Source organism: Mytilus edulis, chromosome 4 (assembly GCF_963676685.1).
Source record: "Mytilus edulis chromosome 4, xbMytEdul2.2, whole genome shotgun sequence".
Classification (NCBI taxonomy): Eukaryota; Metazoa; Mollusca; class Bivalvia; order Mytilida; family Mytilidae; genus Mytilus; species Mytilus edulis.
This window is the reverse complement of record NC_092347.1, coordinates 14,792,342-14,864,430: the sequence shown is the minus strand read 5'-3', so window position 1 is coordinate 14,864,430 and position 72,089 is coordinate 14,792,342. Positions and strand designations below refer to the sequence as shown.

Genomic DNA, 72,089 nt, shown 5'->3' with positions numbered 1-72,089 from the left:
GTTAATGACTGTCGTCACTTGTTTAGCACTCAAGATGAGGCCGATACTTGTATGATACTCCATGCCTCAAACTTTAACACGAAGTTTAGAGAAATGGGAAAAGAAAAAAATATACGGACCTCTTTGTATACTACTAACATATGACACATACCTGCGAGTTGTGGGTGCAGATGGGGAAAATAAGCATTGTAAAGAAGGGGCTAAGATGTTTACCCTAAACAAGTTGCCTGTTATATAAATGAATTTACCGTATGCGACATTACTCCGTCTGTGTTTGGAGTAGGTAAACAAACTGTCTACAAGACTTTGAAGGACAGTGGTTTGCAGAGCTTCGGTAATATTGACAAAGATGAAGCCCTTGTTTGAGCATGAACATTAATTTCAAAGCTGTATGAGCAGACAAATCTCTTTAAATCATTCCATCATGATATTATTCGTCAAACTTGCCACTATTAAAAATGTAAGTTTAGTCAGTTAACATCCCTGCGAAGCTGCACTGAAACAGCATATTTTACGGGTTCCGTTTAAACGTAAATTTAAACCGCATCACACATTGTTATAATCCCCTATTCTGTCATCTTTAGAACACGGTGGGCGAGAGTTAAATGATTCATTACACCCCGTGTATTTTTAAGGGCAAATATCAGCAGAAATCTTGCAGGAGCTTGTGTTTTCATGTGAGGGAAAATCTTTATGTAAAAATTCATGTGTTTGTTCACAATGAAATATAGTATGTTTGGAGCCTTGCTCCTGTAAAAGGTCAGAATTATGTAAATAAAGGCAACAGTTGCATACCGATTCCTTGACAGATGAACCAGAAGATATTCCTAGCTTAATTCTGTTGTGTGGATCTCTTTGATTGGATTTTTAATTGTAACTGTTTTTGAGGTATTGAGTGGTTTTGAGTTTTGATTAATTACATGAATGAGCTTTTGCAAAATACGCTTTCATGATAGAAGGCTTCACGTAAAAATAATATTGATCATTTATTGCTGAGGTTGAATGTCAACCGGCAAGGTACATTGTAAAAATTGTAGCTTAAACATAATATTTGTTGATCTTGTATAATAGAACAAGTGTTTGAAAAACGCCAATTTTCAGAATAAATCGAAAATAATAATAATCCTTTTTTTTTTACATTTTCAAGATAGTTCATTGCTTATTGATTTGAGAAAATGTCTGTATCTGAAATATAACCTAAATTGTTACATATATCTTAAAATTTTGAAAATAGGGGAGAAAAAAATAATAACAGAATTTGATCTTTAACCTTAATTTATGCAAAACTGTTACCACATATCTTTTTGACGACATCGATATTTCAAAAGTACTCATTTTTCCGAATCCAATGATATATAATATAGCCATATAGTATGTTTGACGATTCTAACATGACGTCCTTCAAACGCTTTGAGTACACACCCGTGGTAAAATATGAATATATTTCATGGGCTGTTCTCATTGTACCCCACGTCATATATTTTTTTTTATAAATGAGGAACACGACGACATAGAACGATGACGTAAAAATATAAGCATTTTACGGGAAAAAACACGCTTGTGAAACAGAAAATCATCACAACAAGGAAAAGTAAACAAACGATGCTAAAATGTTTTTTTATACATGTTAGACATATAAGTAAATTATCATTTAAATTCATCCAAAACTATCTAAATACGTTATCTTAAATAGTTAAAACATTTCACTTTTGTTGAGGAAGAAAATAACGTCTTGCTAGTTGAGATGCTTTATGATTGTAACAATAGTGTGCGCGAAAGTACGGGAAACAATCACATAGCATAACGTTCTAAAGTCTCTTCGCCTATATTCACGACATTCTGGGGGCCTCAAAATGCATAAGAATAAATTATTTCAAATGATAAATAATCAAAACTTTAAAGTTCTATTAATAGATCACATTGAAAGTTTTTTTGTTATTTCATTTAACGTTAACTGTCCTTCACAAAAAATACTTTAACAGTTACTATACAGTGTAGTTCTAATGGTTATAACTTCACAATTGGTCGTGTGGTTACTAGTCCTCTAGAAGTCCGTACTTTTGCTGGTCATTAGACAAACATTTTTTGACGAAATGATCTAATAAAAGTCCTTTTCTCTCAAATAGTTTGTTTGCTGTGAACGTATCAAGTTAATGAATATTCGCGTTGTGTTTGTCGTTGTGCTTCTCTCTCGTCGTAATAATCATAATTGATGTGTAGAGGTCCGGTAAAATATATTCCAGTTGTGCAAAATGGTATGGTGTCTTTAACTCGATCCTTTGGTAGTGGTGGTGGTTCCCAAGGTAGTTTGGCGATATATTCATTTTCCTTTAAAGTTATGCTAGAGTTTTGATACTCAAGCATTATGTTTTGTACATTTTTTATGGTTTCATCAGAATCCGTCTCTATTCCGCTCGACTCGATTTCCCCGAAATTTCTATAAATTGCACTCTTCAGGTTTGTGCACAAATAAAACATTCATCATTGTAGAGTTCCATTGTGTATTGTCAGTATCTGTTTTTACCGGTGCTGATCGAAAATAGCATATTTTGTATTTAACAGCTGTTGGTCCATCACCTCGAATAATTTCATCTTGTACTAAAGACCAGTAGTAATCTTCTCCCACTAGAAGTGCAATGCTAAACTTTTCATCCTGCATGACCGGGTGGGGAAGTTGTAATCCTCGTAAATATGACAAGCTGTTAATGTTTAGCCGTTTTTTTCCTATGTATCGGTGCGGCAATTTTTGGAACAATAATTACTTCCATTGGATTTTTTTCTTTTCTTTCTGTCACAATCGATAATGTCGCTTTCTCCAGGTTTCGTACTTCACCTTCTTTCCCGCATAAATTAGCATACTTACTAAACCAGTCGGTATGATATTGAGTTTTTCTACTAATTCTTTAGAAATAAATGAATTCTGGTCGCCTTCATCGAGTAGAATGTTAGTTATTACACTTCATCATGGTACCATACGGGCGCTGCGGCGGTTTTTTACAGAATTTCGGTATGTGTCATAACGGCAGAATGCATAGCGGCGCTCTTTGTTTCTGTGGTACTTAGTACATCTTCATTGACAGGTTTTGTTTCGGCTGTATTTTTATTCTAAGTGGAATTTCCATTTTGTAAATTTAGATTACGGCAGATGCTACTGTGATGTTTCTTACTGCAATTTCGGCAACTATATTTTAACTTACATTCCGAAACCTTGTGATTACCGAAACAGTTAAAGCAACCTCGTTTTTTCTTTACAATTTGGATGCGGGCGTTTATATTGGTAATATTTGTACATTCATTTGGGTGATGCGGGTTTTGACAAAACAAACACGGCCTTTTAGTCTTAACGGAACTATTGTTGTTACTATCTTTAGACCCTGTTGACCTCCATCTTTAATTTGTAGTTTCTGTCACGAACGATGTCGTGGGGATAATATCGGTTTGAATAGATGGGCGTTAGCGGCCTCTTGGGTACAAATTTCTTTCTTTATTGCTTTGCGTAAACTTGAAATATCCCAATCATCATTACCGTGGTCTCGGGTAATATTTTGTCTGACAAAACATGGAAGTTTGTTGAGTATTATGGGTATAAATAAGCTTCCGTACGATTCCTGATATCGACCCATTCCTTCTAGTTCATGTATATTACTTTCTATTGTGTCACTGAACGATTTCAGTTCCCCAATTCCGGGCGTTGGTGCAGGCAAAGTTAGCAAATTTTGCATTTATGCGTTTACTATTTTGTGTTGTTGGCCAAATCTCTCGTGTAGAATTTGTATGGATTGATTATAGTTTGTATTAGTCATTTGCATTCCCGAAATACACTGGCTAGCTTCTCCATCGAGTTGCGATTTTAAATATTTAAATCGTTGGACGTCACTCAATGCAGGATTTTCATGTACGGAATTATTATAGGAATCCCAAAAGGCTGACCATTCTAGTAGATTTCCACCGAAAGTGGGCAGGTTGAGTTTAGACAATTTGTTATAATGACTTGAGTTGAATATTATCTGGTTAAAATGTTCTTGCACGCTTGGGTTATTGTATATAAAATCTTTTGCATTAGGGTTAAGAGGTGATTGGTTTTAAGACTGACCAACTTCTTTGATGAACTTCTCGATTTTCGTTATTCCAATTTGAAACTCTAACTCGTATCTGTCAACTTCTTCAATTTCTTCGTTGAGGTCTTCTTCTTCTTCCATAGATTCTAGAATCTTCTCATTGAGGTCGGACAATGTCTTCTGCTTGGTTTTGATAAGCCCCATCATGAATCTGAGGTTGACAACATCTTGTTGTGGTTCTTCTGTCGGGTCTCCTTTTTTCAGTAGCTTTATTACTGCTCGTCGATGTGCGGCTCGGACTATTTTGAGTTCCAAACTCATCTCTAGTTGCAGGTTTTCGTCTTGGCACCAATATCTTGAGGGTTATTCACTTTTGTTGTGGAAGAAAATAACGTCTTGCTAGTTGAGATGCTTTATGATCGTAAGATGAATAGATACGTAACAATAGCGTTACGTTATATTAACAATAGTGTGCGCGACAATTACATAACATAACGTTCTTAAGTCTATAGGCCTATGTTCACGACAATGTCATAGTTCTTGATAAATCAAAGGCGGTATATGGTAGCTATACTGCGCAGCTTTTGTGACCATTCTTGACCCAAACAAGAAATCATAACTTGGAGTGATTGATTGTGTTCTATCTTTAAGGATGTTAATTTTGCTGCTCCGTTCCAAATAGTTTTTTAAAGTCTGTTTTAAATTGATAGTTTGTAAATAAAAGAACCAAAAAACGCAGAAAAAATGAAATATGTTTTTGCTTTGGAGTTATGACCAATTGAAAATTTGATGGAAAATGATTTTTCTATATTTTTCATAAATACACCACACCATTGTAAATGTTTGGTTACACAACTATAAAAAAAAAGAGTACAAGAATCATATCAGATTTGTTTGTTTGTTAAAACTTTTTGTTGTAGGACTATGAAACAAGTAGGCGTTTAGGAGCACATTTTGAATGTTTGACTACATTGATAAAACCGGGTGATTTTGTAAGTAAGATCAGTAAACATCTTTCAAGATTGTGTGATTGCCAAAACTTTATTGGAACGAGTAAATAAAGAATGTGTTTAATTGGAAACAAAACCACATCTGCTTTTTTCTATCTACAACAGGCATTGAAAATATGACTTGTTTGTGTAATTAATATTTCTTCGAAAATAAGACCCAAAAAAATAAAATAAAACAAAAAACACATATAAATTTTAACGTTTTATGCTAGCGATGAACACTAGTTACCCGAGCATTCCATAGAAAATAAGATATCAATCAATTAACATTGGATGCTGATATTTATAATAAAACATTAAGCACAGTATGTTTATGGCAAGTCTTTTTTGACCGCTAGATAACCTTGTATTTCTATTACTATATTTGAAACTAACAAGTACATTTATATGTCTTTGTTTCCCCTTGACAAGTGTCCAATCATCTTATTGACAGTTCAACATTGGACATATTTTATAATATCAACTTAATATAATACGCAAACTCGAAAATCATTAATGTAAAGCTTTCGTCAAATGATTTGTTTGAAACATGTCGCAAGAAAATGTCAAAAAGAAAAACATCTTACTTGCATTATATTTGCGACTTATCAAATTGAAATGTAAAGGTATACACCTAGTTTGCTAAATATTCCAGAAAAAGCGTTACAAGGACAATGACTGGGTCAAAAACAATGTGTTTAATTGACAATCGGTTAAAGATTTTTTTTTTTTCTTTTTTTTTTTAAATATTTGGTACCTTCTTTTTACCCTTTTTCGATGTCATTTATGGTTCAATTGCAAATACTTGTAACTTTTTTTTTAAATAAATTTTGCAATGAATTTCACACTATATATTTCTGACTTCATTAGATCAAATTATATAGTCATTTAGAAACTTATAAATTCTTTTAAAGAAAAAATCTGTCAAAATGAGATATAGAAAAAAACCATATAACTTGAGTTATCACCAGGATAATTGCACATGTCTTATGAAATGTCGGAGATCATATCTCAATCTTCTTTCATTATGCTAATTTTTAAGGACTTAATTCTTTGACAGAAGTCATAAAATACAGTTTGTTACAAAATGTTGTACATTAAAAAATTCATTTATTCAAATTCCAATAAAAGAGACTTTAAGATATTCAGAAATCATATTTCTGAGATCATTGACACCAAACGTTTTTATTTTTACTGAAAAACCTTAGATAACTGAAAAAAGTATGTTCGGAAGTACAGGTTTTTGCCAACGAAATGTTTTTTGATTTAGAAAAATAAAAACCAAAAAGGTCTATCATTGAGACCAAGATATTATATACAAAGGTTAAGGGGTATCACCAAAACTATCGAACAGTACGATCAACTACGCAAACCATCAGCACTCGAATCGTTAAAAAATATAGACGTTCAGACAGGACAATACAACATGATCCAGATACCATGACCTTGTATTGGCAAAGACAACACAACAAAATGGTGTATATACAATGATCTTGTACTGGCAAAGACAACACAACAACATGATATAGATACAATGATCTTGTATTGGCAAAGACAACACAACAACATGGTGTCGATACAATGATCTTGTATTGGAGAAGACAACACAACAAGATGGTACTGATACAATGACCTTGTACGTGCAAAGACAACACAACAACATGGTGTAGATACAATAATCTTTTATTGGCAAAGACAACACAACAACATGGTGTAGATACAATGCTCTTGTATTGGCAAAGACAACACAACATAGTGTAGATACAATGCTCTTGTATTGGCAAAGACAACACAGCAACATGGTATAGATACAATGATCTTGTATTGGCAAAGACAACACAACAACATGGTGTAGATAGAATGATCTTGTATTGGCAAAGACAACATAACAGCATGATATAGATGCAATGATCTTGTATTGGCAAAGACAACACAACAACATGGTGTAGATACAATGCTCTTGTATTGGCAAAGACAACACAACACCATGGTGTAGATACAATGATATTGTATTGGCAAAGACAACACAACAACATGATTCGTATATCAGTATCTTGTATTGGAGAAGACAACACAACAATATGATTCATATACCATTATACTGTATTGGCAAAGACAACACAACAATATGACTTAGGTATCATGGCTTTGTACTGGCAAATCGTGTTGACCCTAAATATCCATTTTGTATTGATATTGCGTCTTATTGAAGTACATATAAAGGGGTTACAGGAATCGTCATTAGTACCACATTGTACAATAGATCATACCATTCGCTATCAGACCCTTATAAAAGACATAAAAGTATATTTAAACCCTTTTATAAATTTATAAACAAGACAAGACAATTAACATATGCAAAATATGACTAAGAGTTAAACATTGGTGTAAGTTGAATTCATAATTTACATACATTATATGAAGTAAAAAATAAAATGAAAAGGCCATGTCATTGCAAAATAAGAAAAAAGGATGAAAGGACAAACAAAAGTACACATTAGGTATTATTATTATCCAGGAATAGAGAAATTGGTTTGTGACTATGATAATCGTAACATACCCGTTGATATTTTCTTGAGAACGAAATTGCATAATGGTCAACCAAATCATAGTGGCGTTCGTTAAAGTCAAACCTTGGGATGTAGAATTTTAAATTTTACTGTTGAAAAAAATTGTTTCAATATCATCGTTTCTTTCTATATGTCTTATCTTTGATACATATTATATAGTACAATTAAGGTATAAATTATTATATAACAATGTTCTACAAAAGTTGCAGACGATAAATTCGTTAAATAGTTCCCTTTAATATATTCGAAAGACCTTTGACGAAGAAATCAGAAAAGATTCATTTTCAACCTTATGACTTTCAAATAGTAAATTAAATCGAAATGATGCATTGCGACTACATATAACCATTTATAGGAGAAAAATAAAATGAAAGAAAGTTTTACTTATTTACATGTACCAGTAAACCGACTCGTGCAAATCATATGAAACCAGGTGGACCAGTATTAAGGATTTATATAAATTAATTAATTTAAGTCTAATGAGTTTGCATGTGACTATAGATTCATATAAATGGTATGTCTTAGTTGTCTTGGTTTGGTTAAGAAGAGGCAATTTATTAAGCAGATACAAATTAAGGTATAATCTGATGGAATAATATAACCTTAAGTCAGACCGGGTTCATTGACAGGTTAAACATCTACAAGTTAAGACTATATCTATTATTCTCATCGATTGTATTCTATTGATCTATCTTGAATGTAGTTATCAAAGGTACCAGGCTTAAAAATTGATACACCAGACGCGCGTTTCGTCTACAAAAGACTCGTCTTTGAACCCCAGATCAAAATAGTTTAAAATCCAAACAAGTATAACGTGAAGAGCATTGAGGACCCAAAATTTCAAGAAGTTGTGCCAAATACGGCTAAGGTAATCTATGCCTGGGATTTGGAAATCCTTAGTATTTCGAATAATTTTGTAAACATTTAATTTATAAAAATGACCACATAATTGATATTTATGTCAACACTTAAGTAAATAATGGTAGGCCGGTGATATATTAAGAGGTTCGTTTTTTATAACTATAATGTTAATATTCAATCTTTGATTTATAATACGAAAAACAAGTATGTATTCAAACAAGTTCAAAGTTGTCTTTTATAAGTTTAACACATTCTATGTGATGAATTTTCATTCTTACATTTAAAAACTTATTTATTATTGTATAAATGTTTTTCCTTTGCTTGTTTGAAAAAGTTAATAAGAAAGAAAAAATACTTTGTTTCAAGACATTGTAAAAGGGTATATTCAGTGGTTGTTGTTTGTTTACGTGTTATATATTTGTTTTTCGTTCATTGTTTTTTACATAAATAAGGCCGTTAGTTTTCTCGTTTGAATTGTTTTACATTGTCATTTCGTGGCCTTTTATAGCTGACTATGCGGTATGGGCTTTGTTCATTGTTGAAGGTGGTATGTTGACCTATAGTTGTTAATTTCTGCGTCATTTTGGTCTCTTGTGGAGAGTTGTCTCACTGGCAATTACACCACATCTTCTTTTTGATATATACTCGACGTTCATGTTTGAAAATGTGCTAGTCTTTTGTTTTGTCTTGACCACTTATGTTACTGAAGGAGCAGGGATGAAAATTTTAAAAACTGTATAATGATACATCAGTTGGACACCATTGTTTAAAAGATTTTGCTGTAATTAAATTATAAAGAGTACACTCATGTCCTACATTATACAAACATTGCTACATGTATGTCTAAACTTAAATCATGTGAATCTGTATCATGTGCATACAAAGTATCACTTGATAGATTATTTCTTATAAAAAAAATCATACAATTGAGACTACTGTCACTGTAAGCTCACATTGCCCGATCACTCCTTATTGCAGCTTATGACGATTGTAACCTTTTTTGCGTTTTGCCTTAAACTAACAATGAATAACAACTGTCATAATCCAAACTTGGTAAAGACATTTTCTTATGAAAAACAATGAATGTAAAAAATGCTGTTTACAAAACTTTGATTTTTTTTAAATACTTTTCTACTTCAGAAATAGATAACTTTAGTGGTGTTTGGCAAAACTTTTAGGAATTTTCGGTTCTCAATGCTTTTCAAATTCGTACTTTATTTGATTTTTTTAACTTTTCTTGATTAGAGCGTCACTAATGATTCTTTTGTAGACGAAACGCTGGTAAACGTGAGATAAACGTAAAATTTAGTTAATAGGGGCCAAAGCAGTCAAATTTATGTTAACTGATTTGATTGAAATTCTAATATTCGATTTATAACAATGAAAAACACCTATTATAGAGCAGTATTACATAAACAGTTTACAGGGCAGGTGCTCGATAATATGTAGCTTTTCCGATGGTCATATAAGCGATGTAAACAGAAATAGATTCCATTAGATAGTGAACTCGTTGAATCGGATTTTTCCATGTCTGTTTAAGATTTACATTAAAATGATATTTTTTACCTGTAAAGAATGATTTTTTTGTAGATCGAATCTGTCAATAAAATGATTTACCTTTGTTTCAATTTCAATGTTGACATTCGTTTTCTTTAAATAACTCATCATGCACATTTCATGCGTTATTCATCTCTAGCTAAGGGGTTAAATTGCAGATCTTTCACCTAAATACGGATTCAATGCTGTCGAATTATTCAGTTGCAAGTGAATAATTCATCATTAATGTTTCTTAGCTTGTTTTGACAACATTGAACCATACGGGCTTCTAAAATCGAATTGATAATCAACTATTTCATTTTCAATAACGATTGAACAAAAAAAAATTCATATTTTCGATTTTTTATATATCTTGTAGCTATTGCCCCTTTAAAGAGAAAAATCTATTAGGTACGTGAATGATATAAGAAAATGAAACCAAACACGTTATATAAATGTATGTGACCGAAGTGCTTTCCTAGATTTACGTTCATCGGAAATGTTCAAAGAAAAAAATATGATCTGACCAGAAAATAAGACAGAAAAATAAGTCAGGATATGTTTTAAGATAAGGATTATATTGTCAATAAGTATTATTTTATTGTAAACATAAACTTTAGTTATAATAACAACAATCTTTTCAAGTGGCACGATATAAAATTACCAGAACAATTAAAGAAGGCTCGGTAGCTATGATACCTTTTAACTTTAGGATTATATGACCAATAATTCGTTGGCGTCTACAGAATATGCAAACAACATAATTATAGAGATTTATCAGCACATTCCTCTTGCATAATGCAATTGACGGAAATACCAGATTAAAGTAATGATGAATAATGAAAACTGATTATATTTAACAGAAACCATAATGTTTAAATCGAATTTATTAGAAAAAAAGACAATGTTAAAGGCGATCTTTTCATAGCATTTCTTTAGAGATTTAAGAAAAAAATAAATAAATTAGATTCGATTTTGACAATACCATTAATATGAACTAGATAATCTTCTTTCTAAGTAAGAGTGTCCATCTACGCTTCCTACAATAGTTATCAAAGGTACCAGGATTATAATTTAGTACGCCAGACGCGCGTTTCGTCTACATAAGACTCATCAGTGACGCTCATATAAAAATATTCATAAATCCAAACAAGTACAAAGTTGAAGAGCATTGAGGATCCAAAATTCCAAAAGCCTACAAAACCACACAAAAAGAACTTTATATCTTAGTTTACTTAAAATGATAGTTTTGTAAAAAGGATTGATTGATTGATTGATTGTTGGTTGCTTTACGCCGTTGTGAAAAGGAAGAAAAGCGTTAAAGCATTTGTGAATGACAGTTCTCTTTTTATCTTACTAGTATATGACATATTTGAAAAAAAGAGACTATTTTTCTTTTTGCTTTCACTAGATTCAAAGAATGAGTTGTGTTGTAAAACAAGTATTATTATCCCATTTAAGTACTTTATGGCTAAGATGTGATGACTTCTATACACACTTAATAGGTTTGAGTATTGAAGTAGTATCTTATACATAGAGACAATATCCAAAGTAACAATAAACTTTTCAATTCGAATAGAAACATACTGCTCAAGGGCAAAATTAAAAAAGTGAAAACACAAACAACAGGTTTAAACACTGCATAAAATATTAAAACAGAGTGATAACCGGACAGTCAATTAGATTCTTCTTCATTTGTAACATACGTCATGATACTAATTAAAAGTGTAAATTTGGTCATGCGTCTCGGTCTGTGATAATGAAAAAAAGACGAGATTGCAGCTACGACCATTAGAAAGTGAAATAATGTAAATTGTGAAAAATTTCGTTTTCCTTGAGAAGGTACTACCACCTTTATTTCTTTCCAAACATAGTGTACCTCTGATCTTTACGATTCTGCAAATATGATATTGACAAGCATAGTGTCACTCGAGTTCTGTTTGTAACAAGATTTTTTTTTCTTCGCTTAACTGATTTATCACTATTGAACAGCGGAATACTATAGATGCCATTATCAAAAATTACAATTATCCCTCGTGCAATCATCTCGGATATAAGGTTTTATGACAGCTAGGCATGATCTATGATAATAAAGATGCAGCCAGTTTTATCATTGTACTTCAAAGCGACTAAGTAATCTAGAACACGTTTGCGTCCAATCAAATGTAAACTTTTTTAGTCAATAATTCGTAACAACGGATGGCTCTTACCAAATAATTTATTTGAAATATGTCAAACGAGAAGGAAAAAAAACCTTATTGACGGTGTTATTTTTGCATCTTATTAAATCAAATCTGAAGGTCGAACATGAAAAATGATCAATCGGATTGCTTTATACTCTAGAAAATGAAATACAAAGACAATGGATTATGTTATTGTTATTTATAAATCAAAGGCGGTTTATGGTAGTTATATACTGCAAAGCTTATGTGACCATTCTTGACCCGAACAAGAAATCATAACTTAGAGTGATTAATTGTGTTCTGTCTTTAAGGATGTTAATTTTTTAAAGTCTGTTTTAAATCCATAGTTTGTAAATAACAAAACAAAAAAACGCAGAAAAAAATTAAAAGTCTGTGTCTTTGCTTTGGAGTTATGACCAATTAAAATTTGACGGGAAATGATTTTCAATATTTTTCATAAATACACCACTGTACATTTTGGTTACAAAACTATAAAAAAAGGTACAAGAATCATATCAGATTTGTTTGTTTGTTAAAACTACATGTTATAGGACTATGAAAAAGTAGGCGTTTTAAGCACATTTTGAATGTTTGACTACATGGAGAAAACAAGAGGATTTGGAATATCTGACAAAAAGTTAAAAGTAAAATTAGCAAACATCTTTTAAGAATGTGTGATTGCCAAAACTTTATTGGAACGAGTAAATAAACAAGTTGTTTCATTGGGGAAAAAAACCAATTCTTCTTATTTTCTATCTACAATAGGAAATATGACATGTTTGCCTAATTAATATTTCTTCGAAAATAAGACACACAAAAAAAAAAACCCACAAAAAACACATATAATTTTGAACGTTGGATGCAAGCGGTGAACATTAGTTACCCGAGCATTCCATAGAAAATAAGATATCAATCAATGAACATTGGATGCTGATATTTATAATAAGACATTAAGCACAGCATTTTCATGGCAAGTATTTTTTGACCGCTAGATAACCTTGTATTACTCTTAATATATTTAAAACTGATAAGTACATTTATATGTCTTTGTTTCCCCCGGACGAGTGTCCAATCATCTTATTGACAGTTCAACATTGGACATATTTTATAATATCAAGTTAATATAATAAGCAAACTCGAAAAATTTACACAAATGTACAGCTTTTACTAATTATTTGTTTGAAAAATATCGCAAAAAAAAATGTCAAAAAGAAAAATCATCTCACTTGCATTATATTTGCGACTAATCAAATTGACATGAAAAGGTGTATACCAAGATCGCTAAATATTCGAGAAAAGGCGTCACAAGGACAATGACTGGGACAAAAAACAAAGTGCTGCACTGGTTTTATTAACAATCTGGTAAAGATTTTTTTTTCTTTTTTTTTCAAATATTTGGTACATTTGTTTTTATCCTTTTTGGCTGTCATTTATGGTTCAATTGCAAATACTTGTAACTTGTTTTTAAAATTAATTTTGCAATGAACATCACACTATACATTACTGACTTCAACAAATCAAGTTGTGTAGTCATTTAGAAACTTATAAACTCTTCTAAAGAAAAAATCTGTCAAAATGAAATATAGAAAAAAAAACCATATAACTTGTGTTATCACCAGGATAATTTCACACGTCTAATTTTTAAGGACTTAATTCTTTGACAGAAGTCATAAAATATAGTGTGTTACAAAATGTTGTACATTAAAAAATTCATTTATTCAAATTCCAATACATGAGACTTAAAAATATTCAGAAATCATAATTTCAGATCATTGACACGAAACGTATTTTTTGTTTACTGAAAAACCTTCAATAACTGAATAAGGTACGTTCGGAAGTACCGGTTTTTGCCAACTAAATGTTTTTTTTTATTTAGAAAAATAATAAACAAAAAAGTTTATTATTGAGACCAAGATATCATATACAAAGCTTAAGGTAGATGGGGTGTCTTAATTATAATCCATAGAACTTTTTAATAATTTGCCAAAATGAAGTTTATATCCTGCTTGTTTAAAAACATCTATAAAAAGAATGGGTCACGGGACTTATTTTCACACTACTGGCTGTGCATATTTGATCATATTTGTCAGATTTTGTAAAGAATATGCATGGAAAACCCAATTTTTCCGCCATAAAACGAAAAGTACACCATAGAATTTTAAGATAAAATATGAGAAGATAGCTCCAATATTATGCTTTCAGATAAGAAAAAGAAAAAGAAAAAACGGGGTCACCGGGCTCGTTTTTTTGCTACATAATAAAATTGGTAAATTCCTAACACATTCTATTGTAAAAATAACACTATCTGAATTATCTGCCCTTGCATTTCATTTGCCTCCCCTTATTTGGCAAAGTTGGAGAAAGTTGTATCAAACGAAAGCATTCGTTTTTTTGTAAAATACAACCATAAATATGATAAAACCAGGCATTTTCTATATCATAATGAAAATTCTTACACATCAATTACCTGCTACTCTCAAAATTTACACTTTTTATCAAAGATCTAGACCTTGTTTTCTGGTATTTCAAAATTTTAAGATGGAGGAAGACACCCTATCTACCTTAAGAGGGATCCTCAAAATTATTGAACATAACGTTTAACTACGCAAACCATCAGCACTCGAATCGTTAAAAAATATAGACGTCCAGGCAGGAAAATACAACATGATCCAGATACCATGACTTTGTACTGGCAAAAATAACACAACAACATGATTTAGATACCATGATATTGTATTGGCAAAGACAAAACAACACAACATGATATAGATACAATGATCTTGTATTGGCAAGGACAACACAACACAACATGATATAGATACAATGATCTTGTATTGGCAAAGACAAAACAACACAACATGATATAGATACAATGATCTTGTATTGGCAAGGACAACACAACACAACATGATATAGATACAATGATCTTTTATTGGCAAAGACAAAACAACACAACATGATATAGATACAATGATCTTGTATTGGCAAGGACAACACAACACAACATGATATAGATACAATGATCTTGTATTGACAAAGACAACACAACACAACATGATATAGATACAATGACCTTGTATTGGCAAAGACAACACAACACAACATGATATAGATACAATGATCTTTTATTGGCAAAGACAACACGACAACATGATATAGATACCATGATCTTGTATTGGCAAAGACAACATAACAACATGATTTAGATACCATTATCTTGTATTGGAAAAGACGAAACAACAATATGATTCATATACCATTATCTTGTATTGGCAAAAACAACACAACAACATGATTCAGATACCATGATCTTGTAAGCAAAGACAACACAACAACATAATTCATATACCATTATCTTGTATTGGCAAAGACAATACAACACCATGATTCAGATACCATGATCTTGTTAGCAAAGACAACACAACAACATAATTCATATACCATTATCTTGTATTGGCAAAGACAACACAACAACATGATTCAGATACCATGATCTTGTTAGCAAAGACAACACAACAACATAATTCATATACCATTATCTTGTATTGGCAAAGACAACACAACAACATAATTCAGATACCATGATCTTGTTAGCAAAGACAACACAACAACATAATTCATATACCATTATCTTGTATTGGCAAAGACAATACAACACCATGATTCAGATACCATGATCTTGTTAGCAAAGACAACACAACAACATGATTCATATACCATTATCTTGTATCGGAGAAGACAACACAACACCATGATTTAGATATCATGAATTTGTACTGACAAAGACAACACAAGAACATGAATCAAATACCACGAGATTGCACACGGAAAGACAACACAACATCATAATTCAGATACCATGATCTTGTATCGGAGAAGACAACACAACAACATGATTCATATACCATTATCTTGTATTGGCAAAGACAAACACAACAACATGATTTAGATATCATGAATTTGTACTGACAAAGACAACACAACAACATGAATCAAATACCACGAGATTGCACACGGAACGACAACACAGCATCATAATTCAGATACCATGATCTTGTATTGGCAAAGACAACACAACATCATGACTTAGATATCATGGCTATGTACTGGTAAATCGTGTTGACCCTAAATATCTATTTTGTATTGATATTGCGTCTCATTTAAGTACATATAAAGGGGTTACAGGAATCGTCATTAGTACCACATTGTACAATGGATCACACCATTCGCTATCAGACCCTTATAAAAGACATAAAAGTACATTTAAACCCTTTTATAAATTTATATACAAGACAATCCAATTAACATATGCAGAATATGACTAAGAGTTAAACATTGGTGTAAGTTGAATTTCATAACTTACATACATTATATGATCTTGATGTTCATATAAAACCCAATACGAAGGCTATTTACTACTCAGCTATCAAAATTGTATTGCACACTAGCTCTTATATTTGATAAATCCACAGGGGCCAAAATGCGAAACTACCTTAAGGTAATATATTACCCCTACTGCCTCAATGTTTAGTATATTTTCTGTGTTCTACTAGCTGTTACGATTAAAATAGTACCTTAGTTTTAAAAATTGAAGGTTAGCAGTTGATGATGACACGCGACAAAAAGTGATTAAAAATAAATGCAGGATCATAGTGAAAAACTTCAAGTCTGTCTCATTTTTGGGGTAAATTTCTAAAACTTTTCCCTTTTTTCTATTTAAAATCATGAAATTAACTTTACAGAGGTAAAATTGTACAATGTTTAGGTATTTGAAAGCACAAGGTCAATTTTGCTGTAAATAGCATGATTTACCTGGTTTAGAAGCTCTCAAGCAGGGTATAAATTTCTAACATTACTGGCATCATTAAAATTAATTAATGCCAAATTATAATATAAAATCCTGCTAAAAATGTTTATTTGACTTATTCGCATTCAAAAATATAAAGCGATACATTCTGAGGATATCATATAAAGCGTAAAAGCGTAAAAACGTAAAAATGGGACGAAAGATACCAGAGGGACAGTCAAATTCATAAATCGAAGATAAACTGACAACGCCATGGCTAAATATAAAAAAAGACAAACAGACAAACAATAGTACACATGCCACAACATAGAAAACTAAAAAATAAGCAAAGCGAACCCCACCAAAAACTAAGGGTGATCTCCATTGCTCCGGAAGGGTAAGCAGATCCTGCTCCACATCTAGCACCCGTCGTGTTGCTTATGTAATAACAAATCCGGTAAATAGTTTAATTCGGTAGGTCACATTCGTGAAAGGGAAGGGGATTGTAGTTACGACGTTAGGAACATATCTGATATCATTTGTGAAACGGTTATTTCATAACGGTCAACCAACTCGTGATGGCGTCCGTAAAATTTACAAAGGGATGATATCAACTTAACCATTTGGAACTCTTGGTTTATTAGCTTCGTTGTGAGCCTCAACCCTCTATCAAGCAAATCATGATAGGTGTTTGACTAATTTTCCTTGTATTTGTTTAACAGTACAAAATCCGGAAATTGATTTAGCGAGAAGGTAGCAGTACCTTTAGTAAATGTCTGCAAATAATACTTTTGTAAATCTATATCGTAAAATTAAAATGTCATTTTGCACTATACATTGTTGTTTCAGACAATTTTAATGCAATTTGCAAATTTCATTATTTACGTACATTCTTTTGTTAAATGTTACATTGAAGAAAACTAATAAACGAAATACGACAATACAAAGATGTATTTCCGATTGAACTTTTGCAGGTTTGTGATGAATGTACTATTCCCTTTACTGTTTGAATAACAACGAAAAAAAATGCTAAAATCGATCAAAACTCAAGCTTTGGTCTATATGTAAGCTTTTTATTTTGTTGGCATGTTCAGAAATATTAATTGTTGTTTTTTGAAAGCATCGAAGTACCTTTTCCATGAGGCTATGTACAATGTACTGTGATTTTCACCAAATATTGCAAGATCTGTTCAAATATCTCTTGTGTGAAATAAATCTTAAAAAATAGTCCAAAAGCTCTTATACGTCAACACTTGTGAAACTAACTACGGATATTGTTCTATTAAAATTTGGATTCACTAAATTTCAAAATCATTATAGATTATGGATTGAATCTCCCTTAATGTATCGCTGTAATTCCTATTCTGATTTTGCTTAACTTGTGGTTTTTTATGTTTTGTTTTATCGGCTCTTCAACTTTTTTTTATATGTCTCGGACTTTCAAATAGTTAAGCCTCGGGCATAACTGTAAGGACATTAACTGTCAAAATGTGCATCTGGTGCAATAAAATTGCTACCGTTAATGTCATTGTAGTATATTTCTTCATCTTTTTATAACACTTTAATATTTCATATTGTAAAGTAATTGTCCTTAATAGTTATCCCACAAGGACGCGGTGTGTCAGTGTAAGGTCCCCCCGATGGCCGGAGGCCAGAGGGTGATCTAACACTGACACACCAAGTCCGAGTAGGATAACTATTTTACATCCCAGCTGTGTTAGATTAGACGAAAAACCATTTACAATTCATAAAATCTAGTTTAGAACGCCACACAACCATTACAATATACTTTATATATTACTATATGATGTATACCCTGTATGACCCCAGAACACGATGAGTAGATATCAAACAATGTCAACTCGACCCACTTGCAAATCGGCCAATACTATATCGCCACTTTATAAAAAAATCGTACCACTCTTGTTTACCGACTCGCCCCACTTTTGAAAAAATGTAAAATCAAATTGAGCAATCAGTCTGACAACTCACTTATTAACGAAAAGGTTTAAACCCCACTGAATAAAGGTCTGCCAACTCGCCCGGCTTATAAAAATATCTTGCTTCCTTTTAAGTATGTTAAATAACTGTTAGTTCGTATCCAGTCGTCCTGGTCGTCCTGGTGTAATGGTAAGTGTCGTGGCTTGGTATGCTAAAGGTCTTGAGTTCGAATCCCAGCATGTGCACTGGATTTTTTCTACGTGAATTTTGAAAGATAGTCTTTTCCGTTTAATTAATTATAAGTTTTATAGTGGATTTGACATTCCCGCCAAAATGATGCAGAACAAAGGAAAGCATGCATAACAAAATAAAGAAACTCAAACTGGGGTGATATATAGGGGCGATCAGGCTCAGATCACCCCTGTTAGAACAAAGGAGCTGGGACGTAATTACTTTGCATAATAGAATTATCAATAAGACAGCGCCTCAACAAAACAAAAACTCAAAGCTCATATAGAGTTCATTATACAAATGTATTTACGGTCTTCAACAAAATAAATAATCCTTACCTTTTTACCTTTTTTGTTCGAGCAAAATTTCTATACTGTTACCTATGATGAGTTCATTTGCAATATTGCAAAGCTTTAATAACCATGGAAATCTATGACCATATTAAAAACACATACATATTGATGACTTAGACAATGAAAGATACAGTGGAGAGCACTTCTAACCTCTCATCAGAACTGTCAGAATAATCTGTCATAGAAATGTTTTAAGCTGTCCTAGAACAGTTCTACCTAGCACAATTCTACCCTAGAACTGTCAAAATCCGTTCTAGGTAGAATTTTCCGAATCAGTTCTAGTCGTAGAACTGTCAACAGAACTGACCAAAATCAGTTCTAACTATAGAACTGTCAACAGAACTGACAAAATCAGTTCTAACCGTAGAACTGTCAACAGAACTGACAAAATCAGTTCTAACCGTAGAACTGTCAACAGAACTGACAAAATCAGTTCTAACCGTAGAACTGTCAACAGAACTGACAAAATCAGTTATAACCGTATAACTGTCAGCAGAACAGTCCAAACCTGGTATAGCCGTAGAACAGACCGAACCTGTTCTATGGTAGAAATGTCTAAATCAGTTCTAGGTAGAACTGACCAAATCAGTTCTAGATTAGAACTGTTCTAGCTAGAACTGTCTAAAAGGTGTCAGGATGACAGTTCTACATACTGTCCCGGAACAACTCTCCTGACATATTTTGACAGATTTGATGAGTGTACTGTACTCAGTTCCACGAATAAATATACACAGTAAGATGAGGTGGAAAATACAGTTCCTTCGATTTTGTTTTAAAAAATGACACCAACACAATCAATTCAAATCAGTTGTTTGCTAGTTCGCTAAGGTATCAATCCGCTTTTATTTTAATTTCTATCAAACCAAATAAAACCTCATAATTTTATTTTTTACTGAAAAGGCATTTATCTAAAAAAAAATACCGGTTTAAGTTTAACAAAAAATAAGATAAAGCACACTAATAACAAATAACACCACAACCCATCTATAATTCATTCATTCATATTTTTATTTCCTCTTCATAGAGATTACAAAAATGTATTTTCTTGTAATAATTCGGAAAAAAAGATTGGTTTCCAAGGGTATATTGTGAATATGATATTGATCATGCAAGAAATGATGTTTAGCAATTTCAGAAGCTTAAAGTTATTATAACTATTTCTTGTGTATTTTGAAATTAAACAAATATACAGTATATCGTAATATATATAATAATCTGGAGAAATGAAAATTCATGGCTTTTCTTAATGACCCCATCGGACCATCTGATCTATTATTCATTGTTGTAATATTTCCGAATACAGATTTGCAATATGGCATCCTATGTTATGTTTACAGATTATATCTAGGCGATGACGTTCTGCGTTATATAATTTGCAGTGTAATAAGAAATGTTCTACTGTTTCTTCAACATGACACTCCTCACACAATTGAGTGTCAGATATGCCTATTTTATGCAGATGTTTGTTCAATGGTATATAACCAGTTCTGAATTTAAAAATCAGTCTTTCTTTGTATCTGGACATTTTTGGTATTTTTATGTCAAAATTAATTTTTGGACTTATTTGATACAATGCTCTATCTTTCTCTTTATTCCATTCTTCTTGCCACATATTTTTCATTAAATTTTTGCACAATGTTTTAAAATCATCTTTGAACAACGGTACAAAGATATAAATATTTTGAAAACTTAATGCCTGTTTAGCATGAAAATCAGCCAACTCATTGCCTTGTATTCCTAAATGACTCGGTATCCATTCAAAAGTTATATTTGTACCTGACTGATACAATGATCTTAGTAAAAAATGAATGTCTAGAATTGGTTTCTTATCTTTTTTAAAGGTATCTTCAGTGTTTGAAGCGCTGATAGAGAGTCTACAAAAATCACAACGTTAAAAGGTAAAAAGTCTTGTAACCATGATATACATAAATAAATTTCCCATTTCCACCTGAAGTGATTTTAACGATGCTGACTTCATGGAGCCTGTATATAAACGTAAAGATTGTGTTTGTATCTTATCTAGTATTTTCTTAATAGATGCAGAGGCTGTATTGTATACCTCACAACCATAGTCTATTTTTGATCTGATTAAAGCAATATAAATTTTTCTTAGAGTATAACTTGTTGCACCCCATTTCGTTCCCGTTAAAAGTTTCATACAGTTTAAAATTTTTGTACATCTTGTATTAATATACTGAACATGACTATTCCAAGTAAGATGTCTATCAAAAATAATTCCAAGAAATTTAACTTCTTTAACAACTTCTAAAATGTGATTTCCTATTTTTAATACAATATTATTACAATTAGATTTCCTAGCAAAAATAACTTTAACTGTTTTTGAAGGTGAAAGTAAAAAGCCCCAATTTGAGCACCATTTGTTTATACTATTCAAGTCTTCTTGAATTTTTTTCTGTAAACATTTCAATGATGATCCAGATTTCCAAATTGCCCCATCATCTGCAAATTGTGACATTTCACAATTTTTTAAACAAGCTGATATGTCATTAACCATAATATTAAAAAGCGTTGGACATATGCGACTTCCCTGGGGATACCATTTTCTAAAACAAAAATATCTGAAAAAGGGTTGTTTATCTTAACCTGTAATACTCTATCTGAGAGAAAATTATTAACATAAGCAAGCATGTTGCCTTTTTAAATAAACCATGTTTCCATAGCATGTCAAAAGCTTTTTGGAAATCAATAAATATTCCAACTGTTATGTGTTTTTTAGCAAAAGATTTCTGTATTGCATTTTCTAGACGTATACATTGCTGTATCATACTTTTATTTTTTCTATAACCGTTTTGATTCGGGTTAAATATATTATTCTTTTCCAGAAACCACGTTAATCTGTTGTTAACCATTTTGTCCATTATCTTATTAAAATTAGAAGTTAATGCAATAGGTCTATATGATAATGGGTCACTGGGATCTTTACCATGTTTAAAACTAGGAATAATTGTTGAATGTTTCCATTCCTTTGGAAGCTCTTGTAACATCCAAATTTTATTATTAAATAGTAAAAATATGCTTAAGGTTTTATTAGATAAATGGCGAAACATACTATAAGTTGTTCTATCCTTTCCTGGAGAGCTATCATTAGTATCAGCTATTGCATCTTTAAATTCTTGCAATGTTAATTTTTCATTAAAACAATCTATATTAATTTTGTAATATTAAAAAAAAATCATTTATCTCTTCTTTTTCTGTTTTAGTCTTAAATTCTTTGAAGTCGTTATTGTAATTTGATGTACTACTGACTTTGCAGTAATTTTCTGCAAATACGTTTGCTTTTTCTTTCGTATCTGTAACAAATCTATTAAAATATTTCAAAATAGGAATGTTTGTCCTAGTACTTATCCTCCCTAACATCTTTTTTTACATTATGCAATAGATACAATTAAGACTAGTACAGTAATTTGACCAATGGTTGTCCTGTGTATCTTTTAATACTTTTTTACAAAATTTTTCTTTATCTTTATAAATTTTAAAATCATTCCCATTTCCAGTATGTCTTGCTTTATTTCTAGCTTTGTTTCTAGCTTTTATAGCTGAAGTACATTCCTTTTTATCACAAGGGAACACAAGGTTTGTTTGTTTTATGAAATTTCTTTATATGAATATGGGTACATGCTATATTAATCAATTCAGTGGTTAATGTATTGTTAGTTTGCTGTATATCGTCTGTAATTAAATTCTCTGTAAATTTAATGTCACATTCTTTCGTGAAGCTTTTCCAATTTGCTCTCTTAAAATTCCATTTGAGGGAGAAATCACTGTTGTAATCTCCAATATATATATTAGAGTCAATGTACACACAAAAATGATCACTTCCAAAGGTGGAATGTTGATCTACCAACCAATAAATTCCAATATTAGGACTACAAAAAGTTAAATCTAAACATGATGTTTCTTAATTGATCGGATTCTGTCTAGTTCCTGATCCTTCGTTTAAAAGACATATATTATTATATTGAATACACTTAAAAAGTTCTCTACCTTTAGTATCGATTCTTTCCCCCCATAATGTATGGTGAGCATTAAAGTCACCACACAATATGTATTCTGTTGTAATTTGACTAAGAAGAGTATTATAGTCTTCATATTTAGTGTCTAGGGTCATATAAATTAAGTATCAGAAATTTCTTACTGTTATGTATAATATAAATTCCAGAAGTTTCAAATGTACTCTGAAAATCAACTGTACTATAATTGATATATTGTTTAACATAAATGGCTGTTCCACCTCTGTTAATCAATTTATTACTTTCGAACAGCGGTTACTACTGTTGCCTTTATTTATATAGTATATATAATTACTAGATATCAGACAAACAGTGTTTAGTACAATTATAATTCAACAAACATGTCTTGTATGAACTGCCATGGTGGCCGAGCGGTTTAAACAGTTCATCTACTGTACCAATAACCTGTCAATACTAAGACTGTGAATTAGAACACCATATTTTATTAACTAAGTGTGGCAGTTATCATAACTATTCCAATTAAGTGTACAATTTCTTTTAGTATACCAAAGATTTTTTTCAAATATACATATTCTAATATTGCATCTTATGAAAACATTTCCTCCCACTGACACTCAGAATGGTCAACAACAATTCTTAAAGTTTCCAAAGTAAAGTAAATTTTTAAGATTTGAAATAAATTTTGAAATAAAATTTTCAGTCGTACATTTCCCAAAGGTACAGCATTATGAAAGCTAATTTAATAATAAAATTTATCTTTTTCAGTTTAAACTTTCGTGTCAATCCGGTGTATGTGAAAACAACGACCAATGAGTTCAAAATTAATGATTCAATTTTGTTCTAGAATAAAAGGAAAATAGTGTAAACAGTTCAAATTGTACTCCTCTTTAATTATAACTATGAAATAAGATCGAACATATTTTCCGTAACTAACGAGGACGAAATACATGTTATCTGGATAATTCAAGCTGAACTATTTTTGGAAGGGAAATAACAATTAGATGTTAAAAAGCTGTTGTTCTTCAAAATTGATTGCAACATGAAAACAAACATTCTGGGGGTAGAGTTAGTGCATATAAGTTCAATGTCCAATACTGAACGGAATGTTTTCATTGGATGTGTTTGACTTATGTGGCACAAGCACAGACCCAATCACCGAGCCATCTTTATTTTGTTATGAATTTTCTCTGTCCTAGGGCCAAACATTTAACAAAAATCTTTAAGTGTAATTAAGCTCACACTGGTTCGTTATTTTATATTTATAAAATTACAAAATTTACAAAACAAATCAATTGATTCAGTAATTAAAAATTTAAATTTTGACATCTAAAATATTAAGCAATGTTCTATGTTCAAAATGCACGAACTCAAACTGCATTTGTATGTAACTTCATATTGTATACATATACTCCTTATATAATTTATTGAGTCAGGCATTTCATTAAACGCGTAGAAGATTGAGTTTTTATGTCATGTTTCTTTTCACATTGGACACAAAGTCCACTTTAATGTCACTTTAGTGATACAGGTATTTCAGAATATGCGAGGATAAGTGCTACAACTTCGGAAAAATTGCTGAACTTAAACGAAATTCAAAATCGATCTTTGCCTTATTATATGACGACAGTATACCAAATGCTATAGTACAATGTATCTAATTAATTCCCGCATTGCAGAAAAAAGGCAAACTTATACTTTTGAATGTACAAACAAATGATGTTTAAATACCTGAGAAGCTGTACGAACAGCCAAAACCCGTATGAGATTAATTTTGCTTGAGAAAGTTCGACTTCTAATCCATGGGAGATCAGCAGTCCGGTTTGGAGCGTTTAATACGTTTTTTGTTTATAAAATTTTGCTGCAGGAAGACTCAAGTTCTTCAAAGCAAAGTTTAACATTAAATGATATTCTGAATTGATTATGTAATAAGTTGTATTCTACTCTGAACATAAAGGAGTATAACTCTAGCTAGAACGGTCATTGACTTAATGCCCAAATTTGAAGTTTACTTAAGTAAAAGTGCAAGAACGAAAATGTGCCGGACGGACGAAGGTAACATTCAGTGTCACCTTCGTCTAGCGGCGGGGACATGAAAAAGAGTCCATGAGAACATGAAATAACAAAACATGGAATAATATGGATAATACAAATATCAAAGGAAGAGTGTAAACCAACCAGAAACATGCCCATTTCCATTCTCATTTTTTTTTAATGTCAAATGAAAGTGGCAATTGTTTTCCAATAATCAAATATTGTAAATCGATAAAAAGAGGCAGTTTAAGATAGTAAACGAAAACTTGTGGAATTGGATGAACTATAGATAAAAGGGAGTGAGCATGGGTGTCTCAACAAGACAAGCAACTCCTGCTTTGCATGAATTACCCGTCTTATAATTCACACAAAATCAAAATGTCTGCATAGTGCATTATAACAATTCGACAATGTCAAGTCATACGGAGGGGACACATGTTAAAAGGCTTTGGAGGGATATGTCTATTATTAAAATTTTGTCAGATACTTCAATAAACAATTTATAGATATCTGATTATATATACATGTATCTAAATAAAAGAAGTTTCGGAGGGATAATAAGATTTTCAGTAATGGAACAACAGTTTAAACTGCTTAAATGATGTTCATACGACTCCTTACAGCTAGATTTAAATACTGCAATTTCTAAGTATGAAAACAATTATTTCCTGAAATTTAATGAAAATATCGCACATTGAATGATGAATTATATCAAAAGGGAAATATTTCTGTTTACAAACTTTCAAATGATATACTAAACGACTTTATCTTACTCTAATATCTTATTCTGATATGTAAATCTATTTCAAGAAGGAAAAGATCCTTGCAGCAAATGTTGACAACTTAGTTTTAAATTTGTTATTGAAAATCCGGAAGTTGCCTTTGTCCATGAATGATGCATTGCGACATTTTAATTGAAGTTATTTTACCTCTAATGTAATTGATACATAATATTGACCATTTGAGCGCTTGAAATTAAAACCCATGCCATGAAAGAATATAGACGAATACAAAAAAAACGTCAAATATAAATTAATAAAGTACTTCAATGAACATGACACTTTACGTCTTCGTGTCATTATGATCAACAGCATGTAGTAAGGTAACATTGATTTTTTACTCAAATATGTAATGCATTATTTTAATTGGGCTTGAATTTGTGCGTAGAATCCTCATTAAAATGGCTGATGGTATATCTACATTAGTATAGTTATATAATCATATATATGAAGCCGCATAGTATAATATATAATACATGATGAGAGTACTTTAACATTTTCCTGTTGATCGAAATGGTTTATTTTAGAAATACTGTTGGGCAATTTGTCATCCCTATGAATGACTGTGCTGTGCTGAATACATGTGGCTTCTTATTTATTAATTGTCAAATAACTGTAGCTGCTTTATGTAAGCCGGAATCAATCTTCGTTAGTTTGTAAATGTCAATGGTCTCGTGGTCTGTGCGAATGTGCTGAATTCAGACGAATTCTTTTTTCATATCCTAGAAGCTTTCGAAATTCATTTGTAGCATTTGTAACGAATATTGAATGTATTCTCAAAAGTGTATAGAGGGGTGGGAAATACCAGAGGGACATTCAAACTCATAAATCAAAAATAAATTGACAACACCATGGCTACAAAAGATAGAAAAACAGACAAACAAGAGTACATAGTACACACCATAGAATACTGATGACTAAGCAACACGAACCCCACCAAAACCTGGGGCTGATCTCAGGTGCTCCGTAATGGTAAGCAGATCCTGCTCCACATGTAGCACCCGTCGTGTTGCTCATGTTATTATATACCCGGAAAAAGATTCTAATTCGGTAGGTCACTTTCGTGAAGGTGCTCCCTTGTGTACTCTATTAATTATAATACAGAAGTTGTGACATCAATTAACGCCGAAATTATTACTTAGTAGTCAGCATTTCGGTGTTGACATGAATATCAATTATACGGTAATTTTCATAAATTTGTTGTTTACAAAACTTTTAATTTTTCGAAAAACTAAGGATTTTCTCATCTCAGGAGTAGATTACCTTAGCCGAATTTGGCCGAACCTTTTTGGAATTTTGGATCCTCAATGCTCTTCAACTTTGTACTTGTTTGGTTAAATGAATATTTTGAAATGAGCGTCACTGATGAGTCTTATGTAGACGAAACGCGCTTCTGGTGTAGTAAATTATAATCCTTGTACCTTTGATATTTAATGTACCCATATTTTGACTATTATATTTATTATGATTTTTTTGTTCACACATCGTTGTAAAAACAACGGAATTTGATGAGACTGTCGTAAAAGTGAGAGGTTTAGCGCTATAAAACCAGGTTCAATCCACCATTTTCTACATTTGAAAATGTTTGTTCCAAGTCAGGAATATGACAGTTGTTGTCCATTCGTTTGATGTGTTTTGTCATTTGATTTTGCCATGTGATTAGGGACTTTCCTATTGAATTTTCCTCGGAATTCAGTACTTTTGTGAGTTTACTTTTTTTTTTTATATAACAACATCAACAGTCCCATTTCAATACTAAATATTAACAAAATGGACAAATAAAGGCAACAGTAGTATACCGCTGTTCAAACTCATAAATCCATGGACAAAAAACAAAATCGGGGTAACAAACTAAAACTGATGGAAACGCATAAATATAAGAGGAGAACAACGACCCAACACTACAAAGTAACTAACACACACAGAAACGGACCAAGCATCTGACAAAATCCCACGAGAATAACAAATATAACATCAAAACCAAATACATGAATTTGGGATAGACAAGTACCGTGACACGTCTTATCGCAATGTCAATTTACACTCAAAAATAAGAGAAAACAAACGACCCAACGTTAAATTGTAACACACACAGAAACGGACTATAATATAACAATGGCCATATTCCTGACTTGGTACAGGACATTTTTAAAGGAAAAAATGGTGGGTTGAACCTGGTTTTGTGGCATGCCAAACCTCGCACTTTAATGGCAATGTTAAATATAACATAGAAATGACAACATAATATTACAGGACTACAATACAAATAAATAGGAAAACGTATTAGACAGAGAAACACATGATTAATGAATAAAAAAAAAGCATCAGGTTTAAAATTTAATACGCCAAAAACGCACCTCGTCCACACAAGACTCACCAGTGACGCCCAGATATAAAAGATCGAAAGCGAAAAAAAGTACAAAGTTGTACAGCACTGAAGATCAAAAGTTGAAAAAGGTTGTGTCAAATACGGCTATAATTAAGACAATAGTTTAATGGAAAAAATTAAATCGGTTACACCTTATTATGGTAAGGCATGTTTCAGTTTTTGTCTTGAAAACGTTTACAGCAAATGAATTTCATAAATCACCTTTCTACATAGTTTGGTGTGTGTTAGCTAGGGTAATAAATATTCATAATCTTAAGGTGTGATATTCCACAACATGTTTGGATACATTTGTTTTTATTGCTTTTTCAACTGCTGAAAATTTCCCTTACAACAAATCCGGCAATAGTTTTAAGTTGACAAAAGCCTTTAAAGTATATTGAATTATGCTTCATAGCTAGTACATACATTTGTCTTTTGAAATACAACTGTCCTAAGTAAGGATCGTAATGATACAAATTAGATAAATTGATCGGTTTTCAAGAGCTAAATTGACATCGCGTCATCCACAAATTTACAATTAAAAACAATTAGGTGGCGAAATGGGCGATAATTTTGAAACAGTAGAATTCTGACTATCACGATCAATTACAAATGTACTATTACAAGTGGAATAAGCACAATTAAAAATCTTTAGCAACGCGTCGAATACATGAGATTTTGAGTGTTAAAGAGAATTCATAAGTTATCCATGTGTTAAGCAATTCAATAATCTGAAACATAAGATAAAAGCTTAATATGCAACTTTTCCAGAAGAACTCACCATGAATAAATGTCAGCTCAGAGGCATGTTAAAGATAAAGGCAACAATAGTATACCGCTGTTCAAATTCATAAATCGGTTGAGAAAAAAAAATCCGGGTTTCAAACTAAAACTGAGGGAAACACATCAAATATAAGAGAAGAACTACGACACAACAGAAACTCAACATTAAAATGTAACACACACAGAAACGAACTATAATATAGCAATGGCCATTTCCGGCCTTGGTTAAGGACATTATAAGAAAGAAATTGTTGGTTGAACCTCGTTCAGTGGCATGCCAAACCTCCCGTTTTATGAAAATGTTAAATATAACATTAAAATGACAACATTACATGACAGGACTACAATTCAAATAAATGGGAGAACATATAGGACAGAGAAACACATGAATAATAGCTAACAAAAGGTTTCAGATTTAACATTTATTACGCCAGACGCGCGTTTCGTCCACATAAGACAAATCAGTGACGCTAAGATGGAAAAATTTCGAAAGCCAAAACAAGTACAAAGTTGAAGAGCATTGAGGACCAAAAAGTTGTGCCTACTACGGCTAGGTTTTTCTGCCTGGGAAAAGAACATCCTTATTATTTAGAATAATTCATACTTTAGCAAACCGTATTTTTTTTTATAAAATGACTATATAATAGATTAAACATGATACAACCGAAGTGGTGACTAAATACAGAATAAAAGTGGATACATAAAATAACCTAAACCAGCACATAAAAATGCACAGCCGAGTTAGCCAAAGCGATAAACGCACAAAGTGACGTCACATTTTAATTTCTAAATATTTCCTAAAAATAGAACAAAATTACGATAGAATTCAAGATTAGATAACATTTATTAATAACAATAAAAATTACAGTACTAATAAATATCAAATTGTGGTAGTAATTAGATAATTAATTGCATTATCTAGCTATGTTGGTATTTCTTCTAAATCAAACTGTAAACTAAATATAACGTATAAATTTAGTTGACCCAAAATATAATCTAATAAATGAACTGGGTGATTAATTATCATTACCATAACACACAAATAGAACAGAAAATTATTTTTTACATCTACAAACGATAAGGCATGCGACAAAATCCGATGAGAATAACAAATATAACATCAAAACGTAATACATGAATTTTGGATAGAAAAGTACCGTGACACGTCTTATAGCAATGTGAATTCACGCTCAGCAAAACAGTCACAATCGGGAATAAGTCACGTTCGGTAGTTAAAAGATCAGACGACGTAATGACAAACCACAATCTAACACGTAGTAAAAATGTTCTTAGTTCGTTTGGACAAAAACACATCGTATGGATCAACCAATTCGTGATGATGTCCGTAAAATTTAAGGAGTGTCATTTTTAATCTGTCCTCCTCATAACTTTGTTTGAGCAGTTTCTGTTTTAGGAGCACACTCCTGTATATGAAGTCCGTATAGTGTGAACAAGCACGAGCATAACGTATCAATTGAGATATGTAAACACCAAAGAGTACTGTTCAAAATTTAACGAATAAATAACAAAAATTAACTATAATAATTATTTTATAATATATGAATTATTTAAAAAAAAAATCACATGAAACTGACACAACAGTCATGAAAAATACATGGCTTATTCTAAACTAACTATTTTAGATTATACAGTCATTAATTATTTTTCTTATAGTATTTATACGCTTTATTGCTAAACCTAAAATGACATGACATATATTTTCCATTCATATCTATTAGGCTACCGCATGAAATATGCCTCACTGTTTTCACCTCAAAACCCGATTTTCGTAAATATTGACTCTTAATTGAAATTAACCAGTACGACATTTGGCTATTTATTTTTTTATCTTTTCTTATGTAAAAAGATTTGAAGGCCACAAGAAATTAGTTAATTACGAGTATAATGAAATCATCTGATTTTAATATTGTATGTGACTTTTACATTCAGGAAAATTTCCTCAAAATGTTTTGAATGAGAACGAGTTAAAGCGACCAGGTTTCTGATTAAATGTCGATTCAAATAGTTGAATCATTGTGTGAATGATCGACCTAAAACAGCAATCCGAGACAAAGAAGCTGTGAAATGTTTAACTTCTCTTCGCGATAAATACTAGAGGTAATAAAATATGCAAACTTCTACTATTTTAAAAGAAATCATTAGTTAAACGTACGATTTTGGTAGGCACCTACAAAACATATAAGACCATTAATTTTCTCTTTAACATATTTTGTTTTTTTCTATATCAAAAAGTAAAATCACCAAAATACTGAACTTAGAGGAAAATCAATTCGTAAAGTTTATAATCACATGGCAAAATCACGTTTTCAAAATCATACTCCTGACTTGGTACAGGCATTTTCAAATGTAGAAAATGGTGGATTAATCCTGGTTTTATAGCGCTAACCCTCTCACTTTGATGACAGTCTCATCAAATTCCGTTATATTTACATTGATGCGTTAACTAAACAGACACAATAAATAAAATATATAGATATGTTAAATAAAAGCAACTGAAGTTAACCACTGTTTAAATCTACTAAACCTATAAAGAAGAGACAGATTCTGGTAAGAAACAAACACCACAGGAATCGCAAGAACTCCTTAAGAAGGGAAAACGATTGAGTCGTAATGTCTTGATCATCTCGTTTTATGCATGCATCACTGATTCAACAACCAGTCAATATGTCACATTGTGAAAAAGGATACAATCAATGAAAGACCGTGAAATCATTTCGGTAGTGACATGAGACAGCAACCTATCGTATAGGTTAACAAAGTATTGATTTGACCGTAAAACGTATGCATTATCGATTTCAGTTGTTCTTCTTTATAACTCTGATAAGGTAGTTTTTGTGTACGGAACAAACACACACACAAACACACCACTGTTGATAAATTCAGGAGAGTTAACATGATATGTGTTGAAACTAATGGATCGCACGTTTTCAGTGATCATTACCAATATATATAACTCAAGATAAAAAGAAAAAAGAAATTATAAACAAGAGTGCACACGCTGAAATGTCTCGCCTTCTATACTAATCATTGATATTATGTTGATAGTCCTAAGTATAAATCTAAGCTTTATTACAACTGTCACATAAACTTAACATTAACCAAGATAACTAAACAAAGGCCACTGAACCTTGAAGATAAGGTCAAGGTCAGATGAACCATGCCAAGCAGACATGTACAGCTAACAATGCTTCTATACAACATATATAGTTGACCCATTACTTATATTTTAAGAAAAATAGACCAAAACACAAAAACTTAACACTGTGCAATGGACCGTGAAAATGAGGTCACGGTCAAATAAAACCTGCGCGACTGACAAAAAGATCATAAAATATTCCCATAAACCAAATATAGTTGACCTATGGCATATAGTATTAGATAAAAAGACCAAAACTCAAAAACTTAACTTTGACCACTGAACCATGAAAATGAGGTCAAGGTCGCATGACATCTGTCCGCTAGACACGTACACCTTACAATCATTCCATACAACAAATATAGTAGACCTATTGCATATAGTATGAAAAAAACAGACCAAAACACAAAAATTTAACTATAACCACTGAACCATGAAAATGAGGTCACGGTCAGATGACACCTGTCAGTTGGACATGTACACCTTACAGTCCTTCTATACACCGAATATACTAGCCCTATTGCTTATAGTATCTGAGATATGGACTTGACCACCAAAACTTAACCTTGTTTACTGATCGATGAAATGAGGTCGAGGTCAAGGGAAAACTGTCTGACAAACATGAGGACCTTGCAAGGTACGCACTTATCAAATATAGTTATCCTATAACTTATAATAAGAGAGAATTCAACATTACAAAAAAAATGAACTTTTTTTGGTCACTGAACCATGAAAATGAGGTCAAGGACATTGGACATGTAAGTGACGGAAACTTTGTAACATGAAGCATCTATATACAAAGTATGAAGCATCCAGGTCTTCCACCTTCTAAAATATAAAGCTTTTAAGAAGTGAGCTAACGCCGCCGCCGCCATGGCCGCCGCCGCCGCCGGATCACTATCACTCTGTCGAGCTTTCTGCAACCAAAGTTGGAGGCTCGACAAAAAAAGACAATAATTGTTTCGTCCTTGTCAGATTTAAATTCGGAAATTATCAACAATACTGTAAAATATAACATATTGCAATATCAGATGGAAAAAGTATAATGAAAAAACACCTTAAAAGGTGCAGTCCAATGATTACTGTCGGTTTTGCGGAAACGAATAATAAATATAACATCTTAAATGAATATAAACGCTGTAGGGATCGACGCTATTTTCTACATTACAAATAAGTTGTCACTATTTGTCTGGCTTTTGTGTTGATTCTGTGTTTAATTCAATCAAGGAATGATTTACAAAGTAATTGGTAAGATTGAAGTCCATTGGTTAATTTTGTGGAAGTAAATAAAGTAAAAACGGTCAATACTTGACTAAATTATAATGAAATAAGTATAAAGGTACCAACATAGGTAAAATACATTCAACATTCATACACGTTAAATGATTGAGTTCTCAGGTTTAACAAATTTCTCCATAAGAAAATACCTGTACCAAGTCAGGAATATGACAGTGGATATCCATTCGTTGGATGCGTTTTGGGCTTTTTCTTTTGCCATTTAATTATTGACCATCCGTTTTAAATTTTCCTCGGAATTCGGTATGTTTTTAAATTGACTTTTTACAAGCCTTCTTTCTTTGGTGAGTTTTTGGACACATTACACAAGTTTTTAGACACATTACAAGACTAGTTTATTAATAGATAGCATTATGATAAACCTTTATCTAAATCGCATCTATCCCAGTTAACCTAAAAATAGAAATCAGAGGTACACGCACCGTTTGTTTGTAAAGAGATGACAAAGTATTTGTTTTGATATAGGCAACTTGTGCAAACATCAGATCAGAATCACAATAATAAAGGGTTCAAAAGGGCATTTTGTACTTAGGTTCTATAAACATAATATGGCAAATAAACTCATCATAGAGGTGTTTCGTTAGAAGATGCAGATTCAGGGATTACAATCATTTTGACAAACTCATGCTTTGCTAATATTTTCCACCAAAAAGTCAAATCAAATGAAATAGTAAGTTTGCATAATCTTTGAAAATTTATATGATTTTTGGTTTTGAACTATATATCAATAAATGAAAATAACACAACACATTGCAAAAACCTATTGAAAAGAATAAATACATTTATGAAATACTAAAAAAGACATGCACAATGCATATGATAATATATTTGGTACTTGACTTCAGGTAATTTTAAAACCATTAAAATCTAGCCATTGGGTAAAAGGAAGTTAATAATACAAAGTTTGAACACATTTTGCTACAAACAAATGTTATTGAGTCACACGAGACACCATTAATTTTCATATATAATTGGATAGTATAAATTAAAAATTCGCCTCTCGAAATTGATTTTTTATGGAATACTAATTCCCAACGATAAATAAGAAGTAAACAATCACTAAAGAAAACAAATGCTTAATTATACTCTGTACTATTGGTGTAAACAATATTTTATTATGAATTATACAATTATATTTTATATACACCTTCACAAAATGGATTCAGAAACAAGCAACACGAGCTTCTTTTAATCTGTCTCATGTATTCCTATACCTTTAATCATGTATACCACTATTTCCAATGTGAAATTGCAAAATCGTCAAAAAGAAATAATCCACAATGCATTTCAATATAAAAATAGTATCATACGCTATAAATGTTATACTATACCATACGTCATATCTTCGAAATAGTGAACAAAACGGTGAAACATGCTACACAGTGGGACAAGTTATCAGTATGCTGTAGTTTCCTCTTGACAACATATTTGTTGAATTTGGAGTTTATATTTGAACGAATTATGAGCCTCTCCTTGCAGACTTCTTCTTAAAGTCATATGATCCGGAGATCCTGCAGACACCTGTTAAAAACAATAAGACGAAAGACGCCAGATCAGTTAATTTCACATTCAGATATATTGATGATGTACTTTCCATTTACAATCCAAGTCTTTTATGATTGGGTTCTATTAATATATCCTCTAAAGATGGAAATTAAAAAAAAAAACAACGGACACAACTTCCATTGCCTTATTTTTAGAATTTTACTTTGAACTTGACATGAGCGGTAATCTCAGTACCAAACTCTAAGGCAAACGAGACGATTTTAATTTTGAAAATATCAATTTCCCCCACCTTAGCAGCAATATACCATCTTCACCTGCATATGTTATATACATTTGCGAACTCATTTGGTGTTCCAGAGCTTGCAGTTACTACCCAGACTTTATAAATCTTCACTAGTGTCGGAGCAGAAAGTTGATGAACATGGGTTATGTCAAAGACCTCTCGTCCTTTCTCTATAAAAGAATTCGTCTGAACTTACCGAGACCTTGTTGATAAATATTCCGTATCAACTTGAAAATTAATAAATGATGGTCTAGAAGTATAAATTATATGCACCGACGTTGTTTATTATCTAAATTTAGTGTTATACTGTTCTTTTATTTGTCTATGTTAATTATTAACCATTACTGTTTAATCCATGTTTGGTGATATCCTATTGAGTTGGTTGGGTACTTGTGCATCCCGCCAATGTGTTGTTCTGTTGTGGTCATTTTTGTATTCCTGTCTTTAATTTTTGCTTCTGTGCTTTGTCTTTATACGTTTTTTCTTTTCTTTGACATATTTGTTTGTTTTAATTGTGATTAAAATTGTGATTAAAATTATTACACAATGTTGACTGATGTATCCCTATTTTTGGCATTGACATCAATTATGTATTTTATTTTGGTCACACATTGTTGTCAATATAATGGAATTTTATGCGGCTTTCATCTAAGTGTTAAAATTAAGCTAGCATATAAAACAAGGGTTAATCCACTATTGTCTACATAAGAAAATGACTTTACAAGTCAGGGATATGTATGGAACGCCGTAACTGCCTTATGTTAAAAACTGTCATTATACGATGGCACTTCAAGATTATACGATGGTACTTTGAAATTATATGATGGTACTGTGACATTATACGATGGTACTTTGACGTTATACGATGGTACTTTGAGACATTATACGATGGTACTTTGACATTATATGATGGTCCTTTGTCATTTTGTAAAGACAAAAGGAATCATGGGAAATTAGAAAAAAAAAATAAAAAATGAAGGAATCACTCATGTTGAGTGTACTAAAGAGGGTTGATTTGAAACATGCGTTTGTACATTTTGAAAGAGAAAAGAAAACATCAAACATTGTGGATATGCTTTCGAGACATGAATTAGAAGCTCTAGAAGTTTCAAATACAGCAGACATGATGAAGCTTCGAATTTAGTGTATCAAATATGGAACTATTTTCAGAACGTAACGATGATGACCTTGATGTTGTATTAGGAGAAACTATTCAAAGAGTTTCCTCTGTGTGGTGAAAATATGCTTAAAAATATGTTAAAAGCCAAAGGCATTAGAGTACAGAGATGTCGTCTAAGAGACTATATTCAATGTTTAGATTCATCTGGAGCTCAAACAAGGAAATCGGGAAGACTTCACAGACGAGTTTATAACGTAATGGGGTCTAACCACTTGTGGCATATATACACTAACCATAAGCTTGTACGCTGCCGATTCGTAATAATAGGTGGTGTTGATGGTTTTAACAAAATGACAATGTTTCTTAAATGCTGTGATAATAGCACGTCTCAAAAAGTCTTAAACTGTTTTTTATCAGGTGTCGCCAACTTCAGTGTGCCTATAAGGGTTAGATCGGACAAGGGACTGGAAAACGTGTCAGTTGCAGACTTTATGGTCAGTGAAAGGGGTGATGGAACTATGTTAACAGGTCCAAGTACCCACAATACAAGGAATGAGAGATTATGGAGGGACATATTTGAGGGTGTCCTATGTTATTTTTATAAATTATTCTATTATATGGAAGATCAAGATATTCTAGATCCATTCAATCTTCATCCTTTAGCATCTCTACATTTCATATATATGGGGAAATAAACAGAAGGCTTCAACTGTGGGAAACAGCATGGGCTGGTCATAGGATGCGTACAGTTAAATCGTCTCCTTTGATTTTGTGGTCATCTGGCCAACTTCAAAACCCAGTAGGCATACAACTTAGTGAAACAGAATAACTAGGGTATGGAATTGAAGGACATTATTAATTTGAATAACACAGAGAAAGGGACCGACCAATATTTGCCCCAATTAACCATTTAATCAACGAACAGTCTAGACAGGCATTGAGAGAAGTCAACCGAACTACTGAAAACTTTGGAATAAATGACTATTTTTAAAAAGTGTTTGGAAATTATGGGTATATATCTCCCAATTGATACGATATTCCCGTGCTTGCATTTCCTATCATTATTTTCTTGATAGAGGGTGACTGCTCACAAGGAAGCTATTAAACCAAGAGTTCCAAATGGTGAAGTTGAAATCATCCCTTCGTAAATTTTACGGACGCCATCACGAGTTGGTTGACCGTTATGGAATAACCGTTTCACAAATGATATCGGATATGTTCCTTACGTCGTAACTACAATCCCCTTCCCTTTCAAGTATGTGACCTACCGAATTAGACTATTTACCGGATTTGTAATCACATAAGCAACACGACGGGTGCCACATGTGGAGCAGGATCTGCTTACCCTTCCGGAGCACCTGAGATCACCCCTAGGTTTTGGTGGGGTTCGTGTTGTTTATTCTTTAGTTTTCTATGTTGTGTCATGTGTACTATTTTGTACTGTTTTTCTGTTTGTCTTTTTTCATTTTTAGCCATGGCGTTGTCAGTTTGTTTTAGATTTATGAGTTTGACTGTCCCTTTGGTATCTTTCGTAAGCAATTTGCTTCGTCGTATGTTTTCTCTTAATTTTGAGTGTAAATTCACATTGCGATAAGACGTGTCACGGTACTTGTCTATCCCAAATTCATGTATTTGGTTTTGATGTTATATTTGTTTTTCTCGCGGGATTTTGTCTGATGCTTGGTCCGTTTCTGTGTGTGTTACATTGTAGTGTTGTGTCGTTGTTCTTGCGTTTCCCTCAGTTTTAGTTTGTTACCCCGATTTTGTTTTTTGTCCATGGATTTATGAGTTTGAACAGCGGTATACTACTGTTGCCTTTATCCGTCCCTCTTTTACAAGAAATTAGATTTATTGATAAATTAACACAAGTTGATCTTTAAAATTTCAGCCTCTTATAGTTTGTAATAGCCTGTGTTGGCCAGTATGCACTTGGTTAGAACCTTGCTATGAACATTTCTATAACATTTGATTTTATTGTTAAAGATATTTTCCACAAGATTGCTAACATAGATTGTTTTGACCTCGAATTTGAGTATGGATTCACTCTATGTACACACTCGTGCTCATTTATGAGCATAATGAACAGCACATGAAAACATACAAATACATGTACAACACTTTGGTTGGTCTTCTACGATGACAGTACCCATATTACAAAGTGAATTACACCATTGTTCAAAAAGTTTCATACATAATTTCATGGTTCATATCAATCAACTCAAAAGTTGCTTGTTTGCATTTCCATTAAACGAAATCATCCCCTGCCACTATCTATAAAGTAAGAAATGTGTCAAAATTACAACAATTATTTTACACCATATGTCTAAAAGTCAAATTTCTAAAGCCTAGATAAAAAAGATAGAAACATGCGTGGGACAAGTTAAGTGTCCTTATAAACAACGGTATATTGCATGGTCTTTCTAAATTATTAACATCTATTTTATCAGCAACCAAAGACGGGCTTCAAAGTTATTGTGCAACTGCCTATTCTAGAGATGGCGTGAATCAGATGTGGATACTTTAAAATTCCAAAGATCTTTTAGAGTACATACAATCTAACTCTCTTTCATCTTGTAATAGTATTAAAACATTTGACTTTTCTACACTTTACACAAGTATCCCACATTCCAAACTAAAAGACAAATCGAAAGAGTTGGTATTGCTTTGTTTCATAAAAAAAGAATGGCCAACGTATATACAAGTATCTTGTCTTAGGGAGGGATAAATGCTACTTTGTAAATGATCACTCTGATTTAAACAAAATATTCTCTGAAACTAACATTATCAAGATGCTTGATTTCTTGATTGACAACATATTTGTTACGTTCGGAGGACGTGTTTTTTAACAGACTGTCGGCATTCCAATGGGAACAAATTGTGCCCCTCTTTTTGCCGACTTGTTTCTTTATTATTATGAGGCTCACTTCAAACAGGAACTTCTTAGGAAAAAAGATAAAAAGTAAGCAATATCCTTCAACTTCACTTTCCACTATAAAGATGATGTTCTTTCACTCAATAATTCAAAATTTGGTGACTATGTTGAACACATCTATCCCATCGAACTAGAGATAAAGGATACTACAGATACAGTTAAGACTGCCTCATATCTTGACTTACATCTAGAATTTGACAATGAAGGTCGGTTGAAAACAAAACTTTACGAAAAAAGAGATGATTTCAGCTTTCCAACTGTGAACTTTCCATTTCTAAGTAGAAACATTCCAGCAGCAACTGCATACGGGGTATATATATCCCAATTGATACGATATTCCCATGGGTGCATTTCCTATCATGATTTTCTTGATAGAGGGTTGCTGCTTACAAGGAACCTATTTAACCAAGAGTTCCAAATGGTGAAGTTGAAATCATTCAATCGTAAGTTTTACGGACACCATCACGAGTTGGTTGACCGTTATTGAATAGCCGTTTCACAAATGATATCGGATATGTTCCGTACGTCGTAACTACAATCCCCTTCCCTTTGATGAATGTGACCCCCGAATTAGACTATTAACCGAATTTGTTATCACATAAGCAACACGACTGGTGCCACATGTGGAGCAGAGTCTGCTTACCCTTCTGGAGCACCCGATATCAACCCTACTTTTTGGTTGGGTTCGTTTTGCCTATTCTTTAGTTTTCTATGTTGTGTCATGTGTACTATTGTTTGTCTGTTTGTCTTTTTCATTTTTAACCATGGCGTTGTCAGTTTATTTTCGATTTATGAGTTTGACTGTCCCTCTGGTATCTTTCGTCCCTCTTTTAACTCTAAAACAGTAATTTGACCTGACATATGCATTCACGACACACATTCTGGCAATACACTCATGTGCCATACATCTAAAGTCAAGGTCAAAAGACAAACAAGGTGTGGCCTGGACAAGCGTCACTGAAAAGAACGAGAGAAACTAAAACAACATATATCTCTTCATCTAATGAAAGACATAATGGAAGTCAAGTTCATTGGGTCAAGTTGTTACAGGTTAGGATGAGTGGTGATATAAGCTCACACCACGTTTGCTTGTGATGTAAAAGTATACTCAAACATTCAAATTATCTCTTTATTCAACTTCAACTAAAGGTACTTAATACAAACAATCAAATATATAATAGTCTATGTACAAATAATGTGCTCCCCAACAAATAAGGGCACTTTCATGAGGGGAACTTTTCACAAACCCTCAATGTGTGTCCATAATGCTATAAGGTAACTACACCACTGATCTGATGACATTCAACAGGATTCAGCAAACCAATTCTGAATTGTGTGAGATAGATGCATTTGTTGATCCTATATTGCATGTAGGCTCTTTCTAAAAAAAAAAAAAAGTCTATTTATGACCATTAAACTCTGGACTTGAAATTCAATTAGTTCAATTCATGGGAAACTTGTATACCAATTTTGATGTTGATCTGGTGTAAGATATGACCCCTATGCCGTCTCCAACATTGATACGGAGAAACAAATGACTATATCCTTTTCACAGATTTGTTGTGAGGGGATTATAATTTCCCATCTCAGATTTTGGTGATAACAACTCATCCAAAGTTTTGGTAGCAAACTCATTTTAATTTGAAGGCTTTGTAAAGAAATGAAATAGCTATCCAGGCGACACAAATACTTAACAAATTGATGAAAAGGGCAATAACTAGTAGATACGGAAAATTTTCTACAGAATGCGAATCAAGTGGAATAACATAACGGAATTTTGTAGAGACAATATGTACAACCAAACTTGACAGAAGATAATATATGAGAGCTCTTTAATAAACTATTTCATTTACTTATGGTTTGTCTTTGAAAGAGGCAACTTGATGGAACCAAAGATGCCGAAATGGCCATACAGCCCATTAAAATTAGTTTCTGTATGACGTATATATGCCCCACTGTCTAAGGTACATTTATTCTATATCCTTGCATTTTTATTTAGCCGGAATAATGCATGGGAGGTCAATAACAAAATAACTTGACTGCCTTTAGTCAGAGACACATTTTTATTTTTTACATCTTTTTATATCTCTGCTTTAGATAACTTAAAACATTGTGATCTGTCCAAAAACGTGACCGCTGGATACATCTTACTTGTTTTCAAATTAACTGAACATAAAAAAAATGATATTTATAATGAATCTTTAAGGGAAAATAGGTAGTTTGCGATTTGTTTTAAAGGCAAACCATAATGTACATTAAAACATTGAAAACATATTAGCCATGGCGTTGTTTGTTGTAATCGACTTGTTGAATGTTACCATTATATCATCCATTTGAAAGGCTACCAAACATTTCTGCACATTGAAAATAAAGACCAACGCTATGTGTTGAACCAATGATGCCTGATTGTCATCAACGTCTGTAAGAAGCAAGTTATATACAAAATATACAAAATTTGGTCCTCGTATCTATGATGAGTTTTATTTATAAGCCTGGTATGCTTTTTTTTAGAACAGATATGCATTTTAGAACGGGATCAAAATAATGGAATTTTGAACACCTTTAATCTTTATGTAAACTGTTATATAAACAGGTATATGGAAGCGTATAGTTAGTTTAAATAAATGGTATCAGCACATCGTGATAAATCGCTCCAGAGTAGCATTGTCCTTCAGTGACACAGTATGCCAAATAACTCAAAATTTAAGTCAAAGTCAGACTACCTTGGCTTTATTTTAATTAGATTGTATTATTATTAATGTCTAAGGGGAAATCCTTCAAGCTTGTTAGTCTTTAATACAATTATAGAAAACTGTCTGTCTATACTTTAAATGTCCCTCAAAAGACATATAATGGGTTGCCTAGAACGAAATTTTGAACACCTTCAATCTTCATGTAAACTTTTAAAGAATGAAAAGACAATTATTTGAAGTTAAAATCATTCGAGAATATGTGTTTTTTGTTGGACTATTTATTATGTTATGGTAGACCCGGCAGTATAATGTTGTTGTGAAAACGCCTGAGAAATCTAGAACGAAAACAAGTAGACATTTCTTTATCTAACATAAACAGATAGTCTAAATCTATGAACGATTGGGATTTACTCTTTACTAAATATCATAGGGAACATGTATGTGTTGGGTCTCCATATAAAATGTCCAATCCTAACTCTTGTTATAAAGCAATTATGTAAAGCTACTAGCACAGACACGAATGGTGTATAAGGGTCCCTTCGTTCATCTTTGGGATCAGGCTCCTGAAATATGGTTTAGTCCGTGAAGATCCCATTATCCTCACGGATAATCCCAATCGTTTACTGGGGTTTATATTTATGATCATCCATGGAATTTATCAACCCGTCAGTATAACGAATAATAAAAAGAGGCTATTGCGGGATGTTTAAAGTTGAATCCATTTCCCATGTTAAATCCGATGTGTCGTGTATGCAGAATTTCAATCTCTTTGAATCTACAAATAAAGGTAACAGTAGTATACCTCTGTTCAAAATTCATAAATCAATAGAGAAAAAAACAAATCCGGGTTACAAACTAAAACTGAGGGAAACGTATCAAATATAAGAGAACTACGACACAATAGAGACACAACACCGAATCGTATCACACACAGAAACGAACTATAAAGTAACAATGGCAATTTTCCTGACTTGATACAGGGCATTTTTATGAAAAAATTGTGGGTTGAACCTGGTTTTGTGGCATGCCAAACCTCCTGCTTCGCTGGCAGTGTTAATTATAACATTAAAATGACATCATTACACGACAGGGTTACAATATATAAACAGATACATTGGAGAAAATATAGGACAGAGAAACAAACGAATAGTAGCCATCACAAGGTAACAGGTTAAAAAATATTTGTATACGTCTGTCGCGCCCTACGTCCACACAAAACTATGCTCAGATGTAAAAAGTTTGAAAGCCATAAAAACTACAAAGTTGAAGATCGGGTCATAAAATGACTATATAATAGATATACATGATTAAACTGAAGTGGTGACTAGCAAGGTAGGCACTTAAAGTTAACCATCGAGAGACGTTAACCACCGAGAGTCGGTTTTTAGACCCGCCCAGTGCACCTAAGCACGCCTACTTTTGGAGCTCTTTAGTATGAAGATAAGAAAAATATACGAAATTACGGAACTGTGTACCTTGTTTTATCCTTCATGTTGGTGTTTATTGCGCATGCGCACAAAGCACGGTGATAGTTACGGTTACTGACTCAGGAACCTTGTATATTATATACCTCGGTTTCGATACACTACGATGGAATAGACCACTTTCGAGTTCATCCGTCACCGGAAAAAACTCGTCAATTATACGCGCCTTTATGACGTCATTTACCAGATAGAGGGGGTCGCCTGTATCCCTGCACTATTTACGTTCATCAAGCGTCTTAGTGATCGTCATTGTGCAGGATAAACTAGAAATAATGGATGTTCTGTAGGTACTTAATGACAATTCCCTAATGACAGCAATGCTGATTGTCAATTTTGAGAATTCAATTTGCCGAATAATTCGTACAATATAGAATTATAGTTTTCCAACCACTCGCTCAACATTGGAATGGAAGTGACGACGCCCCTAAACGCACAAATGACGTTCACTAAAACCAGAGTTTTTGACGGAAATGCATCGAACTCGAAAGTTGTCTATTACGGACCAGTTTAACATAAACATGGTAAATAGATAGACAGCTGGTAATCATAATTGATTAAGAAATAACCTGGAAGAAGAAATGAGTTAACTATTGATTATAACAGAGACGAGAATGCCATCGTGTTTGTTCTGCTAAAAAAAGCAGGAACATTGGAGTTTATGGTTAGATTTTAAATATTTCTTGTCTCCAAACTGGGTAAATTTGATATAGTAACACCCCCCCCCCCCTTTTTTTTAAATAACTCGAGAACCACACATCGCGCTCGCTTAACAAAGTAACAATAAGAAATAATTATTGCTAGTTTCAAGAATAATTAATCGTCAAAACTTATCCCCTCCCCGACATCAAAGGAAGTTAAATGTATTATCCCAAAATTAGACCAAATTATTATGATATAAGGACGTCTTGACAGGCTATTATTTTATTTTGTTTTGTTGGTTTTATTTTTGCTTTGACGTCTTCCTCCTGTATGAAAAAAACATAATAGACCCCCCCCCCTTTTTCCCCATAATATAGTTTTTTAAGAAGTCATAATTATTTGAACTACCCCTGAATATATTACAGTAAAACTGATAGTTTGATGACATTGTTTAAGACTATTGACCTCAGGTCAGCCTAAACTGAGTTTAAAACTGTAATTTATTCATTTAAACAGTTCAAGACATGTACCTTCTGAAATGTGATTGCATCAAAATTAAACCTAAGGCATAACATACTTAGTGTGCAGGAAGTGCCACCAAATAAATACTGATTTGTAAAATTAGATGATGATATTTGTGAAGTCAAAGATATTATAGCTAGTTATAACTGGTTTTAGATATAAATCTGAGTAAAAGGTTGATTTATATGTGCTCTTTCATGTTTAGATTATAATTTAAATTTAATCTTTTGAAGTTTTTTTTATAATATTAAGACATTAAAATCACAATTATTTATTTATACACAAAAAAATAATTTTTGTCCTTTTTTAGTTGAATGACTGTACACAAACATTATACACACATAATTTTGATAATTCTGTAATGTTTTTTTTCTATAGCCCCAGAATGTGACAAAAGACTTATTAATCCAGATTTACAAAAAATAGAAATAGTTCAGCTACCATAAGACTGCTATGACAAAAATTCTGCAGTTTCCAGAATTTGAGGTAGAGTATAGTTAGGAATAGTTTGATTATGCAAATGCTTAGTTTGTCATAAACAATTATGCCCTTGATACAAAAGCAGAGGAAACAAAAAAGTATGAAAATAGTTGAAAAAAGTAATCATTATTACCTAGTCATATACTGTAAATAGAAAAAGAGAAAAGCACTGGTTATGATTTGGTATTTTTAATAGCATTATCATTTGTCCATAACTTGGAATATATACTGGATTGAGCTTGACATTTATTTAATATCATTGACACATGGTTGCAAGAAATGAAAGATGGTAATTTAAACCTAGCAATTAAGCTTTTGATTTGGTAGAATATGACTTTCTTTGTAGCTCGACATGTATGGATTTAGTGAGACTACTGTTAGTTTTTTTAAGTCGTACCTGAATAACAAAACGTATGTTAACTCTGAACAACAACATGTAAAATTTGGTGTTCCCCAATGTTCTATACCTTGTCCTCTATTGTTTGTGCTATTTATAAATGACCTTCCCTTATGCATTAAAAATTGTGAAACAGACCTATATCGTTGTATATGCTGATGACACCACTATTCATAAATCAGGGGGAAACATCTAGAAAATATAAATGATGATGTTCAAGAAGATTTATACAGGGTTGAAGAGTGGTGTAAAATGAATAACATGTTCATAGATGCAAATGAAACAAAATGTTTGATTACTGGAACAAAGCAGAAACTATTCAGACTTTTGAACCAAACTTGATAATAAATTAAAGTATTACAAAATTCTTCATGTGAAAAAATATTAGTTTCAAAATTGACAGCCCACTAAGTAATTGGAGAAATCAAATTGACCAAGGTTGTGCTAATATATCATCCAGAATATACCATCTTTCTTAAATACATTTTTTTTATATAACTGCAAGAAAACATAATACAATGGGTGTTCTGCCCCTAATTGACTACTGTTGTATTATTTGGGATGAATGTAAAAATTGACGGATAACAAGAATTTTAAAAATCCGAAAAAAGGGCAGCATGATAAATTCTAGATGCAGATCCGTTATCCCTCTTGGTATATAGGAGCACTATATTCTATGTTAACCTCCGACAGTAGGTATAAACAAATACTGTTGATAGACGGTATATACGAGCACTATATTCCATGTTAACCACCGACGGTAGGTACATGTATAGACAAATACTGGTGATAGACAGTATATAGGAGCACTATATTCTATGTTAACCACTGACGGTAGGTATAGCCAAATACTGTTGATAGACGGTATATAGGACCACTATATCTTATGTTAACCATCGACGGTAGGTATAGACAAATACTGGTGATAGACGGTATATAGGAGCACTATATTGTATGTTAACCACCGACGGTAGGTATAAACAAATACTGTTGATAGACGGTATATAGGAGCACTATATTGTATGTTAACCACCGACGGTAGGTATAGACAAATACTGTTGATAGACGGTATATAGGAGCACTATATTGTATGTTAACTACCGACAGTAGGTATAGACAAATACTGTTGATAGACGGTATATAGGAGCACTATATTGTATGTTAACTACCGACAGTAGGTATAGACAGATACTGTTGATAGACGGTATATAGGAGCACTAAATTGTATGTTAACCACCGACGGTAGGTATAGACAAATGCTGTTGATAGATGGTATATAGGAGCACTATATTGTATGTTAACTACCGACGGTAGGTATAGACAAATACTGTTGATAGACGGTATATAGGAGCACTAAATTGTATGTTAACTACCGACAGTAGGTATAGACACATACTGTTACTAGACGGTATATAGGAGCACTATATTGTATGTTAACCACCGACGGTAGGTATAGACAAATACTGTTGATAGACGGTATATGGGAGCACCATATTGTATGTTAACCACCAGCGGTAGGTATAGACATATACTGTTGATAGATGGTATATAGGAGCACTATATTATATGTTAACTACCGACAGTAGGTATAGACAAATACTGTTGATAGACATCAACGGTATATGGGAGCCCTATATTGTATGTTAACTACCCACGGTAGGTATAGACAAATACTGTTGATAGACGGTATATAGGAGCACTATATTGTATGTTAACTACCGACGGTAGGTATAGACAAATACTGTTGATAGACGGTATATAGGAGCACTATATTGTATTTTAACCACCGACGGTAGGTATAGACAAATAGACGGTATATAGGAGCACTATATTGTATGCTAACCACTGACGGTAGGTATAGCCAAATACTTTTTATAGACGGTATATAGGAGCACTATATCTTATGTTAACCACCGACGGTAGGTATAGACAAATACTGGTGATAGACGGTATATAGGAACAACTACCGACAGTAGGTATAGACAGATACTGTTGATAGACGGTATCAAAGAGCACTATATTGTATGTTAACCAGCGACGGTAGGTATAGACAAATACTGTTGATAGACGGTTTATGGGAGCACTATATTGTATGTTAACCACCGACGGTAGGTATAGACATATACTGTTGATAGACTGTATATAGGAGCACTATTTCGCATGTTAACCACTGACGATAGGTATAGACAAATACTGTTGATAGACGGTATATGGGAGCACTATATTGTATGTTAACCACCGACGGTAGGTATAGACAAATACTGTTGATAGACGGTATATACATTGTAGGAGCACTATATTGTATGTTAACCACCGATGGTAGGTATAGACAAATACTGTTTGTTCTGCCTTGGGCACAGAGAGTTAAACCATATATATGTAGATCATTTATTCAATAAAAAACATTATGCGTCAGGAGCTGACAGATCATGAAGCCACATACATTTGGTGAAAAGCTACAATATAAAAAAATAAAAACTCATAACTAACATGTAAACTACCAACTGTAGTTATAAAATACCAAAATCTATGATTGAAAACACTCATATCAATGGAAAAATACAATTCACAAAAAAAGGGGGGATAATGTACTAAACTGACTTGACTAGAGTTGTACAAAAATTGCTGTCTTCATAAAATTACATATGACTTAGAAATAAACCAAAATAATACTGTTTTCGGATACAAATAAAACATTACAAAGTTCACACATGAATATTTACACAAATGTCATCGTTCGTAGAATGTACGCTGTTTCTATATATGCTTTCTCATGACTTATACCCCAAATCACTTAATAATAGCTTTTACTAGAATATATGGGACATAATGGCATTATTACTTACATCGTAATTCACCAAGGGACAAGGAGAATGATAGTATTCTGCGTGATTTCGTACAAAAATTTATCAGGCCATGCTGCAGGAAGTGTAAAAACAATGAGTAAAACAAAAACAAAGTCGGATTAACCACAATTATCAAAAAATGCAAGTTGCGTATAAAGAGGGATAACTCTATCGATATTCTTGGCATTACACTCCCCGTCTGATATGAATATATCACTAATAAAATTTAACAATACTTCAAAAATCAAAAAGTTTGTCCAAGTACACAATAAAAAATGTTCTCATTCTATAAAGTTCACAAATTATTTACACATAACAAATACTACTTCATTAGCAGGTCTAGTGAATAACTTCCTGTTCTTCCCGAGACACACTTGAACTTCACGGACGCGACCATCAGAGCTTGCATATGTTTGTTCAATAACACCAATAGGCCAGTCATTACGGTGCAAGCTAACATCACGCATAAGAACAATGTCACCTTCAGTTAAGTTTCTGCACTCTTGTTTCCATTTGTGTCGCATTTGTAAAGTAGGCAAATATTGAGTTCTCCATCGTTTCCAGAATGAGTTTGCAAGTTGTTGAACGCATCTCCATTGAGATTTTAACAAGTCTTTATCGCAAAAGTCCTCTATTGAAAAAGATTTCACAGTATGTTCACTTTTCAATGTGAGTAAAGTTGAAGGAGTAAGCGGGAATGAATTGTCAGGATCCATATCTATCGGTACTAGGGGTCTTGCGTTCATAATAGATGTAACTTCGGCCATGAACGTTGTTAATACTTCATGTGTTAATTGTTTCGTTTCCATAAAGAGGCTGTTTAGAATATTTCTCGCTATCCCAATCATACGCTCCCAGCTGCCACCCATATGTGAAGAGTGAGGTGCGTTGAAAATCCAATTTATATTCTTGTCACTGAGATAGTTTTTTATTGGTCTATCTCCAATATTTATAACGTTAACATTAAGTTCACTTAGTGCCCCAACAAAGTTTGTTCCACAATCAGATCTTATAATTTTAACTTCGCCTCTTAAGGCACAAAACCTACGTAATGCATTGATAAAGCAACCAGACGACATTTCCTCTATCACTTCAATGTGCACAGCCCTAACCACAAGACAAGTGAACATTACAGCCCAACGTTTACTTTGTGCCTGACCTCCACGAGTTCTACGGGTAGTAATAGTCCAAGGACCAAATACGTCAATTCCAACATACGAAAATGGAGGTGCTGGATCTAATCGGTCAAATGGCAAGTCAGCCATTTTTGGAAATTCTTCTTTTCCACGTAGTTTACGACATTTTATGCATTTATGAATCACAGATGAAATGAGACCTTTTCCTCCTATCAACCAATATCCTGCCGATCGCAAAGCTCCTTCAGTGAGATGGCGTCCTTGATGTGCTACTTTTTCATGAAAATGTCTCATAAGTAATGTTGCAATATGATGCTTAGGTATGATAAGTGGCTTCATTTCATTGGGAAATATGTTTGCATTGCTTAAACGACCCCCAACACGGAGTAAACCATTTTCGTCAATAAATGGGTCTAACTGCAAAATTTTACTGTTTGCAGGAAGTCTCTGTTTGTTCATCAGCGCACTATATTCGACGTTGAAAATTTCTCTCTGAACAGTGCCTATAACTAAGTTGTGTGCATCTTGAAGTGAATCAGTTTTACTAGAATCTTGTCTATTAGTTTGCTTTATAATAAAACATCTGAGAGTTTGTATTGCTGAAACTAGTATTTTCCACTGAGAAAAACGTTCAAATCTTTTAGAGCCAATTGTGAGTTTAGTTACAAGTGTTTTTGCCACACGGACTTCTCTGTCTTCTTCTGGTAATATAAGAGGGAACTCATCTCCTTCAGTTTCGCTATCTATAGTGTTTTTCTTACAAAGAAACTGAGTGGGACCTATAAGCCACTGACTTTGATTAAGTTTTTCTGGTCGTATAGAACGAGAAGCATCATCGGCTGGATTTTGTAAGGTAGGTACGTAAGACCATTGTTCTGGTTTTGTCGATCTCCTGATTCTGTCGACACGATTTCCAACATACAGATAAAACCGTTTAGTTTCGTTGTGTATATATCCTAATACAACCTTGCTGTCGGTGAAAAATTGCACTTGTTGAAATTCTGTTTTCAGTTCTTCACAAATAGTTTCATACAGTTCAACTGCCAGAACTGCAGCACACAATTCCAAACGAGGTATGGTGTGGCCGTGCTTAGGAGCCACTTTAGCTTTTCCTAGTACAAATCCAAGATGTGTTGATCCATCCTTCTCAGTAGTTCGTATGTAGGCAACTGCTGCAACAGCCTTTTCAGATGCATCAGAAAATATACAGAGGTCCTTGTTAAGCGTCCAGTCTGAACTGTAGTTTCTAGGTATCTCCACTTGTTGGAGAAGTTTAAGAGAATCTTTCCAAGATTGCCATTTCGACTGAAATTGCGGAGGTAATGGTTCGTCCCATTCAGTTGATTCTTTCATAGTTTCACGAAGAATAAGTTTTCCAGCAATGGTTACTGGTGCTGCAAAACCTAATGGATCGTACAATCCATTGATAACTGAAAGTACACCACGTCTAGTATATGGTTTATTGTCTAATGATACTTGAAAGGTAAAGTTATCCGATTGAAGATTCCAACTGACCCCAAGACTACGCTGTACAGGAAGACAATCGTCATTAAAGTCAAGATTTTTCAAATCTTCAGATAAATCGTCTTTTTCAAATGCTGCCAGAACTTCATTCGAATTTGAAGATATTTTATGCAGGCGTAAATTGCCAAATTCTTGCAATGCAGATTGAGTTCTTTTTAACAAGTCTACTGCTTTGTCACTGTTTGAATGAGAAGACAGTGCATCATCCACATAAAAGTTATTATTCACATAGGTTACTACATCTGATCCATATTTTGACTCTGCCATTTCAGCAGTTTTACGTAAGCCAAAGGTTGCGACAGCCGGAGAAGGACTGTTTCCAAACACATGTACGGCCATTCTATAGTCAACTAAATCTTTCTCCATATCATTATCTTCATGCCATATGAATCTAAGAAAGTCTCTATGCTCTGGTGTTACATTGAAACTATAGAACATTTGCCGAATGTCTGCAGTAATTGCAATTTTATCCTTGCGAAACCTCAATAAAACTCCAAGCAAGCTGTTAACAAGGTTTGGTCCAGTCATCAATACGTCATTTAGAGAAGTTCCTTGAAATTTAGCAGATGAGTCGAAAACAACTCTGATGCGATCCTTCTTTTTCGGATGATACACCCCAAACATAGGAAGATACCACATTTCATTCGGAGTCTCTGTATTTAGTGCTCGTTCAGCATGATTATTGTCGAAAAGAGTTTTCATGAAGTCTAAGACATGTTGTTTTTTAACAGGATCTTTACGCAAACTTATATCAAAGGCTCTTGCTCGATTTAGAGCTTGTAGACGATTATTTGGTAGTAACGGACGTGATTCCTTGAAAGGAAGTGGAGCAGTCCAGTTTTGATTTTCATCTTGTTGTATTTCATCTGACATTAAGCGCATAAACTTTTTGTCTTCAATTGACATACCTTGGCGGTTATCGTCAGGCTCAAGTTTGAATAATGACGTAGATAACTTTTCTGAAATATGAATACTATTGTCACATGGTTCTAATATTGATGGCCTCCCATCTTGTTGTACAAAGGTTTTCATAGCATTGACAGTGCTAGGGTAATGCGCTCCATCTAGACAAGTCTCGCCTACAATAACCCATCCCATCTTGAGCTTCTGAGCAAATGGTTGATTATGACTTCCTAACCTTTGTTCCAGTATGTGATGAGCTTCCACAGCATCTCTCCCTATAAGGAGTAAGATTTCAGCATTCTTATCGAGGTGCGGTATCATGTGTGCAATAGATTGCAAATGAGGATGAGCTTGAGCAATTTCATTTGTCGGAATTTCTTGTCTATTGTTTGGTATTGAGTCACACTCAATTAAAGTAGGGAGATCTATGCAGTAATTGTCATCAAGCGATTCAATTATGAAACCCTTTGTTCTCCTACCGGTCATAGTAAACTGACCACTACAACTTGCAAGTGAATATTGTTCTGGTTCAGTATTCACCTCAAAATAGTCTAATAAATCCTTCCTTGCTAATGAACAGTTACTTTGTTCGTCTATTATTGCATAAGTACGGATTGGCTGTTTATCCATTGTTGTATGTCTTACATTAACTAACACAATTTTGGCACATGATTTTCCTGCAAATGTATTTCCACAAATTTGTGTACATTTCGAGTTAACAGAACTCTCCCCGCCTTGACTGTTGTTGGGTTTCTGGACTCTATCCTGACTTGCGTAAATGTGCATAGCCGCTGTGTGATCAGTACTTTTGCATTCGGAACATAAAACGTTCTTGTCACAATTGCGAAAAATGTGTCTCCCAACGCAACATTTAAAGCACAAACCATTTTTCTTCAGTAGAGCTCTCCTATCTACAATACTCATGTGTCTAAAAGCACGGCACTCATCCAATAAGTGATCGCTATTATGTATTGCGCAACGCATTTTAGAATTTTCGTTGGCGTGTGGTTCATGTTTGTCTTGTGAAACATTTGTCTTTTTAACAGCAAATTGTCGTGTCTTAAATGGTTTGTCTTCGTTCTTGGGGGCAACATATGTGTCGCTTTCAAATATAAATCCGGGATCATTTATAGTTGAAGCCATGTCATTGATGAAGTCACAAAAGTATGTGAATGGTGGATATAGAACTGAATGTATTCGTTTGTATGTTACTGCTCTATCCCGCCATTTATTTTGCAAGTTAATAGGAAGTTTGACAATTGTTGGATTCACACCGACCGATGTGTCGAAATATGCTAGTAGTGCTGCATATTCTTGTTTTTCTTTAACTGAACGTATTTCTGATAATACATCTGAAAGTTCAAACAATTTTTTCTTATCTTTGTATGTTATCTTTGGAAAAGCCTGTAATTTTTTCTGTAAGGCACTTTCGATCATTTCTGGGCAACCATAACGTAGAACTAATCTGTTCCAAGCACGTGATAAGGCAATAGTTGGATTTCCTGAATTTGAAATTTTGATGCTGTTAATTTGGCGTGATGAGTCAGGTCCTAGCCATTTTATCATTAGGTCAATTTCTTCAGCAGGACTCGCGTCGATTTCTGACATTACACATTTAAAGGTGTCTTTCCATGATAAATAATTCTCTGGACGATCATCATATTTCAAAAGTCTAGATATTATTAAGTCCTTTTTCATCAAAAATTTGGAAAGTTCCTGGCCATAATTTAGACTTAATGTTCTGTTATTGTTTGTATCAGGAAGTTGTTCAATTACCTCTTTATGTATTTGTTGCACAATTTGGTTCGCACTTGTCACTGGACTTGCTATTTTTCTAGTTAACGGTATAGGCAGTTCTTCATTCATATGTTCCTCATTGCGTAATAAAGTTTGTGTGTTAATATTGTTAACAGCTGGTGCACTGTTGTGAACTGGTAGTTCTTCGTTCATGTTTTCCTCATTGAGTAAGACAGTTTGTGTGTCTATGTTGTTAACAGCTGGCGCACTGTTGTGAACCTCATATTGTCTGTTTACATGTTTACTTTGCTCAATAATATACTTAGCGGTTCGTTGTTCAGTTAACGATGGGGATGAAACCTCTGTTTCTCTGTCTGATTCATCAAATACTTCTTCCATAGCCTGCAGTTCAGCCTCTGCGACTGCTACGTCACGTTTTGCCTCCAATTCTTTTGTCATTTTTTCAAGTTTTGCCTTCTCTATAGTGGTGTTCGCTTCTAGCTGTGCTTTTTTTTGCACAAGTGTTGATTCTTGATCAACATATTCTAGCCTCTTTCTTGCAGCCTCTAAATGAGCTTTCTGGCGCATCATTGTGGAGCTACATGAAGCATTACTACGTCCTGACCTTCTTGATGATCTTGAACTTTGGCTCCTAACTGAGTTGCTGACATTTGGTTCCTTTTTCAATTCTTGTTTCATTTGAACATCTGTTAATTTAGTAGTAGTGACTGTTTCCATCTGTTCACCTGTTTGTGTGAAAGCTTGAGTAGGTTCAGGCGGTTCTAACTTTGATAGAGAATAGTTCATTGCAGTTTCTGTTTTGTGCATATTGACACTGCGTATCAATTGATGAGATATCAGTTCACGTTGACTGTCTAGTGTATTTTTACGTTTCAGATAATCTATATAACAATCAGATAAGTTCATGTATTTATTTGTTGTTTCTTCTAGTTGGGCAGCTGATGAAGCTTTTTCCTCGTGGCTTGCTTCACTGGATAGCAAAATAGAGATAAGTCTGTCATTTTCCCTGCTTAGTGTAGCTAATGCTTGTGAATATTTATCAACCTCACCTAGGTATTGTTCATATGCTTTCGGTGTTAAATGTTTTGTCCTTCCTTCCTCCTCTCCATCACCACTTGTCGCCATGCTGATGGATCTTTTCACTGTTCTGCCTTGGGCACAGAGAGTTAAACCATATATATGTAGATCATTTATTCAATAAAAAACATTATGCGTCAGGAGCTGACAGATCATGAAGCCACATACATTTGGTGAAAAGCTACAATATAAAAAAATAAAAACTCATAACTAACATGTAAACTACCAACTGTAGTTATAAAATACCAAAATCTATGATTGAAAACACTCATATCAATGGAAAAATACAATTCACAAAAAAAGGGGGGATAATGTACTAAACTGACTTGACTAGAGTTGTACAAAAATTGCTGTCTTCATAAAATTACATATGACTTAGAAATAAACCAAAATAATACTGTTTTCGGATACAAATAAAACATTACAAAGTTCACACATGAATATTTACACAAATGTCATCGTTCGTAGAATGTACGCTGTTTCTATATATGCTTTCTCATGACTTATACCCCAAATCACTTAATAATAGCTTTTACTAGAATATATGGGACATAATGGCATTATTACTTACATCGTAATTCACCAAGGGACAAGGAGAATGATAGTATTCTGCGTGATTTCGTACAAAAATTTATCAGGCCATGCTGCAGGAAGTGTAAAAACAATGAGTAAAACAAAAACAAAGTCGGATTAACCACAATTATCAAAAAATGCAAGTTGCGTATAAAGAGGGATAACTCTATCGATATTCTTGGCATTACACTGTTGATAGACGGTATATAGAAGCACTATTTTGTATGTTAACTACCGACAGTAGGTATAGAGAAATACTGTTGATAGACGGTATATGGGAGCATTATATTGTATGTTAATCACCGACATTAGGTATAGACATATACTGTTGATAGATGGTATATAGGAGCACTATATTGTATGTTAACTACCGACAGTAGGTATAGACAAATACTGTTGATAGACGGTTTATGGGAGCACTATATTGTATGTTAACCACCGACGGTCGGTATAGACAAATACTGTTGATAGCAGTATATGGGAGCATTATATTGTATGTTAACCACCGACGGTAGGTATAGACATATACTATTGATAGATGGTATATAGGAGCACTATATTGTATGTTAACTACCGACAGTAGGTATAGACAAATACTGTTGATAGACGGTATATGGGAGCACTATATTGTATGTTAAGTACCGACGGTAGGTATAGACATACTGTTGATAGATGGTATATAGGAGCACTATATTGTATATTAACTACCGACGGTAGGTATAGACAAATACTGTTGATAGACGGTATATAGGAGCACTATATTGTATGTTAACCACCGACGGTAGGTATAGACAAATACTGTTGATAGACGGTATATAGGAGCACTATATTGTATGTTAACTACCGACGGTAGGTATAGACAAATACTGTTGATAGACGGTATATGGGAGCATTATATTGTATGTTAACCACCGACGGTAGGTATAGACATATACTGTTGATAGATGGTATATAGGAGCACTATATTGTATGTTAACTACCGACAGTAGGTATAGACAAATACTGTTGATAGACGGTTTATGGGAGCACTATATTGTATGTTAACCACCGACGGTAGGTATAGACAAATACTGTTGATAGACGGTATATAGGAGCACTTTATTGCATGTTAACCACCGACGGTAGGTATAGACAAATACTGTTGATGGATGGTGCAAAGGAGTACTATATCGTATGTTAACCACTGACGGTAGGTATAGACAAATACTGTTGATAGACGATAAATAGGAGGACTGTATTGTATGTTAACCACCGACGGTAGGTATAGACAAATACTGTTGATAGACGGTATATGGGAGCACTATATTGTATGTTAAGTACCGACGGTAGGTATAGACATACTGTTGATAGATGGTATATAGGAGCACTATATTGTATATTAACTACCGACGGTAGGTATAGACAAATACTGTTGATAGACGGTATATAGGAGCACTATATTGTATGTTAACTACCGACGGTAGGTATAAACAAATACTGTTGATAGACGGTATATAGGAGCACTATATTGTATGTTAACTACCGACGGTAGGTATAGACAAATACTGTTGATAGACGGTATATGGGAGCATTATATTGTATGTTAACCACCGACGGTAGGTATAGACATATACTGTTGATAGATGGTATATAGGAGCACTATATTGTATGTTAACTACCGACAGTAGGTATAGACAAATACTGTTGATAGACGGTTTATGGGAGCACTATATTGTATGTTAACCACCGACGGTAGGTATAGACAAATACTGTTGATAGACGGTATATAGGAGCACTTTATTGCATGTTAACCACCGACGGTAGGTATAGACAAATACTGTTGATGGATGGTGCAAAGGAGTACTATATCGTATGTTAACCACTGACGGTAGGTATAGACAAATACTGTTGATAGACGATAAATAGGAGGACTGTATTGTATGTTAACCACCGACGGTAGGTATAGACAAATACTGTTGATATACGGTATATGGTCCGAGTACACAGTTATCGTCCTTTGATTTTCGTTGTCCACGAATATAGTCCTTAGTGTGGACAGTGTGTTACTTGCCAATTTTTGTTATACCCCTTCCAAATTTATTTCTCCATGTTTTATGCCTCATATAGCAAGTTGGGGGTTGAAATGACACTGTAAAAAAAATTGGGTCATCAATATTAATGTAAAGTAGTGATTAGGTCCAGCTGAAAAAGGTCAAAAATTAGCACTTCAGAAGCTGTCAAAAGATTTCAAGACCCCCTTAACATAAAATTGTCCATATTTTGAGTTAGAGCTGATGAAGTTTTCTATAATTTTGATATAATTTGTCCCAAAAGTGGTACAACACACTGTAAAAATATTATTGAGAAAGCGCAGGTGGGATTTTTTTAATTTTCATTTATTGTCTAAAAGAAATGCACTACGAAATAACTGTGTACTCGGACCATATAGGAGTATTGTATTTTATGTCAAACATCGACGATAGGTATGGACAAAATCCGACAAATACTGTATACAGACAGTGTATAGAAGTACTGTATTGTATGGTAAACACTGACGGTTGGTATGGACAATTTCTGTATCATGCATCGATTGTAAATAAAAGTATCATGTGAGTGACACAGGCTCATTGAAGCCTCTAGTTTTGATATTATTAATGTGGAGATCTGGTCTAATTTATCATTTTCTCTATTACATGCATGATAACTGCAACAATTGAATTGAAATAAAAGTGATAATATTTCTTTTGTAGGTTATCAAGATTTAGTGTTTCCATACAAGTGATAAAGATTGAACAACAAAAACATCTCAAACTTTACAGGACAGAGTACACTTTTTTCACTGTGCTTAGTTTTGTCTTTATGTCTAAATTATGATACCTTTAAAAAAAAACCAATAAAATTATGGAATAACATTTATTTCTATCTTATAAAGTGGAGTGAAGAAATAAGGGGTCATTGAAAACATAAGAATATATTGCTATCATATATTGCAATATTGCAGATCAGCAGCCCATACATTTGCTATAGCACATAAATATGGGACCAATAATTTCAAGTTGCCTTTTAAAAAAGACCTTATTAATGTTATGCGAGATACCACCAAAGACCACTAGGTGTTGATCAAATGATATTGTAAATAAGAGGGTTGTCCAAAATATTTCCAACAGCTGTTTGATATACACTACCTTAATCAAACCACAATGGTAAAAAACAGTTTTGGTCAGTCTTAAAAGAAGCAAATATAATTTAGAAAAAGTGCAAGCTGTTGATAAAAACTACAAATAACTGCCAGTCCTAAATGTGGGTGGAGATTACCATTTAGCACAAATGAGTTTCTGGACTAAAGAAAGTAATTTCGGCACAAACCGATTATACCCTTTCAAAAACTATGTGTAGTCCCTTTTATAAAAGTGGCAGATTATCTTTCTATCTAGAGTATCTATGACAACTAACTGCTGCTCCTAGTGACGTTAGTCTTTGGTTTTTGAAAAGATTGGATATATTGTCACAATTCTTTTCTAAGGTACCGGTCTGATAAACAGGAAGTTGCCAGATTAGCTACTAAATATATGCACACTGAAATATAGTCCCTTAAAATTCCCATGGCTGTGTACATGTTCAGATACGAACTATGAAAATTTTGTTTATATCTTTAGAGAAGTAAAATCAAGTATGTATTTCTTTAGTTTTGTCAAATTGCTGTCTTCTTTTGTCCTGTTATTAGGTAACAGTACTGATACAATACTGTAAAAATACGGAGATGTGGTATGATTGCCAATGAGACGCCTACATGTATCCACTGAAGTTCAAATAAAGTGGATGTAAGCGGTTATATGCAACCATACAGCCTTCAACAATGAGAAAAATCATATCAAATAGAGCCTTGTAAATAGGTGTTGATCAAATGATATTGTAAATAAGAGGGTTGTGTATTTCATGACGGTATAATACTAAACCCCTAACAGGAGGGATTGTGCCTGATATTCATATGATGAAGACATAATCTTTCAATCAGTTTAATTAAGGTCTGGTTCTGGCATGTCAATAACTGCTAGTAGTCTTGTTATTTATGTATTATTGTCCCAAGTTAGGAGCCTCTGACCTTTGTTAGTCTTGTATGATTTATAATTTTAGTTTCTTGTGTATAATTCGGAGCTTAGTATGACGTCCATTATCACTGAACTAGTATACATATTTGTTTAGGGGCCAGCTGACGGACACCTCCGTGTGCGGGAGTTTCTCGCTACATTGAAGATCTATCGGTGGCCTTCGGCTGTTGTCTGCTCTATGGTCGGGTTGTTGTCTCCTTGACACATTCCCCATTTCCATACTCAATTTTATAGTATGATTTACATCTGCAATAATCACGAAACAATCAGAGACAAGTTTGGGTCTAAATCTGTATGTCCCACATAATCAAATTGACCGAAGAGAGAGGCGAAAGATACTAAAGGCTTATTCAAACACATAAGTCAATAATAAACTGACAAAACCACGGCAAAAAAAAAGAGAAAGATTAAAAAACCAACAACAGAATGCAAAACACAACAAAGAACATCACAGACTGAACAAAACGAACCTCGCCAAAAAACTGGTGTGACCAAATGACTAATTTATCTCAGCCTTACATTATTTAGCAGACCCTTTATTATACCAAACCAAACAAAGTTCTTTATGGTACAATGTTTTTGATCCATCGGTCTGTCAGTCCTGTTCTCGTTATTGCAACTCCTCTGAAACCACATAACAGAGTTTTATAAATTTTTGTAGATAATGAGGAAATTATGAAATTATCAATTCATTGCTTTTCTATATACTCCTACAACAGTTTGTCATAAAATCTGTCTAAAGACCACAACAGAGTTTCATGAATTTTTTAGATAGTTAGGACCTGCTATGTAAATGTGCATATTGGCAGAAAATCATGATTAATTTTGTTATGCCCCACCTACGATAGTAAATGGGCATTAGTTTTCCGGTCCATGCGTCTGCTCCTTCGTCCGTTTTCTCGCTTCAGGTTAAATATTTTGGTCAAGGTAGTTTTTGTTGAAGGTCAGGTCCAATAAACTTGAAACTTAGTACATATGTTTCCAATAATATGTTTTTTTTTCTAAGCTTAATGCCAAAGAAGGTTTTTTTCCCCTATTTCACGGTCCACTGAACAAAGAAAATGATAGGGCAAGTGGGGAACGGTGTACGATGGACACATTCTTGTTTTTGTCGAGCTTGCGACTTTTGTCGCAGAAAGCTCGACATAGGAATGGTGATCCGGCGGCGGCGGCGGCGACAGTGTTAGTTCACTTCTTAAAAGCTTTATATTTTAGTCGGCGAACGACCTGGATGCTCCATACTTTGAATACAGATGCCTTAAGTTTGGAAGTTTCCGTCTGTCACATGTCCATTGTCCTTGAACTCATTTTCATGGTTCAGTGACTACTTGAAAAAAAGTTAAGAGTTTTTGTAATTTCTCTCATATTATGGGTAACTATGTTTAGTATTTGCGTACCTTGGTCAGCATGCCCATCAGACAGTTTTCACTTGACCTCGCCATCATTTCATGGATCAGTGAAAAGGGTTAAGTTTTTGGTGGTCAAGTCTATATCTCAGATACCATATGAAATATGTCTTGTATATTTGGTGTATGGAAGGATTGTAAGGTGTACATGTCCAACTGGCAGGTGTCATCTGATCTTGACCTCATTTCCTTGGTTCAATGGTCAAAGTTAAGCTTTTGAGTTTTGTTCGTTTTTTCTAATACTATATGCAATAGGTCAACTTTATTTGGTGTCTGGAAATATCTTATGATGTCAGTCTCGCAAGTCTCATTTGACCTTGACCTCATTTTCGAGGTTCATTGTTCAGTGTTTAGTTTTTGTGCCAAGTGTCATCTGACCTTGACCTGATTTGTATTGAATGATTGTAAGGTGTAAATGTATTCCTCATTTTGGTCATATGACCTTGATCTCATTTTCTTTGGTCATGTTATTAATAAGTTTATGTGATAATTGTAGTAAAACTTTATATTTAGGTCTATCAACATAAATAAGGCGAGAAATTTCAACGTGTGTACTCTTGTTAGGAATTAGGAACTATGCCTTCTGAACTTAGAATTTCGGCCTAAATATACTTCTGCATATCTTCTGAAATTACACAACAGAATTTCATGCGTGTTTGAACTAAATAATCTGTTGAAATTTTGTTTGCTTAGTGACAATGTCGGGCTGTGAAGTATGTGAGCGTGCTCACAAAGGTTCTTTGATTACACACAGTCAATGCATTGTCTGTGCTTCCCAGATACAGTCTGTATGCATTTTCTTTGTTGTAAATTAAATTAAGTTTATGTATTGTACGTCGTTCTTAGTCTTTATACATTGTTTATATGCTTTGACTATGAGTCTAAGATACTTCTATTGTCGGTATATCTTAGATTTAGTCGGTTAACACTATGGGTCAGAGACACAGTATGTATGCATTGTAAGTTGTTCCAAGTTGAAATAAAAGTCTGTATGTTTTGCCTGTTACTGCAAGATACAGTGTGTGCACTGCCTGTGGCTCTTATATACAGTCTGTATGCATTTTCTGTATGCTTTATCTATGGGTCTAATTTTATATACAGTCTGTATACAAACTGTATCTCTGACCCATATACAGTGTCCAAAACAACTCTGTTTTAAGATCTCTAACCCATATACAGTGTGAAAATGATCTTTGGTTCTAAGATGCATTTTGTTTGATTGGCTGAATGCTTAGTATATATTGGTTTCGATATATGGTCTGTATGTATTGTATGGATCTTATATATTTGTATTTTTTTCCATCTGATGAGTAAGCCTTTTTCAACTGATTTTTATATTTCGTTCTTATGTTGTACTGTTACACCAAAGTCCCAGGTTATTGGAGGTTTGGGATCCCGCTAACATGTTTAACCCCGCCACATTCTCTATGTATGTGCCTGTCCCAAGTTAGGAGACTGTAATTCAGTGGTTGTCGTTTGTTTATATGTTTCGTTCATTTTTTTTTATATAAATTAGGTCGTTAGTTTTTTCGTTTAAATTGTTTCACATTGTCATTTCGGGACTTGTTATAGGTGACTATGCGGTATGGGCTGTGCTCATTGTTGAAGGCCGTACGGTGACCTATAGTTGTCAATTTCTGTGCCATTTTGGTCTCTTGTGGAGAGTTGTCAGTAGTCTTTGTGGGACAGAATGAACCCATAAAGGTGGACGTCGGACGCTGACGCTATATTTGGACCTGGGTGTGAATGCCGACGCCATATTTGAGCCTTAACACGGACGCCATGGTCGACCATGAAATCGGGACGCGAATTTCAAGTTGGACCGTATGATTCGGACATCGAGACACCGACGCCATATTTGGGCTTGGACACTATACCTTAATGTTATACCAGTAACGAATTATAAAATTCGTAATAACGATTTAAATTCGTGATTTCGAATTCAAATTATATTTGTGGGAGGTCCTATGGGCGTCCGTAGCTCAGTTTCCGACTTATTTGAACCACTTAATTAATATCCTATGGTCCTGTTTAACCTGACATCTCAAATAATTAGATTAAGAGATAAAGCACATCTGGTGATTAAAAATAAGTATCTTTATACACTTTCTTTCAATAACATGTTTACAGGTGTACACTTTTTTATTTGGTTCTAATTAACGGACACCAATTATAAAAATATAGTCTGTGACATTAAATAATTATCTTTATCTTTTAGATAAGCATGACAACCGTAAACATTGAGTAGTTACTGTATTGCATTCCAACTCATTGGGCCATTCCAGTTAATTTCTGACAGGTGGGGATGGATGGGAAGATTTTTTTTCATACCTATCAGAAAAAAACATTATGAAAAACTACCTATCAGATCTATAAATTAAGACCTATCAGATGTAGAGTTTCTGTTCATATTGGGTGGATGGGCTTTCATGGGGAAAATTGACATATCAGAATTTTTTACTGCAAGGATTGTACCCATCAGAATTTTAAATCCAATACCAGATAATGCATGATACGAAACTGTCTACATTTCAAATCACCCCTAAGATATGAAATAGGTATTTTTTGTAACCCCTAAGATGTAATTATTTTTAATTATTTACTGCTGCAAGACCCTCAGAAACTTTTGCGTTTAAGAGAACGTGTCAGATGACAAAACCCAAAATTTCACCCCTAAGATGTATAAATTTTACACCCCTCAGAAAGGACCATCCATCCCCCTTTATCAGATATTAACTGGAATGGCCCATTTCAACCACATATAATTACTATCATATGATTAGGATTTCAACCCAAATGATTAACTAAAACCACGTCTGGTCATTTAAAATTGTTTCTCATTTAACATAATCTTAACTATATATTTGAAAATTCCACGGTCGTAGTTGGTTTTTATCTTCAAAAATTACACGGATAATATATTTAATCAATCAATATTTATATACAAGGAGTTTGGATTGGGTTTACAGAATAGAGAATAATGGACGAAAAAATAAATAAAGAATGATATGGGCGAGAAAAATAAAGAATAAAGAAATATGACCAAAATAAATATAAAGAATAGTGAAATAGGGACTGGTAAAATATATCGAATAGAGAAATATACGGCTGCTTAAATATAAGGAATTAAGAATTATGGGATGTTAAACTATAAAAAAATTATAAAGGAATACAAACAAATACGACTGTTACAGTATATAATTGCAGTAGCATTTTTTGTTTGTTTGTGCACGTGCAAGAATTATGTCCGTGCAGAGAAACAAGAACCGGTTTGAACCGGTATAAATGAGATGATTCTGGCTCTGTAGGTGGCCGGCTCTTAGCATACGGTCCAATCAAACAAGTTTTATGTCTATATAGTCCTTAACATAAAATTATGATGAAGATTACTAAATGCTTAAGGAAGAAAGATGATCAGGAGGATTCATTAATTATACAGAAACACAAAAAATTGTATTGACTATAATAATTATTTCAACCGTATAGAAGATAAATTAGTCTACTGTACTTATATAGTTATACACAACACATTTTAGCCTATTGCAAGGCAAAATTTATGTTCCTATCCAATATACCCTTTATCCCGCGGGGTGGCCTCTTTTACAAGACCTATACCTATTGTATTTATGGTAACGTGTTCTAAACATTCATGAATTATTTGCCACTGGACGTTAAGCAATCAATTACTATTTCCGTTTATTTCCTTAAATACGGCTTTGAGTATAACAAAGCTGTAAGAGAGATACTAAAGGTTTCACTGGAATTAACACTATGGACGAGTTTTGTTTATTTATTAATAGCGAAAACTCGCTTTCATCCATCGTTTGAAAATAACGTACGTGGCAATTTCAAAGTGCGCCTTGCAAAACGCTATACGTTGGATGGATCGTGGGAATGTTCATTGAAGGTGTCGTTCATACCGGAATTAGAAGCCTAAACGAGACGTATGTACTTCTGTTCCGATTTCGTGCACCAGTCGTACGTTAGGGAAAATCTCTCCATATTCTCCAGTCGATACGATTAAATAAGATATTACGGACGTGACGTTTGGGAAACCAGTCTATTTCACGGTAACCAGGAATGAATTGTATCACATCGAATTTGTTTTGAGATACGATCATCTTCAAATATGTCGTCTAAAAGATGACCATGTATTTCTCTTGCTATATTTTTGAAGGAAGTGAAGTAAATCTATAAGAGGAAACTACTCAATGTCATTTAGGAAATTACGAGTATGTTTAATTGCAATATTTGCTGTTAAGTGCATGTGTGGCCGCACGATCTTCAAAGACATATAAGAAGTAAGCATTCTTCCGATGAGCCACTATACCACCCAGGTGTTACCCAGCAGAAACAAAAGCAGCAACAGCAGCAGCAGAAAAAGAAGCAGCAGCAGCAAAAGCAGCAGCAGAAGGCTTTCGTGTTTAGACACCCTTCTACCATGATTGTGTCCGGTCCAACCTCCTGCGATAAAACTTATTTTATGTTATTTGTTTCAACACATAAAAAAACTGTGAAGTCCTAGTCCAGACAGGATCGTTTGGTTGTATAAAAGGTGGCAACCTCTTTACGAGGAAATACAACGAACATGCAGTGCTTCCACGCGTTGAATTCATTCGTGGAATTCCTTTTGATCTCGAAAGGGACGATTTTTTCGATCCAAACATTCGAAACATGATCCTATTAGATGACCTCATGTCGACATCGGACAAAGACTCCAGAATAAATGATTTGTTTACGGAAGGGTGTCACCATAGGAATTTATCGGTCGTCGTTTTTAATCAGAATTTATACTTTGGCAAAGACCCCACCCAGAGACGAAACTGTCATTATCTCATTCTCTTTAATAACCCCATTGATCGACAGCCCATCGTGACTCTTGGCCGACAGATGTATCCTTCTCGAGGGGACTTCTTTCTCCGGAAATTTGAAGAGGCAAAGAGGACACCTTTCGTGTACTTTCTTGTTGACCTAAAAGCTAGAACCCCAGAAGCCTCCAGATTGCACACAGAGGTCTTGCAGGTCGGTCAAGGAGAGACACCAGACGGACAGAGGGATGACGACCGTCTCTCGAATACTTTTGAAGACGATAGTTCGGTCTCATCAGACGAAGATATTGCCGACGAGACAACACATAGTTCGTCAGAGGATGCTGAAACACGGAAAGATCTCATCGCCTGTCAGGATTGTGGAGTACTTAGTGTTTGCTCACCTACGTGGATTAGAAGCCCAACGTCAGCAAGGTTGTGGGAATAAAAACGGCATTGCCCTTAACGATGACCGGGAAAGATGTAGAGGATGCTTTGAGTGGATTGCCCGTGACCGTTTGCTGTGCAGAAGACTTGCCTATATATGTGAGCGACAGGCGTAGAAGGTTTGTGGTCAATACGGACAACTGTGATCAAAAGGGGAGTCATTGGGTTGCATTTCATTTCCCCGCATCGGGTCCATCAGAATTTTTCGACTCCTTAGAACGATTACCGGAAAAGTACCAACGCTATTTCAGAAATGTACTCATCGTCAATGGACCGAAATACTGTGTGGTTTGCAATCAAATCCAACCCAATGATTCAGATACATGTGGCCTGTATTGCATTTATTACGTCAAATTGAGATGTCGGGACTCGAGATGAAGGACATTATCAACAACTTTTCATCCACTGACACGATTCAGAATGACAGTAAACTCGTAGCTCTATTTGGTTAAATGAAAAATAATGATACAAAAAAAAAATAATGAAAAAAGAAAGAAAAAAAAACAGAAGAAAAGAAAAAAAATAATCTTAAAACACCTACATGGATGTATAGCAGGTCTCAAGTCTTGAAAAACTCTTTCTAGGGTCACTAAAAGTATCCACCCTGGAGGGTAGCCTGGTCAAAAATTAAGATATAGCGTCCAGGATTTAAGCCCAAATATGGCGTCGGCGTCTCGATGTCCGAGTAACATGTTCCAATCCGAAGTTTGCGTCTTGATTTCAGGGTCGACTATGGCGTCCACTTTAAGGCCCAAATATGGCGTCGGCGTCTGCGCCAACTTTCGAATACGGCGTCAGCGTCCGACGTCCACCTTAATGGGGGTCATTCTGTCCCACAAACACTACTGTTGTCTCATTGGCAATCATACAACATCTACTTTTTTATATTATATATATATTATCTATACGTATATATTTTCCATATACGAATTTTACATGTTTAGATGATGCAATGAAAATTCAGAAGATATGTGGTAATATTGCCAATGGGAAACTTATCCACCAAAGACAAACGAATGTGAATCAGCCATGAGTTACACATATGTATTCATGTAAAATGCTATTCAAATCCATTCCTGACTAGATGTGACGAAAAACGAAAACTAACAGCCCGATTAATGCTGAAACGATAAACGTAAAATCAGTATTAAAGACAGCAACCAATAACAATACAGTGCTCCTATATATCGTCTACCAACAGTATTTATCTATACCTACCGTCGGTGGTTAACATGCAATACAGTACCGTATATCAACAGTATTTGTCTATACCTACCATCGGTGGTTAACATACAATATAGTGCTCCTTTATACCGTCTATCAACAGTATTTGTCTATACCTACTGTCGGTAGTTAACATACAGTATAATGCTCCTATACACCGTATAACAACAGTATTTGTCTGTACCTACCGTCGGTGGTTAACATACAATATAGTGCTCCTATATACCGTCTATCACCAGTATTTGTCTATACCTACCGTCGATGATTAACATACGATATAGTGCTATTATATATACCGTCTATCAAGAGTTTTAGTCTATACCTACTGTTGGTAGTTAACATACAATATAGTGCTCCTATATACCGTCTATCAACATTATTTGTCTATACCTACTGTCGGTAGTTAACATGCAATATAATGCTCCTATATACCGTCTATTATCAGTATTTTTCTAAACCTACCGTCGATAGTTAACATGCGATATAGTGCTCCTATATACCGTCTACCAACAGTATTTATAATGAAATTCAAAACAGTGTGGCTGTGGCCATTGATTGACACATTAAATTCATCCATTGACTGGGACAATTAAGGTGAACGTTTGTATGTAACTACCACTGCTCACTATGTACTTTTTAAAGACACTTAAACTATTGGGTCACCAAAGGTTCTCAACAACTTAATAAAGTAATTCGAAAAACTAATCAGAAATAACACGATGTTTTGATTTATATCAATTATATAAATCAAAACATAAAAGTTATTCCTGATTAATTTTTTGAATTATTTTATAATTAAAGGCGTTAATAAGAAACCTTTGGTGACCCCACAGTTTAAATGTCTATCGTAGGTACGTCGTGAACAGTGGTCGTTACAGACAAACGTTCATGTAAATTGTCCCAGTCTATGGATGAATTTAATGTGTCAATCAATGGCCACAGCCACACTGTTTTGAATTTCATTCTATCTATACCTACCGTCGGTGGTTAAAATGCAATACAGTACTCCTATTCACCGTATATCAACAGTATTTGTCTATACCTACCGTCAGTGGTTAACATACGAATTAGTACTCCTTCACACCGTCTATCAATAGTATTTGTCTATACCTACCGTTGGTGGTTAACATGCAATATAATGCTCCTATATCCCGTCTATTATCAGTATTTTTCTAAACCTACCGTCGGTAGTTAACATGCGATATAGTGCTCCTATATACCGTCTACCAACAGTATTTATCTATACATACCGTCGGTGGTTAACATGCAATACAGTACTCCTATTTACCGTATATCAACAGTATTTGGCTATACCTACCGTCGGTGGTTAACATACAATATAGTGCTCCTACATACCGTCTATTAACAATATTTGTCTATACCTACTGTCGGTAGTTAACATACAATATAGTGCTCCTATATACCGTCGATCAACAGTATTTGTCTAATACCTACTGTCGGTAGTTAACATACAATATAGTGCTCCTATATACCGTCTTTCAACAGTATGTGTCTATACCTACCGTCGGTAGTTAACATACAATATAGAGCTCCTATATACCGTCTATCAACAGTATTTGTCTATACCTACTGTCGGTAGTTAACATACAGTATAGTGCTCCTATACACCGTATATCAACAGTATTTGTCTGTACCTACCGTCGGTGGTTAACATACAATATAGTGCTCCTATATACCGTCTATCAACAGTATGTGTCTATACCTACCGTCGGTAGTTAACATACAATATAGAGCTATATACCGTCTATCAACAGTATTTGTCTATACCTACTGTTGGTAGTTAACATACAGTATAGTGCTCCTATACATCGTATATCAACAGTATTTGTCTGTACCTACCGTCGGTGGTTAACATACAATACAGTGCTCCATTACACAGTCTATTGACAGTTGTCTATTATACCTACCGTCGGTGATTAACATGCAATATAGTGTTACTATATACCGTCTATCAACATAATTTATCTACACCTACCGTCGGTGATTAACATGCAATAAAATGCTCCTATATACCGTCTATTATTTTATTTTTTTCTAAACCTACCGTCGGTAGTTAACATGCGATATAGTGCTCCTATATACCGTCTATCACCAGTATTTGTCTATACCTACTGTCGGTAGTTAACATACAATATAGTGCTCCCATATACCGTCTATCAACAGTATTTGTCTACACCTACTGTCGGTAGTTAACATACAATATAGTGCTCCTATATACCATCTATCAACAGTATATGTCTATACCTACCGTCGGTGGTTAACATACAATATAATGCTCCCATATACCGTCTATCAACAGTATTTGTCTATACCTACTGTCGGTAGTTAACATACAATATAGTGCTTCTATATACCATCTATCAACAGTATTTGTCTATACCTACCGTCGGTGGTTAACATACAATATAGCGCTCCTGCAATGTATATACCGTCTATCAACAGTATTTGTCTATACCTACCGTCGGTGGTTAACATACAATATAGTGCTCCTATATACCGTCTATCACCAGTATTTGTCTATACCTACTGTCGGTAGTTAACATACAATATAGTGCTCCTATATACCGTCTATCACCAGTATTTGTCTATACCTACTGTCGGTAGTTAACATACAATATAGTGCTCCTATATACCGTCTATCAACAGTATTTGTCTATACCTACCGTCGGTGGTTAACATACAATATAGTGCTCTTATATACCGTCTATCAGCAGTATTTGTCTATACCTACCGTCGGTGGTAAACATACAATATAGTGCTCCTATATATCGTCTATCACCAGTATTTGTCTATACCTGTAGTTAACATACAATATAGTGCTCCTATATACCGTCTATCACCAGTATTTGTCTATACCTACTGTCGGTGATTAACATACGATATAGTGCTATTACATATACCGTCTATCAAGAGTTTTAGTCTTTACATACTGTTGGTAGTTAACATACAATACAGTGCTCCTATATACCGTCTATCAACAGTATTTGTCTATACCTACTGTCGGTAGTCAACATACAATATAGTGCTCCTACATGTGTATATACCGTCTATCAACAGTATTTGTCTATACCTACCGTCGGTGGTTAACATACAATATTGTGCTCATATATACCGTCTATCAAGAGTTTTAGTCTATACCTACTGTTGGTAGTTAACATACAATATAGTGCTCCTATATACCGTCTATCAAGAGTTTTAGTCTATACCTACTGTTGGTAGTTAACATACAATATAGTGCTCCTATATACCGTCTATCAACAGTATTTGTCTATACCTACCGTCGGTGGTTAACATGCATTATAGTCCTCCTATATACTGTCTATCAACAGTATTTGTCTATACTTACCGTTGATGGTTAACATGCCATACAGTACTCCCATATACCGTCTATCAACAGTATTTGTCTATACCTACTGTCGGTAGTTAACATACAATATAGTGCTTCTATATACCATCTATCAACAGTATTTGTCTATACCTACCGTCGGTGGTTAACATACAATATAGTGCTCCTACAATGTATATACCGTCTATCAACAGTATTTGTCTATACCTACCGTCGGTGGTTAACATACAATATAGTACTCCTATATACCGTCTATCAAGAGTTTTAGTCTATACCTACTGTCGGTAGTTAACATACAATATAGTGCTCCTATATACCGTCTATCACCAGTATTTGTCTATACCTACTGTCGGTAGTTAACATACAATATAGTGCTCCTATATACCGTCTATCACCAGTATTTGTCTATACCTACTGTCGGTAGTTAACATACAATATAGTGTTCCTATATACCGTCTATCAACAGTATTTGTCTATACCTACTGTCGGAAGGTAACATACAATATAGTGCACCTATATACCGTCTATCAACAGTATTTGTCTATACCTACGGTCGGTGGTTAACATACAATATAGTGCTCCTATATACCGTCTATCAGCAGTATTTGTCTATACCTACCGTCGGTGGTAAACATACAATATAGTGCTCCTATATATCGTCTATCACCAGTATTTGTCTATACCTGTAGTTAACATACAATATAGTGCTCCTATATACCGTCTATCACCAGTATTTGTCTATACCTACCGTCGGTGATTAACATACGATATAGTGCTATTACATATACCGTCTATCAAGAGTTTTAGTCTTTACATACTGTTGGTAGTTAACATACAATACAGTGCTCCTATATACCGTCTATCAACAGTATTTGTCTATACCTACTGTCGGTAGTCAACATACAATATAGTGCTCCTACATGTGTATATACCGTCTATCAACAAGTATTTGTCTATACCTA

The 72,089-nt window shown here is 33.7% G+C and overlaps 1 protein-coding gene and 2 long non-coding RNA genes across 3 annotated transcripts; 1 reads left to right on the top strand and 2 right to left on the bottom strand.

The window, feature by feature from the left end:
• The first annotated feature begins 44,436 nt into the window (after positions 1-44,436).
• On the top strand, positions 44,437-58,660 carry LOC139519044 (uncharacterized). The gene is made up of 3 exons (XR_011663509.1): positions 44,437-44,593; positions 45,472-45,579; positions 58,517-58,660. It is a non-coding gene; the product is annotated as an uncharacterized lncRNA (long non-coding RNA).
• Positions 48,345-55,262, bottom strand: LOC139518599 (uncharacterized). Its single transcript, XM_071310076.1, has 2 exons — positions 48,817-55,262; positions 48,345-48,426 (listed from the first exon to the last, which is right to left on the bottom strand). The coding sequence occupies exon 1, from the start codon at positions 55,260-55,262 to the stop codon at positions 49,119-49,121; it is 6,144 nt and encodes a 2,047-aa protein (XP_071166177.1). The 3' UTR covers positions 48,345-48,426; positions 48,817-49,118.
• On the bottom strand, positions 55,314-55,971 carry LOC139519045 (uncharacterized). Its single transcript, XR_011663510.1, has 2 exons — positions 55,786-55,971; positions 55,314-55,395 (listed from the first exon to the last, which is right to left on the bottom strand). It is a non-coding gene; the product is annotated as an uncharacterized lncRNA (long non-coding RNA).
• Positions 58,661-72,089: the final 13,429 nt, after the last annotated feature.

Bases quoted from the DNA above. Each gene is read 5' to 3' on its own strand.
- LOC139518599 (XM_071310076.1), bottom strand. From the start codon at position 55,262: ATGGCGACAAGTGGTGATGGAGAGGAGGAAGGAAGGACAAAACATTTA.